Source organism: Pristiophorus japonicus, chromosome 10 (assembly GCF_044704955.1).
Source record: "Pristiophorus japonicus isolate sPriJap1 chromosome 10, sPriJap1.hap1, whole genome shotgun sequence".
In the NCBI taxonomy this organism is placed as follows: domain Eukaryota; kingdom Metazoa; phylum Chordata; class Chondrichthyes; family Pristiophoridae; genus Pristiophorus; species Pristiophorus japonicus.
Window position 1 is genome coordinate 104572362 of NC_091986.1, and position 72089 is coordinate 104644450.

Genomic DNA, 72089 nt, shown 5'->3' on the forward strand with positions numbered 1-72089 from the left:
TCTTGCAATGCTGGAGAGGTTGGGTTATAGCAATAGGTCTCCTCATCCGATTTCATTTGATATTCTGCTATTATACCACCTGATAGTGGAGCAAACTCCAGACTAATGTATAGACTTAGGGGAAAATTTTCCTGAGGTTCTCCCATCTCCCATTATAATGCCTGGCAGCAGAAGATCTGCGGACACCCTGGAGAAATGGCGCAAATGGCTTTTTTCAGAATTTTGTCATTTCTCCAGAGTTTCCGCCAACCTTCCACCAAAGTTGTGGTAGTACATTGAAATCAACGGAAAGAAAATTCTGCATGGTCGATAACGGGTGGCTGATCCACTATGTCCGTTTTACTCCCCCACCGATGTTCTACACATGCCACTATTGCATTCACATTCTTGCATCTGTGGGTATTGCCCTTCTTTTCAGTAACAGAAAAGGATGGCATGTGACTTCCAGCAAAAATGATTAAGATACCTGTAATGTTAGAGAATGCTAATAATAAACACATCTTGAGAGAGTCAAGAATCCCACTTCTGTTTGAGCAGGAAAGCAGAAGTTGGTGTTAGAAATTCAGGGCTTCCCAAGATATCTTCTCGGGTTCAACAGCAGTGGATATCTTACTTTTATGGGAGTTGACTCATATTGCACAATATCTACTTGTACTATAGCATAACCCAGGGACATAACAATATCTCCCCCTTGTGATCTGGCCTGGATATTCGGGTCTTTCACATGCGTGCTTCAATGGCCCAGAAATTCCTGCCTCCCGGGTCAGTACGGAGTGTGTACGGATCTAGGAAGGCATTGCAAAAGCCTATTTGTCGAGCTGGAGCTGGAGCTTGACAGATCCAATGCATCTCCACATCCAGGACATTCGCAAGGGCAAGATTGTAGTATTTACCCATATCTTGCCCAGCGGATGTCCTGAAAACTCTTGCGACTGATAAAAGCAGACGCATAGCCTACTTTTACAGGCGCAAGAGTTTTAAAATACACAAAAACATGAAATAAAATTTTTAAAACAAATTTTATTGTTAAAAACCCTCCCCACCACAGTAAGTTTATTTTAAACCATAATTTTAAAAACTTTTTTAAAAATCGGAAAAGTATTTTTTTTATAATACATAAATAACTTTAATTTAAATTAATAAAAATATGTGGTGTATTTTTTCCAACTTACGGAGCTCCCATTATTATGAATGAGAAGATACTTTACCTGGATTGGCTGCCCAGAGCCATGTGACTGCAGCTGCTGCCCTGCACATGTCCTGATGTGCACGCACTGCGATGCGCAGTCAGTGGAGACCTCAGGAATGGGAACTCGCATGGGCACAGCAAGAACAGGTAGGTGCACATCTTTTTTAACTTTTTCCCTCGATCGCCCGTGGGAAGCAGCCGACCAGGATTTCTGGGCCAATCTCTCCGAAGGTGGGCCAAGCAAACACTTGGTGAAATGAGTCTTGATACGAATCATTCAGCTGCTTTATTTCACAGCACTTGAATACACAGAGCAACAATTCTGATCAGATTAATTTAGTTCAACCGATTCAACTTGATAACTTAAAAATAATAAGACCATCGTCATGCTATATCTTAGCATGGGAGGAGACAACCCATCCTTACCCACCACCTCTGCCCCTTCCTTGATCATGCAGTAATTCACCAATTTTTCATCCACAGACTCACTGGACTAAAAATTTGGTTGTGTAGCACACGTTGTTTGGGTGCTACAGGTGCCATTTTGGTTCAAAAATGCACTTTTGGTGTGTGCAACACTGATTTGATGCCAGCGCTGCCGTTTTCTACCACAACACTGGAGCTAATGCCCTCTCTTAACCTCGCACAGCTGAATATGCGTTCAGCAGCAGGAAGGACCTCTCACCAGCGATATTTAAAGGGTTAGTTGCTGATTGATTTCTTCTGGCTGTTATTGAGTTTGTACAAGTGTTTGATGCTTTCTAAACTTCTTTAAAATTTCCTAACGTCTACCAGGAGTGGTGCACACATGTTCAAGGACTTCGTACTGACTTGTCAGGGGTCTGCTCAGACCAGTTGCTCCCAGACAAGGGTGCAGTAATTTGTATCCCTCTTGACCTGCAACATGACAGGGAGAATGAGCAAAGGCGACACAGAGAAGGACAAGTTGCTAGAAGAGGCAGGATGAGGAGCGAGAGAAGCGCTCTCAGCAGGAGGCCATATCTATTGTGTATGTAGGCACCTTGTTAATGACTCCACGAATCTGTGAAGACTGTAGTCCTTTATTTGCAGCTCCTAGAGTGAGGACACCAAGAGATGAGCTCCCTTTTATACTGGGTTACCTGCAGTGTGCAGGTAACCCTTAGGTCTCCAGCAGCAGCACCCTCTGGTGTACAGGTAAGGTGTGTACAGGGTGAAGGTACATTCAGTGTTACAAACATCATAACAATACAAGCATATATACATAACAATATTCATTTAGGGTCTTCATGGAGCAATTCTCCTACCTCAACCTCAGCGACGAATAGTGCGTGTGATGTCTCTGCTTCACCAAAGAGGTGCTCAGTGAAATTTGTCACCTGCTGCAGAAGGTTGGTAGAGAGAAGCAGGTAGAGTGAGCAGGCGACTTCACCAGGAAAGCAGGATTCCTCGTGGTGCAGGGTGCCAGTAACTGCGCACATGTCACTTTGCTGGCGCCGCACCTCAATTTGGAGATGTACCGCAACCGGGAGGAATTCCACTCCCTCAATGTCCAGCTGGTGTGCAACCATGTTCAGCGAATGATGCAGCTCAATGCTTGGTATATTGGCAACAGTCATGATTCATTCTGCGCCAGTCCGCTGTACCATCAGCATTTGCGCCACCATGACAAATCAGAGGGTGGCTACTGGGTGACAAGGGCTATCCACTGACCACCTGGCTCATGACTCCTATGTGCAACTCACGCACACGTGGGCAGCGTGTGTACAATGAAAGCTATGCTGCCACCCAGAATCTGATAGAGCAGACCATTGGCATCCTTAAGCAATGCTTTCACTGCCAGGACCGCTCTGGAGGAGCCATGCAGTATTCACCAGAGCGCGTCTCAAGATTCGTCGTAGTCTGCTGAATGCTCCACATACCTCGCCATGATGAGGGCACAGCTCTTGCCACCAGGCATATGGTGACCAGCTGAGGAAGAGGAAAAGAAGGAGGAGGAGGAAGAAGCAGACTAGGAGGAGGAGGAAGGGAGGAGGCAACCCAGGCAGCCCCTTTCTGCTCGGGCTGTCAATGATCAACTCATCCGATTGCGGTCCAAGTGAATGCAACCCCAATTTCCCAATCACCAATAGTCCTAAACCTCATCTTCTCTCTGCTACTGACCATCACAGTGTCCACTTGATCACAATGCTACAATAAAAGCCACCAGAAAAGAAACATTCCAAACCAATTTCATGACTCAAACCATTACAATATTTCATTCAAAATTTAACTAATCACCCTTGTGCATTCCCTTAGTGCCTATCTTCCGTGTGCCTTTGCCAGTCCTAGTGCTGCGACACAGTGCTACCCCAATGGCTGCAGCATGGCTGGTAGAAGGCAGTTAACTTTTTTTATTCATTCATCGGATGTAGGCATCGATGCGTCAAGGCCAGCATTTACTGCCCATCCCTAATTGCCCTTGAGAAGCTGGTGGTGAGCCACCTTCTTGAACTGCTGCAGTCAATGCGGTGAAGGTACTCCCACAGTGCTGTTAGGGAGGGAGTTCCAGGATTTTGACCCAATGACTATGAAGGAACGGCGATATATTTGCAAGTCAAGATGGTGTGTGACTTGTAGGGCAACTTGCAGGTGATGGTGTTCCCATGCACCAACTGCCCTTGTCTTTGTAGGTGGTAGAGGTTTGGAGGTGCTGTCGAAGAAGCCTTAGCGAGTTGCTGCAGTGTATCTTGTAGATGGTACATACTACAGCCACGGTGCGCCAGTGGTGGAGGGAGTGAATGTTTAAGGTGGTGGATGGGCTGCCAATCAAGTGGGCTGCTTTGTCCTGGATGGTGTCGAGCTTCTTGAGTGTTGTTGGAGCTGCACTCATCCAGGCAAGTGGAGAGCATTCCAAAACACTCCTGACTTACGCCTTGTAGATGATGGAAAGGCTTTGGGGAGTCAGGAAGTGAGACACTCGCCGCAGAATACCCAGCCTCTTTTTTAACATTTGTTCACCGGATGCGGGCATCGATGGGTCAAGGCCAGCATTTATTGCCCATCCATAATTGCCCTCGAGAAGGTGGTGGTGAGACGCCTTCTTGGACTGCTGCAGTCTGTGACTTCTTTGTAGTGGCCTGCTCTGCCCTTAACTGGTCCAGTTAAGTTTCTGATCAATGGCGATCCAGGGATGTTGATGGTGGGGAGGATTCTTGCAATGATTTTCCCTGTGGCCAACAGCAGGGAGATTCCTCTGTAGTTACCGCAGTCAGGCGTGTCCCCTTTTTTGAAGATGGTCACGATTACGGCGCCCCTGCGATCTCCTGGCATGCTCTTCTCCTTCCGGATAAAAGAAATTAGATCATGTATTCATGTCAAAAGTGCTTCTACGCCATGCTTCGGCATGAATTCCATCTGCTCCTGTTGCCTTGTTATTCTTTAGCTGACGGATGGCGTTTTCTACCTCGTGCTGGGCTGGGGTTGTGCTGAGATGGTGGCGGGTAGCATGCTGCGGGATGAAGTCGAGGACACTCGAGTCGAAGACAGAGTCTTGGTTAAGGAGATTTCAAAATGCTCCTTCCAATGGGCACTAACTGCCTCTCTGTCCTTGATGAGTACCTCACCGTTCTTGGCCAGTTGTGGGGTAGGGCCTTGGGTGCTTGGGCCGTAGGTGGTCTTGACTGCACTGAAGAATCCACGCATGACGTGGTTGTCGGGTAACTGCTGGATCTCCTGTGCTTTCTCCACCCGCCATCTGTTTTTTAGGTCGCGGGTTTTTTGTTGGACCTCGGCCTTCAGCCTTCTGTAGAGCTGCTTTCTTGCTCTCATGTTGGGTTGCTGTTTTAAGTTCAGAAATGACTTGCGCTTGTGGTTAATTAGATCCTGGATCTCCTGGTCATTCTCGTCGAACCAGTCTTGGTGTTTCCTGGTCGAGTGACCGAGCATCTCTTCACAGGTGCTGATTATGGAGGCCTTGAGGGCAGACCAGGTGCTGTGGACGCTCTGCATTTCTGGGTTATCAAAGGTCGCCAGATTGGCAGTGAGGCGCTGACTGAACAGGGCTTTCTTAACAGGGTCTTTGAGTGCCTCTGCTTTGATTTTCCTGCTGCATTGTTTTTGTTGCCGTCATTGTTTCAGGGCTACATCGATGTTAATAACAGAGCGGATCAGGCGGTGGTCCATCCAGCAGCCATCATGGCGCGGGTGATGCGCACATCCTTGCAGTCCCTCACTTGGACAATGACGTAGTCGAGCAGATGCCAGTGCTTGGAGCTTGGGTGCCGCCATGATGTCTTGTACTTGTCCCTCTGATGAAACAAGGTGTTGGTAATGACAAGACAATGTTCAAAGCATTTCGTCAGGAGCAGGGTACCGCTGGAGCTGGTTTTCCCGCCGATCACACCTCCCCAGAGGTCAGTGTCCTTTCTGACTCTGGCGTTGAAATCGCCAAGAAGGGTCATCTTGTTGTCCATTGGAACTCGGGACAGGGATTGATCGAGGCTGGAGTAGAATTTCTCTTTGGTCTCATCTGTAGCATCCAATGTTGGGGCATATGCGCTGATAACCGTAGTGCACTGGTTCCAGGCTAGAGTGAGTCGAAGATGTTATGTATGCAAACCTCACCAATCTTTAAGACTTTCCACCAGGGGGCACACCTGTGGGAGACCTAAGGGTCACCTGTGCACCCTGGGCAAGCAGGTATAAAAGGCAATCCACCATGCTGCTTCCTCACTTTGGAGTTACAATAAAGAGATGAAGGTCACAATGGTTTGAGCTTACAATACAGTCTCGTGGAGTTATTCTGAACATAATAATTGGCGACGAGTTACAGATCACGAACTTTCACGCGGTAATGGCAGCCGTTGGTATTCTTGAGAGATTTGTTGAGGGTGCTGATTGGGAAGCCTTCATTGAGCATCTCGACCAGTACTTCGTGGCCAACGAGCTGGACACGGCTGAGACGGCGGTCAAGTGCAGGGCGATTCTCCACACCGTATGTGGGTCTTCGAAATAGGGCCTCGTCAAAAATCTGCTGGCACTGGTCAAACCAACGGACAAGACTTACACAGAGCTGTACACGCTGGTTCAGGAACACCTTAAGCCGAAGGAGAGCATCCTAATGGCCAGCTTTCGCTTTTACACGCACCATCGCTCCGAGGGCCAAAACGTGGCGAGCTTTGTCGCCGACCTAAGACGCCTTACGGGACAGTGCAAATTTGCCAGATCTTTGGGGGAAGTGTTGCTGGACTTTTTCATGCTTGGAATCAGCCACGAGGTCGTTCTTCGCAAATTGCTGTCTGCCGAATCCCTAGATCTGAGCAAGGCCATAACGATAGCTCAGGCTTTCATATCCACGAGCGACAACACGAAACAGGTATCTTAACAGCATCGAAGCTCACCGGCAAGTATTGTGCATAAAATAATGCCTTCAGCAGGCAGAACTGTACATGGCAAGGCCTGCACAACCACAGAGGCTAGGCCTAGAGTGACTCAGAGACTGCTGTGGGGTGTGATTGTGTATCCATTAACACCATGTTGGTGCTGCGGGGGCAGTCATAGAGTCCATCAATGTTGATTCAAGCACTATGTGTGTTATGTATGTAAACTTGTATATACCTTGGACAGCCAACAGAGTGCTCATTGCCTGGAGTCCCAAGGGGTCCCACAATCCCTTGGGAGCACAGGTACTTAAGGAGGCCTCACAGGCTGGAGAGGCACTCTAGGAGACCTGCAATAAAAGACTACGGTCACACTTTATTTTGAGCTCACGGTATCCAGTCAGACTCTTTATTCATACATAACCACTGGCGATAAGATATAGATGACGAACCCAACGATGCAGAGAACAGTGGGCATCCTGGAGAAATTTCAGAGGGAGATGATTGGGAAACCTTCGTGGAGTGACTCAACCAATACTTCGTGGCCAACGAGCTGGAAGGAGAAGCGAATGCTGCCAAACGAAGGGCGATTCTCCTCACCGTCTGCAGGGCACCAACAATAGTCTAATGAAAAATCTGTGTACTCCAGCGAAACCCACAGAGAAATCATACGATGAATTGTGCACACTGGTCCGGGAGTATCTGAACCCAAAGGAAAGCGTTCTGATGGCGAGGTACCGGTTCTACACCTACAAACGGTCTGAAGGCCAGGAAGTGGTGAGTTATGTCGCCGAGCTAAGACGCCTTGCAGGACATTGTGAATTTAAAGGACATTTGGAACACATGCTCAGAAACCTTTTTGTACTGGCATTGGCCATGAAGTGATACTTCGCAAACTTTTGACTGTGGAGACCCCAACCTTGAGTAAGGACATGGCGATAGCCCAGGCGTTCATTGCCACCAGTGACAATACTAAGCAAATCTCTCAGCACACAAGTGCTGCTACAAGTACTGTGAACAAAGTCATGTTGTTTTCAAATCGCAACGTACAGGGCAGGCCCCACATGCCTGCAGCTGCACTTCTGCAGATGGCTCAGAGTCCATCATCAAAGGTAATGAATGCAAGGCCATTAACACCTTGTTGGCGCTGCGGGGTGATCATTGTTTCCATTTATGTCACTTCAAAGGGTACGTTTGCAAGAGCTGTGGAACAATGGGACATCTCCAATGTATGTGCAGGCGAGCAGCAAACCCTGTTAATCCTGCAAACCACCATGTTGCAGAGGAGGACAGATCCACGGCGGATCACAACGAACCAGAGCCTCAGACTAAGGAGGCAGAGATATATGGGGTGCACACATTTACCACAAAGTGTCCCCCGATAATGTTGAAGGTTAAATTAAATGGACACCCGGTGTCAAAGGAGCTGGACAAGGGCGCAAGCCAATCCATTATGAACAAAAATACTTTCGGAAAATTGTGGTGCAGCAAGGGCTCAAGGCCAGTCTTAACTCCCATTCACACAAAACTGAGAACTTAAACAAAGGAACTGATTCCTGTAATCGGCAGTGCTACTGTAAAGGTCTCCTACGATGGAGCGGTGCACAAGCTACCACTCTGGGTGGTACCGGGCAATGGTCCCACGCTGCTCGGCAGGAGCTGGCTGGGAAAGATATGCTGGAACTAGGACGAAGTCCGAGCGCTCTCGTCCACTGATGACACTTGGTATGCCCAGGTGTTAAACAAGTTCCCTTCGCTGTTCGAACCAGGCATCGGGAAGTTCCAAGAAGCAAAAGTGCAGATCCACCTAATTCCGGAGGTGCGACCCATCCATCACAAGGCGAGAGCAGTACCGTACATGATGAGAGAAAGGGTAGAGAGCGAGCTGGTCTGGCTACAACGAGAGGGTATCATTTCGCCAATCGAATTCAACGACTGGGCCAGTCCAATTGTTCCAGTGCTTAAGGGAGACGGCACCATCAGAATCTGTGGTGATTACAAAGTAACTATCAATCGTTTCTCCCTGCAGGACCAATACCCACTACCAAAGGCTGACGACCTTTTCGCTATGCTGGCAGGAGGAAAGACATTCATGAAGCTGATCTTGACCTCGGCCTACAAGACAGAGGAGCTGGACAAATCACCTGCATCAACACGCACAAAGATCTCTTCATTTATAACAGATGCCCGTTTGGAATTCATTCAGCTGCGGCGATATTCCAGAGAAACATGGAAAGCTTACTTAAGTCGGTCCTGTGCACGGTGGTCTTCCAGGACGACATCTTGGTTACAGGTCGGGACACAGTCAAGCATCTGCAGAACCTGAAGGAGGTTCTTAGTCGACTCAACTGCGTGCGACGAAGCAGAACCTATCATCCACAGCAGCCCAGCAGGACTCACCACATCAGGCAGCCCAGCAAGGCCAGCTGCACAGCAGCCCAGCGAGGGCCCAACAAACGATTCACCAAAACCAGCATTTGCACCGAGATGATCAACCAGGGAAAGAAAGGCCCCAGATCGACTCACCTTGTAAATAGTTACACTGTTGACTTTGGGGGCAGTGTTATGTATGTAAACTTGTATATACCTTGTACAGCCACCAGAGGGCTCATCCCCTGAAGTCCCAAGGGATCCCACAATGCCTTGGGAGCACAGCCTCCTTGCCTCACAGGCTGGAGAGGCACTCTGGGAGACCTGCGATAAAAGACTACGGTCACACTTTACTTTGAGCTCATCGTATCCAGTCAAACTCTTTATTCATATATAACAATATGTGCAAGGGCTGTGGAACAATGGGGCACCTCCAGCGAATGTGCAAACGACCTTCGACTCACCACATGGCAGAGTGAGCAGAGGACGACCGATCCGGCGGGGATCACGCTGAATGAGCAGGAGAGGCAACTCAACCTGAGGATGAAGAGGAAGTGTATGGGGTACACACCTTCACTACCAAAAGCCCTCCGATAATGTTAAAAGTTAAACTTAATGGCATGACAGTCTCCATGGAATTGGACACGGGGGCGAGTCAATCAATCATGACTCAGAAGGCTTTTGAGAAACTGGAGCAACAAGGCACAGAGGCCAAAACTGAGCCCGATTCACACAACACTGCGCACGTACACCAAAGAACTCATAGCTGTTATCGGCAATGCGGCAGTGAAGGTATCGTACGATGGAATGGTGCATGATTTACCACTATGGATTGTACCAGGCAATGGCCAAACGCTGTTCAGCAGAAGCTGGCTAGGAAAGATCCGATGGAACTGGGTCGACATCAAAGCACTGTCTTCGGTGGATGACGCCTCGTGCGCCCAGGTACTAAACAAATTCCCGGCGTTACTTGAGCCAGGCATCGGCAACTTCACAGGCGCCAAGGTGCAGATCCATCTTGTTCCTGGAGCATGGCCCGTTTATCACAAGGCCCAAGCAGTCCCATATATGATGCGAGAGAAAGTCAAGATCGAGTTGGACAGACTTCAATGAGAGGGAATCATATCGCCAGTCGAGTTCAACGAGTGGGCCGGTCCAATCGTGCCAGTCAGAATCTGCGGGGACTACAAGGTAACGATCAACCGAGTCTCATTACAGGACCAGTACCCACTACCTAAAGCGGAGGACCTATTCACAACGCTAGCAGGGGGAATATCGTTCACCAAGCTGGATCTAACCTCTGCTTACATGACACAGGAGTTGGCTGAACATCAAAGAAATTGACGTGCATCAACACGCACAAAGGACTGTTCGTGTACCAGAGATGCCCCTTTGGGATTCGCTCAGCTGTGGCCATCTTCCAGAGGAACATGGAGAGTCTGCTGAAATCGGTTCCACACACTGTGGTGTTCCAAGACGAAACCTTGATCATCGGTCGCAACACCACCGAACACTCGCACAACCTGGAAGAGGTTCTAAAGCGACTGGACAGAGTGGGGCTCAGGCTGAAACGCTCCAAGTGTGTTTTCCTCACCAGAGGTCTAATTTCTGGGGAGAAAGATTGCAGCAGACGGCATCAGACCCACGGACTCCAAGACGGAAGCCATCAAGAATGCACTCAGACCACAGAATGTGACAGATCTGCGTTCGTTCCTGGGACTCCTCAACTATTTTGGTAACTTTCTACCGGGGTTGAGCACTTTGCTGGAAGCCTTGCATTTATTGCTATGCAAGGGTGACGACTGGGTTTCGGGTAAATCACAAGAGACAGCCTTTAATAAGGCCAGAAACCTGCTATGCTCTAAGAAGTTACTTGTATTGTATGACCCATGTAAACGTTTAGTACTAGCTTGTGTTGCGCCGTCACACGGGGTCGGTTGTGTTACAGCAAGCAAATGTGTCAGGCAGACTGCAACTGGTTGCATATGCATCCAGAAGTTTATCCAAGGCTGAAAGAGCCTACAGTATGGTTGGGAAAGAAGCGTTAGCATGTGTATACAGGGTTAAGAAAATGCACCAATACCTATTTAGTCTCCGGTTCAAGCTTGAAACCGATCACAAACCGCTTACCTCACTGCTCTCAGAAAGCAAAGGTATCAACACCAATGCTTCATTCTGCATCCAAAGATGGGCACTAACATTGTCTGCGTATGACTATGTAATCCACCACACCAGAACTGCGCTGACGCTCTCAGTCGGCTGCCATTGCCCACTACCGGGGTGGAAATGGCGCATCCCGCAGACTTGCTTCTTGTAATGGATGCTTTTGAGAGCGAGGGGGTCACCCGTCATGGCTCGCCAAATCAAATTAGCCAGGACCCGGTGCTATCACTCATAAAAAGCTGTGTCCTCAATGGGAACTGGTCGGTGGTTCCCGGGGAAATGCAAGATGAAATTAAGCCGTTCCATCGTTGTAAGGATGAATTGTCCATCCAATCAGATTATCTCCCATGAGAGAATCACGTGGTGTTGCCAAAAAAAGGCCGGGAAACGTTTATACGCGACCTACACAGTACCCACCCAGGCATTGTCATGATGAAGGCTATCGCCAGGTCGCACGTTTGGTGGCCCGGCATTGACTCCGAATTGGAGTCATGCGTACAACAATGTAACTCTTGCTCACAGTTGAACAACGCACCAAGGGAGGCCCCACTGAGCCTGTGGTCATGGCCCTCCAAACTGTGGTCCAGGGTCCACATAGATTTTGCTGGCCCTTTTTGAGGAAAGATGTTTCTAGTAGCAATGGACGCTTACTCCAAATAGATTGAATATATAATAATGTCATCATGTACGTCCACTGCCACCATTGAAAACCTCAGGGCCATGTTCGCCATCCATGGTTTGCCCAACATCCTTATTAGTGACAATGGACCATGTTTCACCAGCTCGGAATTCAACAAGTTCATGACCCGCAATGGCATTAAGCATGTCAGGTCTGCCCCATTTAAGCCCGCTTCCAATGGTCAAGCAGAACGAGCAGTCCAAACCATCAAGCAGAGCTTGAAATGCGTAACGGACGGCTCCTTGCAGACCCGGTTATCTCGGGTCCTGCTCAGCTTCCGGACACGCCCCCACTCGCTCACCGGGGTTCCCCCTGCAGGATTGTTGATGAAGAGAGCACTCAAAACCAGGTTCTCCTTCGTCCACCCCGATCTCAATGATCACGTAGAAACCCGGCGGCACGAGCATAACGTGTACCATGATCGCGCAGCTGTATTGCGTGACATTGAGGTTAATGATCCTGTGTTTGTTCTCAATTATGGTCATGGTCCAAAATGGATTGCTGCCACTGTTTTAGTCAAGGAGGGGAATAGAATGTTTGTTGTTAAACTGTTGAATGGGCAAACGTGCAGAAAGCACTTGGATCAGACCAGCGGCAGCGAGAGGCGGCGGCACTCCGAGAGGCGGGAGTGCGTGGCGTTGGTGAGACCTATAAAGGACCAGCGGCAGCGAGAGGCGCCGGCAGTCCGAGAGGCGGGAGTGCGTGGTTTGTGAGGCCTATAAAGGCCCAGCGGCAGCGAGAGGCGGCGGCAGTCCGAGAGGTGGGAGTGCGTGGTTGGTGAGGCCTATAAAGGCCCAGCGGCAGCGAGAGGCGGCGGCAGTCCGAGAGGTGGGAGTGCGTGGTTGGTGAGGCCTATAAAGGCCCAGCGGCAGCGAGAGACGGCGGCAGTCCGAGAAGCGGGAGTGCGTGGTTGGTGAGGCCTATAAAGGCCCAGGTGCGTGGAGAGGCAGCGGCAGTCCGAGAGGTGGGAGTGCGTGGTTGGTGAGGCCTATAAAGGCCCAGCGGCAGCGAGAGACGGCGGCAGTCCGAGAGGTGGGAGTGCGTGGTTGGTGAGGCCTATAAAGGCCCAGCCGGTGCAGCTGCAGCGGGGAAAGAAGGCAAAAAAGAAGTGGAAAGAAATCAAAAGGTGATATCAGTAAGTAACCGTTTAACATTGTTGTTGCCAATTTGAAGGTATCTAAGGGTTAAGTCATGGCAGGAGAGCTCGGTCACGTGATATGCTCCTCCTGTACCATGTGGGAACTCAGGGACACTTCCGGTGTCCCTGACGACTACATCTGCGGGAAGTGTATCCGCCTCCAGCTCCTGACGGACCGTGTTGCGGATTTGGAGCTGAGGGTGGATTCACTCTGGAGCATCCACGATGTTGAGAATGACATGAGTAGCACGTGTAGCAAGTTGGTCTTACCGCAGGTGAAGGGTCCACAGCCAGCAAGGGAATGGAAGACCAGCAGGAAGAGCAGTGCAAGGAAGGTAGTGCAGGGGTCCCCTGCGGTCATCCCCCTGCAAAACAGATACACTGCTTTGAGTACTGTTGAGGGGGATGACTCATCAGGGGAGGGCAGCAGCAGCCAAGTTCATGGAACCGTGGCTGGTTCTGTTGCACAGGAGGGCAGGAAAAAGAGTGGGAGAGCAATAGTGATAGGGGATTCAATTGTAAGGGGAATAGATAGGCGTTTCTGCGGCCGCAACCAAAACTCCAGGATGGTATGTTGCCTCCCTGGTGCAAGGGTCAAGGATGTCTCGGAGTGGGTGCAGGACATTCTAAAAAGGGAGGGAGAATAGCCAGTTGTCGTGGTGCACATTGGTACCAACGACATAGGTAAAAAAAGGGATGAGGTCCTACGAGACGAATTTAAGGAGCTAGGAGCTAAATTAAAAAGTAGGACCTCAAAAGTAGTAATCTCGGGATTGCTACCAGTGCCACGTGCTAGTCAGAGTAGGAATCGCAGGATAGCGCAGATGAATATGTGGCTTGAGCAGTGGTGCAGCAGGGAGGGATTCAAATTCCTGGGGCATTGGAACAGGTTCTGGGGGAGGTGGGACTAGTACAAACCGGACGGTCTGCACCTGGGCAGGACCGGAACCAATGTCCTCGGGGGAGTGTTTGCTAGTGCTGTTGGGGAGGAGTTAAACTAATATGGCAGGGGGATGGGAACCAATGCAGGGAGACAGAGGGAAACAAAAAGGAGACAAAAGCAAAAGACAGAAAGGAGATGAGGAAAAGTGGAGGGCAGAGAAACCCAAGGCAAAAAACAAAAAGGGCCACTGAATATAAAGGGGCTGCAGGAGGGGTCAAAACTAAAAATCATGGTTTAAAAACTAGGGTTAAAACACTCTACCTAAATGCACGCAGTATTAGAAATAAAGTAAATGAGTTGACGGCACAAATCATTACAAATGGGTATGATTTGGTGGCCATTACAGAAACGTGGTTGCAGGGTGGCCAAGACTGGGAATTAAACATACAGGGGTATCTAACGATTCGGAAAGATAGACAAGAAGGGAAAGGAGGTGGGGTAGCTCTGTTAATAAAGGATGATATCAGGGCAGTTGTGAGAGACGATATTGGCTCTAATGAACAAAATGTTGAATCATTGTGGGTGGAGATTAGAGATAGTAAGGGGAAAAAGTCACTGGTGGACGTAGTTTATAGACCCCCAAATAATAACTTCACGGTGGGGCGGGCAATAATCAAGGGAATAATGGAGGCATGTGAAAAAGGAACAGCAGTAGTCATGGGGGATTTTAACCTACATATCGATTGATCAACTCAAATCGCATGGGGTAGCCTGGAGGACGAATTCATAGAATGCATACAGGATTGTTTCTTCGAACAGTACGTAACAGAACCTACAAGGGAGCAAGCTATCTTAGATCTGGTCCTGTGTAATGAGACAGGAAAAATAAATGATCTCCTAGTAAAAGATCCTCTCGGAATGAGTGATCACAGTATGGTTGAATTTGTAATACAAATTGAGGGTGAGGAAGTTGTGTCAGAAACGAGCGTACTATGCTTAAACAAAGGGGACTATAGTGGGATGAGGGCAGAGTTGGCTAAAGTAGACTGGAAACACAGACTAAACGGTGGCACAATTGAGGAACAGTGGAGGACTTTTAAGGAGCTCTTTCACAGTGCGCGACAAAAATATATTCCAGAAAAAGAAGGGCGGTAAGAGAAGGGCTAACCAGCCATGGATAACCAAGGAAATAAAGGAGAGTATCAAATCAAAGACCAATGCGTATAAGGTGGCCCACCAGCTCATTCTTGATGGCGAAGCCCACTCCATGGAGGCGGTGTTCTTCTTCTGGTTTAGCTTTCCAGAAGAAGATGTAACCACCACCTTGCTCTTTGAGCTGGCCTTCCCCTGCCCGCCGGGTCCCACATAGGGCAGTGATGCTAAAGTTGAAGCGTCTGAGCTCACGAACAACGATAGCAGTGTGGTGTTCCAGTCTGTTGCTGTTGGGGTTGTCCATGAGGGTTCTGACGTTCCAGGTCCCAAACTGCATTTTGAAGGGTGGAAGTTGCTTATGCGTGAGTTATTTTAATGTGGGGTAGCCATTGCACACCAGCTAACACATGGGCTTAGCAGAGCGAGGTCTTGACCCACTGGCAAGGGGGTCCAAGATGACTGAGGACCAAGCTCTACTGTATGGACCTAATTGCCAACGGTGGGATGTGAGCCATAAGCTCATCGCTGAGCAGTGCCTTTCGGAGAGATGGTCAGAGATCCGAGGTGTGGAGAGTGGGGGCGAGAGATTTGTGGCAATGCTTCCCTCTCCCAGGTATTAGCTCCAGGCTGAGGGCAGGCATTGGGATGGCCAGAGAGCCACTTCATAGGAGGAGCAGAGGTCTGAGAGGTCAGAGTGGCCGCAGCCATTGCACGCACCATGTACTCTCAGGGACTCCGTAGGGAGGCTAGAAGGTCGCCGGGGTCGGGTGTGAAGAGAGAGTGTCGAGCCGAAGCGCCGACAGCTGGATGCGAGGGCGGAGAGAGAGGGTACAGTCCAGAACATCGCTGAGATTGAGTGTGAGGGCGGAGAGAGAGGGTAGGGTCCAATCCTGTGGATGGAGCTGGTCGGAGACTCATCAGACGCCGTCGGGGATTGAGTGGAGCAGCTGAGTTGGCCACATCCAGTGCGGGAGCAAAAATCTTAACATAGAAACATAGAAAATAGGTGCAGAAATAGGCCATTCGGCCCTTCGAGCCTGCACCACCATTCAATAAGATCGTAGCTGATCATTCCTTCAGTACCCCGTTCCCGTTTTCTCTCCATACCCCTTGATCCCTTTAGCCGTAAGGGCTACATATAACTCCCTCTTGAATATATCCAATGAACTGGCATCAACAACTCTCTGCAGCAGGGAATTCCACAGGTTAACAACTCTCTGAGTGAAGAAGTTTCTCCTCATCTCAGTCCTAAACGGCCTGCCCCTTATCCTAAGACTGTGTGCCCTGGTTCCCCAACATCGGGAACATTCTTCCCGCATCTAATCTGTCCAGTCCCGTCAGAATCTTATATGTTTCTATGAGATCCCCTCTCATCCTTCTAAACTCCAGTGTATAAAGGCCCAGTTGATCCAGTCTCTCCTCATGTGTCAGTCCAGCCATCCCTGGAATCAGTCTGGTGAACCTTCGCTGCACTCCCTCAATAGCAAAAATGTCCTTCCTCATATTAGGAGACCAAAACTGAACACAATATTCCAGGTGGGGCCTCAGCAAGGCCCTGTACAACTGCAGTAAGACCTCCCTGCTCCTATACTCAAATCCTCTTGCTATGAAGCCAACATACCATTTGCCTTCTTCACCGCCTGCTGTACCTGCATGTCAACTTTCAAGGACTGATGAACCATGACACCCAGGTCTCGCTGCACCTCCCCTTTTTCTAATCTGCCGCCATTCAGATAATATTCTGCCTTCGTGTTTTTGCCCCCAAAGTGGATAACCTCACATTTATCTACATTATACTGCATCTGCCATGTATTCGCCCATTCGCCTAACCTGTCCAAGTCACCCTGCAGCCTCTTAGCGTCCTCCTCACAGTTCACACCGCCACCCAGTTTAGTGCCATCTGCAAACTTGGAGATATTACACTCAATTCCATCATATAAATCATTAATATATATTGTAAAGAGCAGGGGTCCCAGCACCGAGCCCTGCGGCACTCCACTAGTCACTGCCTGCTATTCTGAAAAGGACCTGTTTATCCCGACTCTCTGTTTCCTGTCTGCCAGCCAGTTCTCTATCCACATCAGTACGTTACCCCTAATACCATGTGCTTTGATTTTGCACACCAATCTCGTGTGTGGGACCTTGTCAAAAGCATTTTGAAAGTCGAAATACACCACATCCACTGGTTCTCCCTTGTCCAATCTACTAGTTACACCCTCAAAAAATTCTAGAAGATTTGTCAAGCATGATTTCCCTTTCATAAATCCATGCTGACTTGGACCAATCCTATCACTGCTTTCCAAATGCGCTGCTATTTCATCCTTAATGATTGATTCCAACATTTTCCCCACTACTGATGTCAGGCTAACCAGTCTATAATTAGCTGTTTTCTCTCTCCCTCCTTTTTTAAAAAATGGTGTTACATTAGCTACTCTCCAGTCCACAGGAACTGATCCAGAGTGGATAGACTGCTGGAAAATTATCACCAATGCATCCACTATTTCTAGGGTCACTTCCTTAAGTACTCTGGGATGCAGATTATCAGGCCCTGGGGATTTATCGGCCTTCAATCCCGTTAATTTCCCAAACACAATTTCCCGCCTAATAAGGATATCTTTCAGTTCTTCCTTCTCACGAGATCCTCGGTCCCCTAGTACATCCGGAAGGTTATTTGTGTCTTCCTTTGTGAAGACAGAACCAAAGTATTTGTTCAATTGGTCCGCCATTTCTTTGTTCCCCATTATAAATTCATCTGAATCTGACTGCAAGGGACCTACGTTTGTCTTCACTAATCTTTTTCTCTTCACATATCTATAGAAGCTTTTGCAGTCAGTTTTTATGCCTCCGGCAAGCTTCCTCTCGTACTCTATTTTCCCCATCTTAATTAAACCCTTTGTCCTCCTCTGCTGAATTCTAAATTTCTCCCAGTACTCCGGTTTGCTACTTTTTCTGGCTAATTTGTATGCCTCTTCCTTGGATTTAACACTATCCTTAATTTCCCTTGTTAGCCACGGTTGAGCCACCTTCCCTGTTTTATTTTTACTCCAGACAGGATGTACAATTGTTGAAGTTTGTCCATATGATCTTTAAAGGTTTGCCATTGCCTATCCACCATCAACCCTTTAAGTATCATTTGCCAGTCTAATCTAGCCAATTCGCGCCTCATACCGTCAAAGTTACCTTTCCTTAAGTTTCTGAATTAACTTTGTCACTCTCCATCTTAATAAAGAATTCTACCATATTATGGTCACTCTTCCCCAAGGGACCTCGCACAACAAGATTGTTAATTAGTCCTTTCTCATTACACATCACCCAGTCTAGGATGGCCAGCTTTCTGGTTGGTTCCTCGACATATTGGTCTCAAAAACCATCCCTAATACTTCAGGAAATCCTCCTCCACCGCATTGCTACCCATTAGGTTAGCCAAATCAATATGTAGATTAAAGTCGCCCATGATTACTGCTGCACCTCTATTGCACACATCCCTTATTTCTTGTTTGATGCTGCCCCCAACATCACTACGACTATTTGGTAACCTGTACACAACTCCCACATGCGTTTTCTGCCCTTTGGTATTCCATAGCTCCACCCATACCGATTCCACATCATCCAAGCTAATAGAAACATAGAAACATAGAAAATAGGTGCAGGAGTAGGCCATTCGGCCCTTCGAGCCTGCACCGCCATTCAATGAGTTCATGGCTGAACATGCAACTTCAGTACCCCATTCCTGCTTTCTCGCCATACCCCTTGATCCCCCTAGTAGTAAAGATTACATCTAACTCCTTTTTGAATATATTTAGTGAGTTGGCCTCAACAACTTTCTGTGGCAGAGAATTCCACAGGTTCACCACTCTCTGGGTAAAGAAGTTTCTCCTCATCTCGGTCCTAAATCGTTAGACTGTGACCCCTGGTTCTGGACTTCCCCAACATTGGGAACATTCTTTCTGCATCTAGCCTGTCTAAACCCGTCAGAATTTTAAACGTTTCTATGAGATCCCCTCTCATTCTTCTGAACTCCAGTGAATACAAGCCCAGGTGATCCAGTCTTTCTTGATATGTCAGTCCCGCCATCCCAGGAATCAGTCTGGTGCACCTTCGCTGCACTCCCTGAATAGCAAGAATGTCCTTCCTCAAGTTAGGAGACCAAAACTGTACACAATATTCCAGGTGTGACCTCACCAAGGCCCTGTACAACTGTAGTACCACCTCCCTGCCCCTGTACTCAAATCCCCTCGCTATGAAGGCCAACATGCCATTTGCTTTCTTAACCGCCTGCTGTACCTGCATGTCAAACTTCAATGACTGATGTACCATGACACCCAGGTCTCGTTGCACCTCCCCTTTTCCTAATCTGTTACCATTCAGATAATAGTCTGTCTCTCTGTTTTTACCACCAAAGGGGATAACCTCACATTTATCCACATTATACTTCATCTGCCATGCATTTGTCCACTCACCTAACCTATCCAAGTCGCTCTGCAGCCTCATAGCATCCTCCTCGCAGCTCACACAGCCACCCAACTTAGTGTCATCCGCAAATTTGGAGATACTGCATTTAATCCCCTCGTCTAAATCATTAATGTACAATGTAAACAGCTGGGGCCCCAGCACAGAACCTTGCGGTACCCCACTAGTCACTGCCTGCCATTCTGAAAAGTACCCATTTACTCCTACTCTTTGCTTCCTGTCTGCCAACCAGTTCTGAATCCACATCAGCACACTACCCTCAATCCCATGTGCTTTAACTTTGCACATTAATCTCTTGTGTGGGACCTTGTCGAAAGCCTTCTGAAAGTCCAAATACACCACATCAACTGGTTCACCCTTGTCCAGTCTACTGGAAACATCATTAAAAAATTCCAAAAAATTTGTCAAGCATGATTTCCCTTTCACAAATCCATGCTGACTTGGACCTATCATGTCACCTCTTTCCAAATGCACTGCGATGACATCCTCAGTAATTGATTCCAACATTGTACCCACTACCGATGTTAGGCTGACCGGTCTATAATTCCCTGTTTTCTCTCTCCCTCCTTTTTTAAAAAGTGGGGTTACATTGGCTACCCTCCACTCCATCGGAACTGATCCAGAGTCTATGGAATGTTGGAAAATGACTGTCAATGCATCCGCTATTTCCAAGGCCACCTCTTTAAGTACTCTGGGATGCAGACCATCAGGCCCTGGGGATTTATCGGCCTTCAATCCCATCAATTTCCCCAACACAATTTCCCGACTAATAAGGATTTCCCTCAGTTCCTCCTTCTTACTAGACCCTCTGACCCCTTTTATATCCGGAAGGTTGTTTGTGTCCTCCTTAATGAATACCGAACCGAAGTACTTGTTCAATTGGTCTGCCATTTTTTTGTTCCCCGTTATGACTTCCCCTGATTCTGACTGCAGGGGACCTACATTTGTCTTTACTAATCTTTTTCTCTTTACATATCTATAGAAGCTTTTGCAGTCCATCTTAATGTTCCCTGCAAGCTTCCTCTCGTACTCTATTTTCCCTGCCCTAATCAAACCCTTTGTCCTCCTCTGCTGAGTTCTAAATTTCTCCCAGTCCCCGGGTTCGCTACTATTTCTGGCCAATTTATATGCCACTTCCTTGGCTTTAATCCCTGATTTCCCTTGATAGCCACGATTGAGCCACCTTCCCTTTTTTATTTTTACGCCAGACAGGGATGTACAATTGTAGTAGTTCATCCATGCGGTCTCTAAATGTCAACCCCTTAAGTATCATTCGCCAATATATCCTAGCCAATTCACGCCTCATACCTTCAAAGTTACCCTTCTTTAAGTTCTGGACCATGGTCTCTGAATTAACTGTTTCATTCTCCATCCTAATGTAGAATTCCACCATAATATGGTCACTCTTCCCCAAGGGTCCTCGCACAACGAGATTGCTAATTAATCCTCTCTCATTACACAACACCCAGTCTAAGATGGCCTCCCCCCTAGTTGGTTCCTCAACATATTGGTCTAGAAAACCATTCCTTATGCACGCCAGGAAATCCTCCTCCACTGTATTGTTTCCAGTTTGGTTAGCCCAATCTATATGCATATTAAAGTCACCCATGATAACTGCTGCACCTTTATTGCATGCACCCCTAATTTCCTGTTTGATGCCCTCCCCAACATCACTACTACTGTTTGGAGGTCTGTACACAACTTTCACTCGCGTTTTCTGCCCTTTGGTATTCCGTAGCTCCACCCATACCGATTCCACATCATCCAAGCTGATGTCTTTCCTTACAATTGCCTTAATTTCCTCTTTAACCAGCAATGCCACCCCACCTCCTTTTCCTTTCTGCCTATCCTTCCTCAATGTTGAATACCCTTGGATGTTGAGTTCCCAGCCTTGGTCACCCTGGAGCCATGTCTCCGTGATGCCAACCACATCGTATCCATTAATTGCTATCTGCACAGTTAATTCGTCCACCTTATTCCGAATACTCCTAGCATTGAGGCACAGAGCCTTCAGGCTTGCCTTTTTAACACACTTTGACCTTTAGAATTTTTCTGCAGAGTGGCCCTTTTTGTTTTTTGCCTTGGGTTTCTCTGCCCTCCACTTTTACTCATCTCCTTTCTGTCTTTTGCTTCTGTCTCCATTTTGTTTCCCTCTGTCTCCCTGCATTGGTTCCCATCCCCCTGCCATATTAGTTTAACTCCTCCCCAACAGCACTAGCAAACACTCCCCCTACGACATTGGTTCCGGTCCTGCCCAGGTGCAGACCGTCCGGTTTGTACTGGTCCCACCTCCCCCAGAACTGGTTCCAATGTCCCAGGAATTTGAATCCCTCCCTGCTGCACCACTGCTCAAGCCACGTATTCATCTGAGCTATCCTGCAATTCCTACTTTGACTAGCACGTGGTACTGGTAGCAATCCCGAGATTACTACTTTTGAGGTCCTACTTTTTAATTTAGCTCCTAGCTCCTTAAATTCGCCTCGTAGGACCTCTTCCCATGTTTTACCTATATCGTTGGTACCAATGTGCACCATGACAACTGGCTGTTCACCCTCCCTTTTCAGAATGTCCTGCACCCGCTCCGAGACATCCTTGACCCTTGCACCAGGGAGGTAACATACCATCCTGGAGTCTCGGTTGCGGCCGCAGAAACGCCTATCTATTCCCCTTACAATTGAATCCCCTATCACTATCGCTCTCCCACACTTTTTCCTGCCCTCCTGGATAGCAGAGCCAGCCACAGTCCCATGAACTTGGCTGCTGCTGCTCCCCCCTGATGAGTCATCCCCCTCAACAGTACTCAAAGCGGTGTATCTGTTTTGCAGGGGGATGACCGCAGGGGATCCCTGCACTACCTTCCTTGCACTGCTCTTCCTGTTGGTCTTCCATTCCCTATCTGGCTGTGGACTCTTTACCTGCGGTAAGACCAACTCACTAAACGTGCTATTCACGTCATTCTCAGCATCATGGATGCTCCAGAGTGAATCCATCTTCAGCTCCAATTCCGCAACGCGGTCCGTCAGGAGCTGGAGGTGGATACACTTCCTGCACACGTCGTCGTCAGAGACACTGGGGGCGTCCCTGACTTCCCGCATAGTACAGGAGGAGCATAACACATGTCCGAGCTCTCCTGCCATGACTTAACCCTTAGATTAATTTAAATTGGCAACAACAATGTTAAAAGTTACTCACTGATATAGAAGAGAAAAAAGAAAAACTACTTACCAATCACTAGCCAATCACTTACCCCCTTGGCTGTGACGTCACCTTTCTATTTCTTTCGACTTCTTTTTTGCCCTCTCCCTGTAGCTGCACCAGCTGGGCCTCTCCACACACCTCCAACGCTTCTTGCGGCCTTTTGTAGGCCTCTCGCCGACCCCGGACTCACGTCTCTCCGACACACCTCCCGACACCTCTTGCGGCCTTTTGTAGGCCTCTCGCTGACCCCGGACTAACGCCTCTCTGATGATAGGATTGGTCCAAGTCAGCATGGATTTATGAAAGGGAAATCATGCTTGACAAATCTGGAATTTTTTGAGAATGTAACTAGTAGAGTGGACAGGGGAGAACCAGTGGATGTGGTGTATTTGGACCTTCAAAAGGCTTTTGACAAGGTCCCACACAAGAGATTGGTGTGCAAAATCAAAGCACATGGGATTGGGGGTAATGTATTGACGTGGATAGAGAACTGGTTGGCAGACAGGAAGCAGAGAGTCGGGATTGATGGGTCCTTTTCAGAATGGCAGGCAGTGACGAGTGGAGTGCCGCAGGACTCGGTGCTGGGACCCCAGCTCTTTACAATATATATTAATGATTTGGATGATGGAATTGAGTGTAACATCTCCAAGTTTGCAGATGACACTAAACTGGGTGGCGGTGTGAGCTGTGAGGAGGACGCTAAGAGGCTGCAAGATGATTTGGTCAGGTTAGGCGAGTGGGCAAATACATGGCAGATGCAGTATAATGTGGATAAATGTGAGGTTATCCACTTTGGGGGCAAAAACATGAAGGCAGAATATTATCTGAATGGCAGCAGATTAGGAAAAAGGGAGGTGCAGCGAGACCTGGGTGTCATGATTCATCAGTCATTGAAGGTTGGCATTCAGGTTCAGCAGGCGGTGAAGAAGGCAAATGGTATGTTGGCCTTCATAGCAAGGGGATTTTAGTATAGGAGCAGGGAGGTCTTACTGCAGTTGTACAGGGCCTTGGTGAGGCCTCACCTGGAATATTGTGTTCAGTTTTGGTCTCCTAATCTGAGGAAGGACGTTCTTGCTATTGAGGAAGTGCAGTGAAGGTTCGCCAGACTGATTCCTGGGATGGCAGGACTGACATATGAGGAGAGACTGGATCGACCGGGCCTGTATTCACTGGAGTTTAGAAGGATGAGAGGGGATCTCATAGAAACATATAAAATTCTGACGGGACTGGACAGGTTAGATGCAGGAAGAATGTTCCCGATGTTGGGGAAGTCCAGAACCAGGGGACATAGTCTTCGGATAAGGGGTAAGCCATTTAGGACTGAGATGAGGCAGAACTCCTTCACTCAGAGAATTGTTAACCGTTGGAATTCCCTGCTGCAGAGAGTTGTTGATGCCAGTTCATTGGATATATTCACGAGGGAGTTAGATATGACCCTTGCGGCTAAAGGGATCAAGGGGTATGGAGAGAAAGCAGGAGCGGGGTACTGAAGAAATGATCAGCCATGATCTTATTGAATGGTGGTGCAGGCTCAAAGGGCCGGATCGTTTACTCCTGCATCTATTTTCAATGTTTCTATGTTACTACCTGCATTACTTTGAATAGGCGCTGGTTAATTGTGCATCGTGATCCCCATGGCCAGTTTTGGGGGCAATCGAATTTTTAGCCTTCTGATACATTCAACATTGTGCATGCCTACAGTAGCGCCTGCTTCAAGTAATGTGAATGAGATAGTGCTGAGGTGAGCTGTAACCGCGAAACGTGCTCCCCATTGGCAACTTGCAGATTTGGAGATGGCAAACATGGTCCATGCAGCCTCTTCGCAAAGGCCTGCAGCAACACCTTACAGGGGAGCTGCATTTCCTTGTGTGGGACAGAGAAAAGCAATGCTGTGGAGCAGAAGGCATCATGGATTAAGAACAGTAAAGCAGCAACTACAGGCATTTTCAAATTCTTTAATGTGTAAAAACCCACAAGCTACTGCATGGGAAGAATCTTCAAAAGCTCTATACAGTTCTGTCTGAAAGCAGCTCAGAATGGCTGTCTCCTACCTTATATTCCATATGGTAACTGGGCAGCAGGAACTAATAGTAGTCAGGCAGTGAGAACAGAAAATGGCACTGGGGTCTAAATAACCCTTATTTTCATGCTTTAATGAGCCTCCCACCTGTTCCAGACAGACGGTCTGGCTGCCAGGAATATGTCCACCAGAAAATAGCAGTACATGTAAAAGCAGCGGTAAGTGGGTAGAACAAGCAGTCGGCTTATTTCCATCCACTACTGACTAAGCTCAAAGGGGGTGGTAGCAAAAGAAAAATTGCCCAGTGTGTTACTTTGGCATGGTCGTAAGTGAGCCAGTGCTTGTTTTCTAATGCAGAAAACGTGAAGACTAGCTAAATAAGATAAATTAAATAAATGCACACACACCTTTGAGATAACTGTTATTGGCTTAGGGTGATGGAAAGTGCAACTACTGCTCTGTACTGCTTGTCTAAAATAAAAGGCCTTTATTTAGACTTTAGCACAGCTTTCAGTGAACAAAAAAGTAAGAATTGCAATAGTCTTATGTCCCTTGAGGAAAATATTTAGAAATAACAAATTTTAATGTTATTGTGCAAGTCCAGAAATGTAAATCATCTAAACGTAGCTAGTACGTGTACTATTTTAACAAAAATATTTAAATTACATAACTGGAATAAATGACATACTATTATGGAGATATGTCGCAATACTGTACTCTTTTAAAGCTGCAGAATCATACAGATGTACTGGGGTTTCTACTGAACAATAGACATTACATTTCTCAATATATACATGTTGGGAGAAGGCCCACATATGTTTCCTCAATAACCTTAACACCTTTCTTTTGTCAGGCCATGTGCCAGCTTATATGAAGATAAAAAGGAAACCAGCTTGTCAGTTCACTTTCAGTACAAAGTTCATTTAAAACAGGCTTCCGAGAAGCAGAGACTGAAAGAAATGTGCGTGCTCCAACTCCTAATGGAAATTATTCTAATGAGGACTAAAAGCTGGAATAACAACAGTCTTCTGTTAATCTTGTGTTTAACAGGCTTGTGGTTACAAAGTAAGTGACTAGATTTCATTTATATTTTTGGTTGTGAACAAGGATGACTTCTCGTTTGAAAGTGGGAGAGACAAAGCCTGAGGGGAGGAAACCATGTACAATGTCAGCCAGCATGGGACTTAAGAAGGGAAGTTGGGTGGTCGGCAGTTGAGTAGGGATAGGGTCAAGAGGGAAGGAATTGAGAGAGATGTGGGGAGATTTAGCTTGGTGGGCAAAAGAAATGGGGTAAGAAGCAGCGACAACTGTACAGAAGTTCTCCATCTTGATGTCAAAGAAATTCATGAGCTGCACACATTTGTTGCTAAAAGTGAGGATGGAAAGAGCAGAGGGGAAGAGTTTAGGGAGATGGTTGGTAGTGGAGGTAAGAAGCCAGGGTTTATCTTTGCACTTCAAGTTTATCTCAGTTTTGTAGGCAGCTTTGACAGAGGAGCAGGGCTCAGTTGAACTTGATGGGGTCCAGACAGATTAGATGATGGATGGCTAAATTAGTTGTGCATCAGATATCCTTATGCTTGTGCTCAATAAGCATTGAATGGTATACCCATTTTTACAACTAATGCTTGCAGCAGGGCAGCTTTGAGAAACGTCCTTCTAAAATGCCAGAACACAACTGGCTTCTAACGCTCATTTTATATGTGTGGGTGCATAAAATTTGGGAAATTATAAGGACAGCTCATTGATATGAAATTTACTTTTATTTTATTAATTCATGGAATGTGGGCGGCGCTGGCAAAGCCAGCATTTATTGCCCATCCCTAATTGTACTTGAAAGTGGTGAGCCACCTTCTTGAACTGTTGCAGTCCGTGTGGTGAAGGTACTCCCACAGTGCTATTAGGGAGGGAGTTCCAGGATTTTGACCCAGCGACGACAATGGAATGGCGATATACTTCCAAATGAGGATGGTGTGTAACTTGAAGGTGAACTTGCAGGCGATGGTGTTCCCATGCACCTGCTGCCTTTGCCCTGCTAGGTGCTAGAATTTTTTGAGGAGGTAACCAAGAGGGCCGATGAGGGTAGTGTGTACGATGTAATATATATGGACTTTAGCAAGGCTTTTGATAAGGTCCCACATGGTAGACTGGTCATGAAGGTTAAAGCCTATGGGATCCAGGGCAAAGTGGCAAGTTGGATCCAAAGTTGGCTTGGAGGTAGGAAGCAAAGGGTAATGATTGATGGATATTTTTGTGACTGGAAGGATGTTTCCAGTCGGGTTCCGCAGGGCTCAGTACTGGGAACCTTGCTTTTTGTGGTATACATCAACGATTTAGATTTGAATATAGGGAGTATGACTAAGAAGTTTGTAGAAGGCTCTAAAATTGGCTGTGTGGTTAATAATGAAGAGGAAAGTCATGGGCTGCAGGAGGATATCAATCTACTGGTCAGGTGGGCAGAGCAGTGGCAAATGGAAGTGTGAGGTGATGCACTTTGGGAGGGCTAATAAGGAAACAATATACACATTAAGCGGTAGGCCACTCAATAGTGTAGATGAACAAAGGGACCTTGGAGTGCTTGTCCACAGATTCCTGAAAGTAGCAGGACAGGTGGATAAGGTGGCTAAGAAGGCATACGGAATGCTTGCCTTTATTGGCCGAGGCATAGAATATAAGAGCAGAGAGGTTATGCTTAAATTGTATAATACTTTGGTTAGGTCACAGCTGGAGTAGTGCATGCAGTTCTGGTGGTCGTATTATAGGAAGGACGTGATTGCACTAGAGAGGGTGCAGAGGAGATTTACTAGGATGCTGCCTGGAATGGAGAATCTTAGTTATGAGGACAGATTGGATAGGCTGGGTTTATTCTCATTGGAACAGAGGAGGTTGAGAGGAGACCTCATTGAGGTGTACAAAAGAATGAGAGGCCTGGACATAGTGGATAGTAAGAGCCTATTTCCATTGGTGGAGGGGTCATTTTAAGGTGGTTGGTAGAAGGTTTAGAGGGGATTTGAGGGGGGGCTTCTTTACGCAGAGGGTTGTGGGGATCTGGAACTCACTGCCTTGAAGAGTGGTGGATGCAGAAACCCTCACCACTTTTAAGAGATGGTTGGATGGGCACTTAAAGTGCAATGTTACGGACCTAGAACTGTTGGGATTAGACTGGATGACCTTTTGTTGGACGGCGCAGATATAATGGTAAGTACTGCAGGGAATCAAATACGGCCACAGTGATCTCCTGGACTAGTTTCGATCGCCTGGATGGGTCGGAGAGGAATTTTCCCAGATTTTTTCTCCCTAAATTGGCCTGGGTTTTTATCTGGTTTTTGCCTCACCCAGGAGATCACATGGCTCCGGTTGAAGTGGAGTGTAGAATGTTTCAGTATAAGGGATGTCGCAGTTGTGTGAGGCGAACTGGTTTGGGCTGGGTGCTCTTTGCCTTTCCGTCATTATTCATAGGTTTATATGTAACCTTTAGGACTGCTGACCAAGTGCCGTGCGGCTCTTTGTCGGCTGGCGTAGACACGATGGGCCGAGATGATCTTCTGTGCTGTAAATTTCTATGTTTCTATGTAGAGGTCGCGGGTCTGGGAGGTGCTGTCGAAGAAGCATTGGTGAGTTGCTGCAGTATATCTTGTGGATGGTACACACTGCAGCCACGGTGCGCCAGTGGTGGAGGGAGTGAATGTTTAAGGTGGTGGATGGGGTGTCAGTCAAGCGGGCTGCTTTGTCCTGGATGGTTTTGAGCTTCTTGAGTGTTGTTGGAGCTGCACTCATTCAGGCAAGTGGAGAGTATTACCTCACACTCCTGACTTATGTCTTGTAAATGGTGGCAAGGCTTTGGGGAGTCAGGAGGTGAGACACTCGCCACAGAATATCCAGCCTCTGACCTGCTCTTGTTGCCACAGTATTTATGTGGCTGGTCCAGTTGAGTTTGTGATTAATGGTGATGCCCAGATTGTTGATGGTGGGGGATTCGGCGATGGCAATGTTGTTGAATGTCAAGGAGTGGTGATTAGACTCTCGCTTGTTGGAGATAGACATTGCCAGGCAATTGTGTGGCACAAATGTTACTTGCCACTTATCAGTCCAAACCAGAATGTTGCCCAGGTCTTGCTGCATGCAGGCATGGACTTCTTAATTATCTGAGGAGTTGCGAATGGCATTGAACACTGTGCAGTCATCAGCGAACATCTCCACTTCTAACCTTATATGGAGGGATGGTCATTGATGAAGCAGCTGAAGATGGTTGGGCCTAGAACACTGCCCCGAGAAACTCCTCCAGTGATGTCCAGGGGCTATGATGATTGACTTCCAACCACCACAACCATCTTCCTTTGTGCTAGGTATGGCTCCAGCTAGTGGAGAGTTTTCCTCCGATTCCCATTTTCTTAGTTTTACTATGGCTCCTTGATGCCACACTCGGTCAAATGCTGCCTTGATGTCAAGGGCAATCACTCTCACTTCTGGAATTCAGCTCTTTTGTCCATGTTTAGACCAAGCTGTAATGAGGTCTGGAGCCAAGTGATCCTGGCCGAACCCAAACTGGACATTGGTGAGGAGGTTATTGGCGAGTAAAAAGTGTCTCTTGATAGCACTGTCTATGACACCTTCCATCATTTTGCTAATGATTGAGAGTAGACTGATGGGGTGGTAATTGGCCGGATTGGATTTGTCCTACTTTTTGTGGACAGGACATACCTGGGCAGTTTTCCATATTGTCGGATAGATGCCAGTGTTGTAGCTATACTGGAACAGCTTGGCTAGAAGCGCAGCTAGTTATGGAGCACAAGTCTTCAGCTCGATAGCAGGAATGTTGTTGGAGCCCATAGCCTTTGCTGTATCCAGTGCGCTCAGCTATTTCTTGATATCACATGGACTGTGGCAATGAAACGACTACACATTTTGAGGGAGCCTTTTATTCCGATGTAAAAGGCCAGTCAGAAAACAGCTGCTGCACTAATTCAGCGGTGAGCCCACAAAACAGAAATCCTCACCATTTCCCAACAAATCAGCCTCAATGTTTCTTGAGGCATATGATATGATTTGCTCCCCAGTTTTTTTTTTAATTGTCTAACCCGTTCCAGCAGTGTATTTTGCAGCTGGTAACAAACCTGATCAAGTGGACATCATGGATTTCACCCTAAACTAATCATTTTAAAACAGGTTGCAATTTAGTGTTTTCCAAAATTGGAAGTGTTGTGATTGGGAAGTGAGTGCAGGGTCCTTTGGTACAGCAGCTAAACCAATCAGAACAAAAAGCATGGCAGATTAAGCAACCAACAAAGCATTTAATGAGCAGAAACATTTTGAAATTTTGCCACACAACAGAAGCAAACATTTTTGAAGTTTCAGTTCTTTAAATATTTACTAGCTGAGCTGTTCATCGATTGGTCAGCAGCATTATTGATGCTTTATGATTAGCTCTTCAGTTGGTCTTTCATTCGAGCATAGTCAACCTCGGAAGAGCTCCCCGACAGAAGTGCTGTTCCATTTCCCAATTCCCACAACAGCCGTGCTTTGAGAACAGCCAAACGAATTCCTCATTGGTTCATTATAGCTGGCAGACAGGGGAGACATTAATCCCACCAGTCCGAGCTGGATTCAAACTCGGGTCCCAGAAGTGAATTGTCAGACTGCTAGTCCGACATCCAATACTGGATGAGCAGCAATGTTCTCTACAAAATACATCTATTTAATTTAATAATGGAAAATAAAAGATTCATTGTGTTTAGGCAACCATTATCCAGCCAGTATAAACCTAACCAAAGAAATTAAGTGATTCTGCTGATTTGAGGTGTGCCAGTTCATTTCCCAAACCGCATTACAATGGAACCCATGGTCTTAATTTAAAAGATACCTATCTCCCTAATGTTTCAAAATATTAAGAAAAAGTAATAATAACCCTTTGATTTGTGATTACATAAAAAGAGCTGAAGGCAAAGCTTCCTGAAATACTTCAGCTACATTTAGTTACCACAGAATTTCTGCGCTGACTTTTTTAAATTCCTCATTTCATTAACTATTCTATACCGGAGAAAAGTCTGCATTTCTAAATTATCTTATAGACTTGTGTTAAGATACCTTAATATATTTTTTTAACTTTCATAATCTATCTATAGCAGGAAAACCTCCCAAACTGGCAGCATCGTTTATTTTTGAAAAATAAGAGATGGCACTGAATAGAAAGTAGCTGTTTTCTGGCAGCATTTCCACCATCCTGACTCAATAAGAAAGTCAATCAGATACAGGTTTGTGCAACATGAGATGTAAGCTTATATAGTTACAAATCACTTTATTGGGCATGACAATTCAAGTAACAACACTGTAGAGGGGCTATCCTATATCGGAAGCAAAAGAGCAAGAGAAAATATTGAACTGACACTGTTGGAGAAAAGCAGCAGGTCTCATTTAATATTAATTCATATATTGCTTTTTTGTATTTTTATAGCACATGCTGCAGCTGAGAATTACATTTATTCCATTAGCTTGTAATGATTTAAAATAATTTTTTGTGAACACATATATTGCTGCTGGGCACCTTGACAAGACATGGTAACATCTCCTTAATAATTCTACAATCTCCCCGAAGCCACTTGTTAATCTCCCTGGAGTTCGTATTTAAAAGTTGTAAAGTATTAGGTTATTGTCACCTTGATGATATTTAACAAGCATCCTCTTAAACGAGAAGGTAATGATACGGAGATTACTTTCAATGTAAAGTACACCGCCCTCTTAGTTTGTAAATTGATAAATAATTTACCTGCAAAAAATTAGCTCAGGGTTGGCCTTTGGCAGTGAATTTCACAATAGAATATTGAATCTGCAGAGTGGCATTCTGCCAATACTTGTCAGAAAGTTGTAAATAAAAAAAGCAACAGCAGGATTCCTTGCCCAATGGTAAAGTACGAGACCAGTGAAAACAAAAATAAAAGTAAACCGTTTGCCACCACACCTTTCATCCACCCACTCTAAAATAACATGTGGATACACTGCAGGAATCCTGCCCTGCTGAGAGCAGAAAAGCCATTTTAAATAAATAATCTTAGCTATTTACAGTTGAATGCTTTGGTTACACTTATTACAGCTCTTTTGCGAAAGCTGAAAAGTCAGCAGCAGAGCTATTAATTCCACAGCCCTATCCATAAGTACTCAGTTCCACCCACACCAGCAGTCACTCAGTGTCAACAGGGTGGTTCCACAGATCTACAGTTTTGCTTGTCAGATACCACCATTACTGTCAGACGAAGCCAATATAAAAACCATCCAGACAGCCACCTGAAATCATTGTTAAAGTTAAATCTGCATAACTCCGTATAAGGTGATGCAATCATTTTACATTCATCCACAGCAATTTTGTATTTGTTGAACCCTTGATGTAAATGCTGTGGTGAAAATTGTTAATTTGGCCATTACTTTAAAAATCTGTCATGTGCGTGACTAACCTGCTGACTCACCTGTCCTAACACTGTAACATTGCTCAACAACAATCCCTTTCATACTTGTCCAATATTTAAAACAGACCTTAGGCAAAAGCTTCAGAATGTTACCTTTTGTTTACTTTGCCATTCACATAAAGGATCTATTTAAATTGTCTATCTAGAATAAAAAACATGCCTTGGATCAGTGCATTGGTATCATACAAATTTACCTAACAAATAGGACTTTATTGGACAAACATGAACACTATAAATAAAGCTCATTTCAACTCTTGAGACAATGGAATCGAATTTAATCTTGTGAAAAGAGCCTTGGCCTAGAAATTTGACATTTAGCACCCGTTTTTCAGGTGCTAAATGTACAAATAAGCGTCCAATAGGACGGACAGCAAGTGTGGGCTTTTTACAAGCTGGAAATGTGATACCTGCCATATTTGATCGGAATCACTGAATAATATATTCAACTTAGGGTACTGCACTTGTTGGAGGGCCCCTTTCTGATATGGTTGTACCCCAACGCCTGACTTGCCCAAGACAAATTCACCCAGAAACACGTGGCGCTAACAGGCAGGAAGAACCCTTTAGCTCTGCTAGTTAAAGGGAGCACACAGTATGTTAGTTGCTGGTTTGTCATTTCAGGCTGCTGGTTAATTTCTGGGGCTAGACTTTCCACTATGGTCGTTATTGCCCAAAAATGGGTGATAGTTCCAGCCTTAGTGCTTTTTTTATTTTTCAGGATCGCTGGAATATCGCCCATTTTAAAAACCGCTACTTTCGCCTTTTGAATTTGGACGATAGCCTTAGCGATGTGAAATGGGCCTTAGCGATGTATTCAGTCATGCAAGGCTGCGTCCATAGCAACGGCCGTTCTGCGCATGCGCTGTTTTTTTTCAGGCAAATAACTTTTCCCATGGGGGTTGACAGAGAGAACAGGGGACCTGGTCCCCATCAATAATATAATAGAACTTTTCTTTTATTCTAGCTCCTGTTGCTTTATAAAATAAAATCTATCAGCCAACTGAGGTGAACTCCATTTCCTCCCTCATGGGATGACATACCCTAGTTCTGCTTCTACTTCTCCTGTGGACCAGAAAATCTCTGATTAATATTAACCCTGACATTACAGCAATGTACTTGTATGTAACTTTTCTCATTTTATTCTCCCATCTCTATTCTGCAGCATGTGATTAGTGATCAATATTGATTGAGAAATTACAGCCCATCCGCCACCTCCCCCCCCTCCATCGCTATAAATCGGTATAACTGCCCTTAATTTGTCCTCAACAAATACAACGTGATTAGATGATTGGTAAGAGTCAAAAAGGCCCTTAAAATCACTCGCAAATTGATTTTCCTGACAGTCTTTTACTACAGATCCTCCCCGTAGTGCCGAATTATTGCAGCTTTTCTTCAGCCTATTTTTGGGCCAGCAATCATTTGGGCGAATTGTGGGCGAAATGCCGAAAGTAGCGCTCGGCGATAATCTGGGCCATAATCGGGCACAAGTTTCCATTCTGAGCACTATTCTTGGCCGTGTACGAGGATGACATCATATTTTTTTTAAAGTAGGCCGGGCAATGCAGCTCATTCAGCAGTGCCGAAAGTTGGGCAGGTAATAAATTGGCTATAATCGGGCCCTAGTTTCCACTTTTCAGCAAATATGGGCGATAGCCTGCATCTCAGTTCTTATATGGGCGCTAAATGGGCGATGATGTGCCGAAAGTCTAGCCCCTGGGTGTTTTTTGGCTTTTATCTGACTCTGGAAACTGAATTCTGACTGCTGATAAGTAGATTTTGCTGGTGTTGCACTGTTTTTGGCTGCCTTTTAAACAGTCCTGGGTGATCTGGTAGAGCTGCTTTTGGGACTGGAGGAGGAGGTGTGGGAGTGGCAAGGAAGTGAGCAGAGAGCAGGAGCAGCTGCGACAAGGGAGGAGGACGGCACTACGCAGGAGGCCATACCATCGGTGTGTATTCAGGGTGCACTTCTCCTGCATCAACCTTTAGGAGGAGCAACGTATGAGGTGCCTTTGCTTTACCAAGGAGGCTGTCTATGTGTCACCTGCTGCAGCCTCAACTCAAGCCGTAAACCAGGGCATGGACTGTGGCTATCAGGTCACCATGGCCCTTAACATTTAGACCACGGGCTCATTTCAGGTTGCAGCAGGTGACATAGTGACATATCAGCGAAGTATCCTGAGGCCACATTGGTTCTGTTCCAATTATGTTTGAACCACACTGCACAAATACGCAGATTTACACTCATTTTACTTTCAGGTGTATTCTAATCAGATCGACAGGAACTTTGAGCAGAACTTGACATCAGCGAAAGGGGCCTCGGGTATATTTTTGGCTCTAGGTTGCTCTAAGGAAAATATTCCAGGCCTGAAACTGCAATTGATAGATCTGTGTTTTCATTCAAAACTGGTTTTAATCCAATGCCAGTTCATTGGATATATTCAAAAGGGAGTTAGATATGGCTCTTTCGGCTAAAGGAATCAAGGGGTTTGGAGAAAAAGCAGGAAAGGGGTACTAAGGTGAATGATCAGCCATGATCTTATTGAATGGTAGTGCAGGCTCGAAGGGCCGAATGGCTTACTCCTGCATCTATTTTCTATGTTTCTATACTTCCTAAGTACGCCATGCCTGCCCAATTCTCCCTTTCCAACTGCAGGGAGATGTCACAGCCACCAGTGTGACTCAGACTGGAAACCTATAACCTTCCCATTCCTTAGTGCTGAATGTATGGCACCTATGAGCATTTTTGCAACTGTTCTTAAATTTTCCGCCTCATTATATAACACAAAGTGCCCAAGTAGTTTGAAACTACACAAGAGTAGAAGAGTAAAGACAAGAGGGTAAATATAATGAACACATCTGATTCTGTCATTTTGCAGCTAATGGAATTGTGGTACTGATATCTCACCATGTTGTCAGTGCTATGGTGGATGGAAGCGCTATTCTATCAGTGGAGTACAGCTGCAATGGAGTACCTAATATTAGGTGGACATACCTGTCACCTTGGGGGATGAAGAACATCATTACCTGGGAACCAGGCAATTATCAAAACATTTCGGAGAGCTACAAAGACCGGATTCAGGAATACAGAAATGGGTCCATCCAGCTTTCACATGTCCAGCTATATGACGCTGGTTGCTATGTTGTGACAGTGACAGATAAAGTAGGAAGCAGCAAGGATGGTGTTATTTTATTGAATATAAATGGTAAGTTACAGTTAACGATTCATTTCTTTTTCTTTTCCTTCCATATTTCTGGCTGCGTTATATGATTTTCCTTTTGTCTGGAAACAGAAACAGTGGCCCCGATTTTAGCTGCCTCCACCTGGTGAAAACCGGGCAGAGGGACCGTATAAATAATGGAAATCATTTACCCACACTAATCCTGCTCCCCTCCGCCCATGTCCCTATATTAACACATTCATTTGTCATTACAACCCAGTCCCCAATCTCAACCAGAAGCCTGAGTGGCGGGAGGGACATGAGGGGCAGTGTCGACTCCCCTGTCAGGCAAAATCTGCCAGGAGCCCGATCCTGGGCCAGGAGAGGCCAAGAAGGTAAGTTTTACATTTATTTTCAGGTTCCTTGTGGGCCAAGAGGAGCCGCGCTTCCCCCTTGCATTGCAGCCAGTGCCTCCCCTCCCGATCACTGCCAGACACCCCCCCGCTTCCGATCGCGGCCAGACCCCTCATTACCCTACTCAAGACCAGACCCCTCATGACCCCACTCAAGGCCAGACCCCTCATTACCCCCCTCAAGACCAGACCCCTCATTACCCCCCTCAAGACCAGACCCCTCATTACCCCACTCAAGACCAGACCCCTCATTACTCTACTCAAGACCAGACCCCTCATTACCTCACCCAAGACCAGACCCCTCATTACCCTACTCAAGACCAGACCCCTCATTACTCTACTCAAGACCAGATCCCTCATTACCCCACTCAAGGCCAGACCCTTCATTACCCCCATCAAGACCAGACCCTTCATTACCCCACTCAAGACCAGACCCTTCATTACCCCCATCAAGACCAGACCCCTCATTACCCCACTCAAGACCAGACCCCTCATTACCCCACTCAAGGCCAGACCCCTCATGACCCTACTCAAGACCAGACCGCTCATTACCCCACTCAAGACCAGACCCCTCATTACCCCACTCAAGACCAGACCCCTCATTACCCCATTCAAGACCAGACCCCTCATTACCCCACTCAAGACCAGACCCCTCATTACCCCACTCAAGACCAGACCCTTCATTACCCCACTCAAGGCCAGACCCTTCATTACCCTACTCAAGACCAGACCCCTCATTACCCCACTCAAGACCAGACCCCTCAATACCCCACTCAACGCCAGACACCCCCCCGATCGCAGTCACTAACTGCCGGGGACCCGAGGCAGCAACTTTTCTGGGCTGACTCTAGCTTTGCTCCTGCAAATCCCCGCTCCCACCCGCCGACCAGGCTGTCAATCTGGTCAGCTAGCAGGCATGGGTTTGAAATCTTCTATTTAAATGAGGCCCTGGTGTTAAGATCAGCAAAGCCTCCACGTCCCCGCCCTACCATGCTTCCCCTCCCCGCCTAATATCGGGGCATTATCTCTGGTCCTCTCCCAACAGATGCTGCCTGATCTGCTGAGTGTTTCCAGCATTTTCTGTTTTATTTTAGACTGTAAAGCAGCAGTTTTCTATTTTGAATAATTTACTAATCAGCTGCATTTCCTAACATAGTATAAAATATATACTAAATATAATTATAACTAGCTCAACCAGCTGCTGGTTTCTGCAAACTGGGTTTAGAAAAATCTTCATCAAAGGTACTATGTCACCTAGCAAGGAAAGTGCAGATACATGCCTGATGACAAGAGCTCAGGTTGTTAATGTGATAATAAATAGCAGGTCAGTTGAATCAAGGCAACTGGAGTCTGCCACCACAATAGCTCAGTGGGAAAATGCATCATATGGTGTTATTTGGAGCCACAAGATGAGGAAGGTCCTGAATTCAAATTTTTCGTTGCCAATCTTTCCAATTCTTTGTCAAATCACAAACGCCAGAGGTCACCTTGCACACATCAAGGATCACTCTGTGCCAATGCTCTTAGCCAAAAGGCCGAGAGCCACTGCACCGTTCCTGGAAGTACTGCAATACCAGGTTCGTGCCATGGAGGTGGATGGGTCAGGCCCCCCACACACCTCCGTGGAGGTGGATGGGTCAATCCACCCCACCCACCTCCTATTTCCAAAAAGCATAGGAGAACCACCTTCCTGATCCAGGGAGAACCACTTTGGGGTCATGGTTACTCCCCTGTCAGGTCAGTTACGCATGATCTTAGCCAAAAGGCCGAGAAGCAATAGGTCCTGAATTCATTCCCTGTTTGGGAATGTCACCAGGTGGCAGTAACGGTGCTGTAATTGGCCTCAGCAACCACAGACTAGGGAGAGAACAATCTGGCCTAAGTTGCTAATCTTGATTGCTGTCAGTGACCACTGCTGAAAAGTGATGGCTAGAAGGGGAGGATCCCACTGGCCAAACAATCTCCTAGGCTGAAAATCCACCAGGATGCACTCATGAGAACCTCCGTCTCTGACAAGAGTCAAGTATGCAAGGTTGGGGCGGGGAGGTCCCTTGATTTATATACAAATTACAGGTGCCCGCAACATTTGGGACCAGCTCGGGTGCAGAACTCACTGAAGAGGCCACAAATTGAAACAGAACAATGGCCAGTTGGGGAGGGATGTCAAGGGCTTATTTATCACCTCCCCGGAAAGAATTGAAGACTTCCCTCTATGCCCTCCTTTGTAAGCATTTAAATATTTTTCATTACAGCTGTTTGGCAGCCCAGTGTACCCAACCCTATCTGTTATACCACCCCTGATCCTATACTAGGTCTTTCTGAGAATTTGGAGCATGGGAACTCAGCATTGGGATTCCCCATCCCCTCCAAACTTGCTGGCTATGTAAGGGATGGGCATAAAGCCAGGACCTGATATATATATCCTGGCCTAATTTACGGCCTTTCCAGCAGCATTATAGGGGGAGCATGCTGGAATGAGACCCTCGCTGCCTAGAAGAAGAATGGCCAATTGGGTGAGGAACAGTTCCCTAGTTGAAAGAGTTTGCAGGATCCTTTTTGTGAAGCCTCTGCTGTTCGTCTTGAGTAACCTACATGAGAGCTATGTTAATTGGCTTTCTCTCATGTAGGTTTTCATGCTTTATTTCTGAGGGAACAATTTGCATCTACTCAGCACCTCCCTCGATAACCAAGCTGATTTCAGGATAGCATGAGATCAGGAATCCATGTGGAGAATTGTAAAGGAAATCAATGGCAATATGCTAGTGCAATTATGCAATATACAATAAGATCATCTCCATTTATTTTATCTTGTCCTTTTTTGCACGTAGCCTGTGTGATCATATAAACACAGATAGAGTCTGCTAATGCACTGACTGACTACTGCCTGAATGTTTCCTCGCAACTTATAACTGCAATAACATTAGTATTATACTGATTTTCCTTACAAGAAATCAGATCAAAATCAGAAATCTAATTATACCAATCTGTCACTAACAATTTAACATCTATGTCAAAAGTTTATCCAGGCTGCGTTTCCATTTATTTTAATATTCGTATTTCCACAGAACCAGTTTATAAGGATTTGTGTTTTGTAGTTGTTGCCGCTACAATACTTGTTACAATATCTACTCTTCTAATGTTCTTCCTATGGATCTGCAATCAAAGTGTGGAACTGTTCAAAATGAAGAGGAGAGCACAAAGTGTAAATGGTAATCTCATCATAGTAAGTGTGGTTTGATGGACTAAGAATTCATCATAGTGAAGCATGGAGATAATTATTTTGTGAACTGCATAATTTTTTCACAGAATAACAACTCAGGGTTATAGATACATCTTCTAAATTTGTATTAACTTGTAATAATTAACTTGCACTAGAATTAGTGAAACACTAGTGCACTTTTGCCCATGCTCCTAAAATTCCTCCTGGGACTGAACTGGCTTAAAGCATGTTAGTAGCTTTTTATCATCTCTTGAGGGCCAATTAACAGCAAATGAGCAGATGTGCACATGGTTGCCTTCCAGCTCAGCTCATGTGAATGAAACTGGCTATAGAGGTGACATTAAAGCAGTGAAGAGGATTGTCAGAAGTTTAGCCTGGGGTAGAGAGGGAGCTATTGCAAAAAGTGACTCAGCTGTTTCAAAGCACAGAACAACAACAAAGCAGTGACAGGATCGGTCCAAGTCAGCATGGATTTATGAAAGGGAAATCATGCTTGACAAATCTTCTAGAGTTTTTTGAGGATGTAACTAGTAGAGTGGACAAGGGAGAACCAGTGGATGTGGTGTATTTGGATTTTCAAAAGGCTTTTGACAAGGTCCCACACAAGAGATTAGTGTGCAAAATTAAAGCACATGGCATTGGGGGTAATGTATTGACGTGGATAAAGAATTGGTTGGCAGACAGGAAGCAAAGAGTAGGAATAAACGGGTCCTTTTCAGAATGGCAGGCAGTGACTAGTGCGGTGCCGCAGGGTTCAGTGCTGGGAACCCAGCTATTTACAATATACATTAATGATTTAGACGAAGGAATTGAACGTAATATCTCCAAGTTTGCAGATGACACTAAGCTGGGTGGCAGTGCGAACTGCGAGGAGGATGCTAAGAGGCTGCAGGGGGATTTGGACAGGTTAGGTGAATGGGCAAATGCATGGCAGTATAATGTGGATAAATGTGAGGTTATCCACTTTGGTGGCAAAAACAGGATGGCAGAATATTATCTGAATGGTGACAGGGGAGGTGCAACGAGACCTGGGTGTCATGGTACAGCAGTCATTCAAGGTAGGCATGTAGGTACAACAGACAGTAAAGAAAGCAAATGGCATGCTTGCCTTCATAGCGAATTTGAGTATAGGAGCAGGGAAGTCTTACTGCAGTTGTACAGGGCCTTGGTGAGACCACACCTTGAGCATTGTGTGCAGTTTTGGTCTTCTAATCTGAGGAAGGACATTCTTGCTATTGAGGGAGTGCAGCGAAGGTTCACAATACTGATTCCCGGGATGGCAGGACTTACATAGGAGGAAAGACTGGATCGGCTAGGCTTATACTCACTGGAATTTAGAATAATGAGAGGGGATCTCATAGAAACTTATAAAATTCTGATGGGACTGGACAGGTTAGATACAGAAAGAATGTTCCTGATGTTGGGGAAGTTCAGAACCAGTGGTCACAGTCTAAAGATAAGGGGTAAGCCATATAGTACCGAGATGAGGAGAAACCTTTTCACCCAGAGAGTTGTGAGCCTGTGGAATTCTCTGCCACAGAAAGTTGTTGAGTCCAGTTCGTTGGACATATTCAAAAGGGAGTTAGATGTGGCCCTTACGGCTAAAGGGATCGGAGGTATGGAGAGAAGGCAGGAGTACTGAAGTTGCATGATCAGCCATGATCATTTCGAATGGTGGTGCAGGCTCGAAGGGCCGAATGGCCTGCTCCTGCACCTATTTTCTATGTTTCTAAATGTATCAACTCTTACTTTATTGAACATGCTGAAGGAACAGCAGAGGAGGGTCAAGAACACCTGAGACATAGGAGGAGGACCACTAGGATTGACTAATATCCTAGGTAGTGTGTCCAGTTCAACCACGTTAATGATTAATGTATAAAGATGCAACATCTGGTCCGTGAGTGCCAGCCTAGATTTTTTATTGGGTGCACCATAAGATGTTCTGACTAAACCTTCTGCCTTCACCCCTGTGGCTTCTATGCTGCTCAAAAATAGTACTGAGTACAGAACTCTTGCGGCACTACACTACCCAACTGTGTACCAACTGTTTGCATTGTGCTCTGTAAGGAGATATTGGAAGTGCAGGTGCTCCCGATTCAGCAGCAACTGCGGCGATGTTAGGCCTCCACCGAGCAGCAGCTAGCCCTTCTTCAGCCGTCACCTCTGTCCCTTCCACATGCTAGTACTGGTTTACCCTGGGCTAAAATCCTCCAGAGTATGAATCCCTGGGCTGATACGTCCTTGAATAGTAATGATGCTGAGTACAACTCAAATTCGTAACAAAAAAAGACCAGGTGATAAGTCAATACACATAATTAGGCATGTTTTAGTGGACAAACGCTAAGTGGAGGATTTTGCAAGAAAACATAATTTAACATGATGTCCAATACACTTGCTGAACACAGAAAAGATACACAATTATAATGATATGAACAAGAAGCGTGTTCCCCTCCTTTAGCATGTGCATCATTCATGTTGGGTAGCTTTCCAAGTGACAGCCTCTATGATTACATCTTCAAAAGATGTTGAATCGGCTTGTCTGCACGCTGTGCCTTCTGCAGAAAGCAGCCCTTCTATGTTGAGCAAATATTAATATTCTGTGTTGTGTATGTGTTCAGGCCCGCATGAAAATTGCATGGGGCCATCCTAGGGCACAATGAAGCAGCAAGAAGCAGGAGGCCATCATTGAAAATCCACCCTCTAGATGTCCAAAAATACCTGGAAAATTGGAGGATAAATTCTTATTTTCCGAGGAGGGATCTCAAATGGAGCATGAGTTCGGGATAAGGCTACAGCACTTTGTCAGTTTGTTAACCTAAGATCCCTTTGAGTGTAACTCCATCTCCCTTGCTCTCCAAAGTCGTTGAACATGTTGTCACCTCCCAAATCTGTGCCCATCTTTCCCACAACTCCATGTTTGACCCCCTTCCTCCAGCAGGCTTCTGCCACAGTACCAAAATGGCTCTTTTCAAAGTCACAAATGACATCCTATGTGACTGAGGTAAACAATACCTCCTCATCCTTCTTGACCTATCTGCAGCCTTTGACACGGTTGATCGCACCATCCTCCTCCAATGCCTCTCCTCCATTGTCCAGCTCGGTGGGACTGCCCTCACCTGGTTCCTTTCGTTTCTATCCAGTCAAAGCCAGAGAATCACCTGCCATGGCTTCTCTTCCCACTCACACACTATTACCTTTAGGATCCACCAAGGACCTATACTTGGCCCCCTTCTATTGCTCATCTCCGTGCTGCCCCTCGGCGACATCATTTGAACAAGCATGTTGCAAATTAACTCTGACACCCAGCTCTACCTCACCACCACTATTTCTCTCGATCCCTGCACCGCTTCTAATTTGTCACACTGATTGTCTATCATGGATGAGCAGAAATATCCTCCAACTAAATATTGGGAAAAGACATTGTCTTTGGTTCCCACCACAAACTCCATTCCCTAGCAATTGACTCCATCCCTCTCCCTAGCCACTGTCTGAGGCTGAACAGGACTGTTCACAACCTTGGCATCCTATTTAATGCTGAGCTGAGCTTCCGACCCCATATCCTCTCTTATCACCAAGACCGCCTACTTCCACCTCCAGGGCATTGCCCATCTTCACCCTGCCTCAGCTCATCTGCTGATGAAATCATCATTTATATGTTACCTCGAGACTCGACTAGTACAATGCTCTCCTAGCCTGTCTCCACCTTGCATCCTCCCTAAACTTGAGCTCATAAAAAATTCAGCTGTCCATATTCTAACTTGCACCAAATCCCGTTCACCCATCACCCCTGTGCTCGCTGACCTACATTGACTCCCGATCTAGCAATGCCCACTTTTAAAATTCTCATCCTTTTCAAATCCCTGCATATTTTGCCACTATTTATTTCTGTAACTTCCTCCAGCCCTCCGAGATCCCTACACTCCTCCAATTCTGGCATCTTGCGTGTCCTCGATTTTCATTACTCCACCATTGGCGGCCGTGCCTTTAGCCATCTAAGCCGTAAGCTCGGGAATTCCCTCCATGAACCTCTCCGTCTCTCTCCACCTTTAACTCGCACCTTAAAACCTACCTCTTTGACCAAGCTTTTGGCCCTCTGTCCTAATAGCTCCTTCGCTGCCTGAGTGTCAAATTTTGAAGTGCCCTGGAACATTTACTACATTAAAGGCACTATATAAATGCAAATTTTTGTTGTAATTTCAGTCCATATGGCAAAGCTATGACATCTGTTATGCATAATAGATGAGTGCCAGCTCATAGTGCAGCCTGTCTATGTGCTCCCATTTCTTTCTTTATCAGTCACACAAATAATATTTCCTTCAATATAACTCATGGTGTTATTTCACCCCTTAGATTTCTATTTAATTCTCCATAGCTTTTCCCAAGTTGAGTCAGCTCAACAATAGACAAGTATACAAGTTTACACATGTCAACACCATCAGTTACTGTTCCTAGTATTATGGCACTACATAGATCTGAAACAGAACTTACCATTTCAAGTATGTTGCCTGTGACCAAAAAGTGTCTCAATCAGTTTCATCGTAGGTTTTCAAATCAATTCTTTACGTGATTCTACAAAATTGTGTAATAATTCTAAATCTGAGACATTTGCATACTTCCTCTATCTCAGTTACTGTTATTTTGTTTTAACTTTTAAAACTGCTTGTAAGTAGTTTAAAAACAATAATTCATAAAGAACAGCTGCTTATAACATACCATAAAGTCATGCTCAGTGGCATTAGAAATATGGACAGCCAGTCAAATCATTTTACAGCGGGAACGGATGGTTCTCAGACTGCCTTAAACGAGATGCTATGTACAAAGCATTGTATGAATGTTGACTGAGGCACACATTATAATGTTTCAGATTATTTGCCAATTTAGTTGAACACACCATCTCTTTAATTGGAAGATGTTAAAGGTACAGTGTCAACAAACGAGGGACAATTAGCAGCGAGGTCTTTCATGTCTTGCTTAAAACCACTACTGTGATATAAATAGAAACCACACCAAACAACACTGCTGCTTGAAACACTCAGAAACCCAACATAATTAAGGTTCAACTTTGATGCATCTTGATAATGCTCAGTTGTGGCATAAAAAGCTGGCAACTATCTGTTCTCTATATAGATATACATTCAAAGCTACTCGTTTTCCTTTGTTGACTAGAATATGATTTTTTAATTATGTGCTCTGCTTTTTCTTCTATGTCTAAGATTCTACAGATATGGAACTATTGCCACTTTAACTTCAGATGGCACATTCCAGTTTATATTTTGGAGCAAGACTCTGGTACAATCTGAAAATAGAAGAAATTTGAAGGAATAACTCAGAAACTTTAATGAATGAAAGGGAAATATTTACACTCTGATTATTTCATGCAAAATTATAGCTGAGATGACAAGAGGAAACAGTATACAAAGTAACTAAATGGTCTCAGCAGTTTTGTGATATATTCGTTCTTGCAACTAGTCTTATTAATGTCTATATAATTCAGATGTATTATGAACAATGCATCTTTTACATACATATTGCTTCCACTGCATTGTGGATTGTACAACACCAAAAGCATGTCTTGGGAGTGCAAAAGACATTTAGGAAGTTAAAGCAATACATATTTAAGTAGATTCTAATGAATGTATTCTCTCTAACATTTGTTTAAATGCAGATTGTAGAATTCTTTAAAATGTTGATTTTTGAATGTGTTTGGTGAACTCAGATGTTTAAAAAAATTTAAGAAAACTGTGGTTTATATGCTTTGCAGTACTATAATGGTAAAACTGTTAAGAGGAAGCTACACAAAAATAGTGGATATTTTAATGTGCACTATTTTAGGATACAGTGGGCTATAATTAATATGTACTGTAAAATCTTACTCATTATCGCATTCAGGCTATATATTTTAATTTAAAATTATATTTTCAATCATTTTATTTTTTAAATACTTTGAACTTTTCATCTAAGAATGAAAGTAGCACATCCATCAATCATGTTAATATTTTCAATGTTTCAAATCATCTATGAATTAATAAAAGTCAGTAATAGTGTTGCTGAGCCTCCATGCATATATTGAAGAATTTAAAGTCTAATCCATTGAGTCAGTGGATAACTGCAATCTGTGGTTATGGTGATGTGCTATGCTGTTCAATTCCTAATTTGTGCTGAATTACTTGCTTTCAATGCAATGAGGTACTGCAACAGCCTTCCACGTTTAAAGAATAAGGAGTGAAAAAATAAGCATGGTTGTTTACTTTTGCTATTCAGCGACTCTCACTGTGTTGGATATCTGTTGTGATAAGCTGCAGCAACTGAAAGTCTAACCAACACTTCTATCCAAGAATACCCCAAGAAACAGCTATTCAGGTAAAGTAGTAAAAGGCTGCCAGTGGCTTTGAACAACAACTTGCATTTATATAACTACTTTAACATAGCAAAACATCCCAGGGTGCTTAACAAGAGCAATGTCAATAACAAATTTTGACACCAAGCCACAGGAGGAGCTATCAGGGCAGATGACCAGAAGTTTTATCAGAGGTAGATTTAAGGAGCATTTTAAGAGAGAGGTAGAGTGGCAAAGAGGTTTAGGGAGGGAATTCCAGCAAGGCAGCTGAAAGCACAGCCGCCAACAGTGGAGCAATTAAAATCAGGGATGCCAGACTTGGAGGAGTGCAGAGATCTTGAAGGCTTGTATGACTGGAGGTGGTTAGAGAAAGAGGGAGGGGCGAGGCCATGGAGGGATATGAAAACAAGGATGAGGATTTTTTAAAATTGAGGCGTAGTCAGACTGGGAGCCAGTGTAAGCCAGCAAGCACAGGGCTGATGAGTGAACGGGACTTGGTGCGAGTTTAAGATACAGGCTACAGAGTTATGGTACTATCCATATTGAAGTTAATTTGCCACCATTCAGGTGCAAAGCTGGTCGAGTTTTTTTTCGTAAGATTTTGATAGCACCTTTCACAACCTCAAGACGTCCCAAAGCACTTCACTGCCAATACCTTTTTGAAGTGTAGATACTGTTGTAATGTAGGGAAACATGGCAGTTAATTTGCACACAGCAAAGTCCCACAAACAGCAATGAGATAATCTGTTTCAGTGATGTTAGTTGAGGGTTATATCCATGGTGATCCACGATGAGATCTTGGACAATATGGACCACTTCCCATACCTTGGGAGCCTACTATCAGCAAGGGCAGACATTGATGACGAAGTCCCACACCGCCTTCAGTGTGCCAGTGCAGCCTTCGGCTGCCTGAGAAAAAGAGTGTTTGAAGACCAGCACCAAAGCTGGCACCAAGCTCATGGTCTGCAGAGCAGTAGTGATACGCACCGTCCTATATGCTTCAGAAACATGGACTATGTACAGTAGGCACCTCGAAGCACTGGAGAAGTACCATCAACGCTGCCTCTGCAAAATCCTGCAAATTCATTGGCAGGATAGGCGCACCAACGTCAGTGTTCTCTCTCAGGCCAACATTTCCAGCATCGAGGCATTGACCACGCTTGAGCAGCTCCGGTGGGCGGGCCACATTGTCTGCATGCCTGATGCTAGATTCCTGAAACAAGCACTCTACTCCGAGCTACGTCATGGCAAGCGAGCCCCAGGAGGGCAGAGACAACACTTTAAGGACACCCTCAAAGCCTCCTCAAAAAAATGCAACATCCCCACTGATTCTTGGGAATCCCTGGCCCAAGACCAGTCAAAGTGGAGGAGGAGCATCCGAGAAGGCACCGAACACTTTGAGTCTCTTCAGCGGGAGCACGTGGAAGCCAAGCACACAAAGTGGAAGGAGCGTATGACACCCACCTGTGACAGAGACTGTAGATCCTGCATTGGTCTCGTCAGTTACCTTAGAAGTCATTTTAGTGTGGAAGCAAGTCATCCTCGAATCCGCGGGACAGCCTAAGACGACGAGGATGACTTCCTCAGCACTGCACTGGAGTGTCAGCCTAGATTTGTGTGCTCAAGTTCCTGGAGTGGGACTTGAACATATGACCTTCTGACTCAGGCGAGAGTGCTACCCATTGAGCCACAGCTGTCGATGTACCTTTTTTTTTAAAAAACTAAATTTAAAATAAATCCACCAAGTTTCCTAAAACACCCAAGACTTCAATCATTTTGTTGCATTGATCTGGTGCTTAATTAAGAAAATGGGGTAAATTTATGCAGTGTCAAACACAGCTGCCAAGTACAGTTTAAGGCTGTTCCACCTGAACTTTCACATTAGCATCTTCCTGGACTTTTGGTAACATACTGGCCCCAAAAATCTATAAGCTGCAATCTAATTTGCATGGAACCATTATGGGTACATCTCTGGCATCCATATGCCCCATGCTGTTGGAAAATCTATAGCTTGCCCATTTGGGCGCTCCTAATCTCTCCTGAAATCCCAGCTACCTCTCCGGACGACTGCCCAAGAAGAAAATATGTTTGCAGGATATCTGAAGAACTCCCCTGCTCTCCTTTTGGGTGGATGCATAGGATCTTTTGCATCCACCCAAAAGGGCAGACAGGGGCTCGGTTTAATGCCTCATCTAAAAGATGGCACCTCCATCAACACAACCCTAAGCCTCAGTACTGCACTGAGGTGCCAGCCTGGATGTGTTCAACCCATAACCTTTTGATTCAGGCATGAATATCATCACTGGACCACAGCGGACACCTTATAATTACCTGCTCAGGCTTTCCCTTTAGCCACGCACCAATCACATCTTACTCTTGATACCGACTAACCTTAGCTTATAAAGTCTTTTATCAAAAGCTTTTGGGAAATCAAGGTAAACTGCACATCTCAATAAAATATGAGGTGGCCCAGGCAAGATCTACACCTTCTGAAATCATGGTGGCTGTGATTATCAGGTTATTTTCATGCAGGTATTCTTCCATTTGCTTTTGATTATTTACTCTATTTCGGATTGCTGTGGTCTTGTTTATAGATATCTAGCTGGTAGGTATGACACTAATGTTTTTGAATACAAGACTACATTTGCCCATTTTCAATCTGTCTGAAGACATCCAATGTTCAGCACTGACCATTATCACGTTACAAGTATCCTCACCACGCCAACCAACCCCCCCCCACCCACCCACCCAAATGAAGTATAGTTAATCTATCCATATTGATTTACACCCCTCTGTGCCTCTTCAGGATCTCTGCATTTCAAATGTAAAACTCCTGGAGCACACAGTTTGACATTATATGGTATATGGCAAGTGTTCCAATTCTAACCACATCCATTACAGCTGTATTATTTGAAGCAGTGTTTCAATCATTGCTCCTGGGTAAGGAAGAGAAAAAAAATAAGCAACAAAGGTTGCTAGTATCATAGAAACATAGAAAATAGGTGCAGGAGTAGGCCATTCGGCCCTTCTAGCCTGCACCGCCATTCAATGAGTTCATGGCTGAACATTCAACTTCAGTACCCCATTCCTGCTTTCTCGCCATACCCCTTGATCCCCCGAGTAGTAAGGACCTCATCTAACTCCTTTTTGAATATATTTAGTGAATTGGCCTCAACAACTTTCTGTGGTAGAGAATTCCACAGGTTCACCACTCTCTGGGTGAAGAAGTTCCTCCGCATCTCGGTCCTAAATGGCTTACCCCTTATCCTTAGACTGTGACCTCTGGTTCTGGACTTCCCCAACATTGGGAACATTCTTCCTGCATCTAACCTGTCTAACCCCGTCAGAATTTTAAATGTTTCTATGAGGTCCCCTCTCATTCTTCTGAACTCCAGTGAATACAAGCCCAGTTGATCCAGTCTTTCTTGATAGGTCAGTCCCGCCATCCCGGGAATCAGTCTGGTGAACCTTCGCTGCACTCCCTCAATAGCAAGAATGTCCTTCCTCAGGTTAGGAGACCAAAACTGTACACAATACTCCAGGTGTGGCCTCACCAATGCCCTGTACAACTGTAGCAACACCTCCCTGCCCCTGTACTCAAATCCCCTTGCTATGAAGGCCAACATGCCATTTGCTTTCTTAACCGCCTGCTGCACCTGCATGCCAACCTTCAATGACTGATGTACCATGACACCCAGGTCTCTTTGCACCTCCCCTTTTCCTAATCTGTCACCATTCAGATAATAGTCTGTCTCTCTGTTTTTACCACCAAAGTGGATAACCTCACATTTATCCACATTATACTTCATCTGCCATGCATTTGCCCACTCACCTAACCTATCCAAGTCGCTCTGCAGCCTCACAGCATCCTCCTCGCAGCTCACACTGCCACCCAACTTAGTGTCATCCGCAAATTTGGAGATACTACATTTAATCCCCTCATCTAAATCATTAATGTACAGTGTAAACAGCTGGGGGCCCAGCACAGAACCTTGCGGTACCCCACCCGTCACTGCCTGCCATTCTGAAAAGTACCCATTTACTCCTACTCTTTGCTTCCTGTCTGACAACCAGTTCTCAATCCATGTCAGTACACTACCCCCAATCCCATGTGTCAATCACTATCCAGTAGCCTCTAGTGAATAGTAGGTGATGACAGGACGAAACTTGGCTGACAGCCCATAATTGAACATCTTAATGACACTCAATGGCTGGAGCTAAACATAAAGAATGATTACTTACAGGAGATACTGCCAGTAACTATTTTGTAATATCCTAAACAAATAGTACTTTAAAAAGAAAATTGGAAGGATGGGAAAAATGGTTTGAAGAATGCCACACGTACATACAACACTGTAGCATATTGAATATCCACCCAGGTTTGCCTGTGTAAATGCTGCAAATGTGTGTGTATAAGCAAAATCAGTAACTAGGAATAGGTTTCCTGCTGGGACTAATTTTCTGATGGCAAGATGCAAAATCCCATCAAATTTCCCCGCAGTCATTTCGTTTTACTCAATGCAGCAGCTCAGCTTCATTCCAGCCATTGCAATTTATATGCATATGTACTCATTCTGCATTGATGAGGAATATTTACTCTGACTGGGGGTGTACGGTTAAACAGAAGTGCAGAAACAACAGGACCGAAATTTAGTCCCGCCGGAAAGCTGGCGCTGCTATCCTTTTTTTTTTTAAAAAGTGTTTTTACCACCGTCTTGAAGAGGTCCACTCTTGACCAATATTCAGGTCTTTGACATTTTTTTCCCGAGCCGACGAGAAGTTGGTCATAATGGGGGCGGAAGTGCGGCGGTAAGTGCTGGTGAGGGGCAGACGTGGAGGCAGGACAGATTCTGGAGGAGCGGTGGTGACATCATTGCGCGTCGGCGTCACCACGTATCTCGCCTCCGCTAAAGGGGAGAGAATCGGCCATCAGTCCCGATCAGACACTAGACCGCTAGGGAGGGTTTCAGCCGGGCCAGCAGCCTGGCAACCAAGAGGAGGTGCCAGGCTGCCTGTTGGCGGCCCAGTCGAACTCAGGGGCACAATAGTCCGGCCGACATGAAATTTGGCTGGCAAAAAAAAAAATGGCAACTGTGGTATTGGGCACTCTCCTTTAATGGCTGCCGCACAGCCCGGGAAGAGAGGGAGCATACAAGGTGCACTGACAGAAAAAGCTGTCAGGGGCACCACTTGGCGGCAATAAGATTTTGCTTGCTAAATTTCATAGGTGGTGGTGGGGGGGGGGGTCCTGGCGGTGCACGCACTGATGACGCACGCACAGCCGGTCGGCAGCGGCGGGGCGGAAGTGGGGACCCGAGCTGAATTTAGCTTGCGGTGGCCATTTGACCAGAATTCGACAGCCACTCGACTCCGCTGCATGGCCGCCACAAATGGGGGAGGTGTGGGTAACGGGCCTTATTGGGAAGCCGAATTTCAGCCCTAACATCTCTATTCAATCTATATGCTTCCTTCTTTCCAAATTAAGACATCAGGGCTCTATAAAGATAAAAGATGAGCAGAAAAGCATTGCACACGGCAATACAGTCAAGAATTGTGATAACATTACAAACTTCAAACAGTCTTATGCATACATCAGGACTCACATAAAATATCAAGAATTTGGGTTGAAATTATTTTTATAAGCTTCAGTCCAAATGTTCAAAGTAGAAACTGAGATGCAAAATATCTTTAAAACAGGCAAGAATTTCTTCTGTTGTATGTAAAGCGTAACAAATGAAGACCAAATTGCTCCACATTGCTATTGTGGCACCGTTGTTCAAGAACCTTTTTATCAAGATTTTGGTCATTAGTAACATTTTAGTAAAAGGAAAGTTCCCTTTTCTCATGAATAAACACTAATCTTGTTTAACACCTATTCGTAATGTTAGCATGACCTCATTGTGAGTACGACTTGCACTTGGAGGACTTACCGTGAAGGAAAAAATTGGACATTTTTAGTTCAACTATCCCTGATGATACTGTTGTGATCAGAGATAATTTTAATGGCTCAGTTTCAGGGCACTAAGATACGGCATTTTTGATTAATGTGGAAATCTTCAATTGAAACATTACCTCATTTTATTTACAGACAGTAGAAATTTCTATACAAAAATGAAAAATTAAAAAATACATCTGCATTACAGCAAGTGAAGTGTTTAAACGGCAGTTATGGACAACGTTAGGAAGCTGTTAAAGCTTTCACCCATCTGCATTTATTAATGCAACATAACATTTTGGAAATTTTGGCAACACAAAAAGTACATTTTCTACCAATCTCAAATTTATATCCCATTACCTAAAATTCAGTGGAACTGTTTGGAGTAAGTTGGAGGTATCTACAGAAAGATGCTGTTTCACACAAAAGCCATCAATTATGGGCAAGGAGCAAGAGCTGCCATCAAGAGTTCCATTTTATAAACAAAGTTGCGTCCTTCCATCTTACTCCACAATACTTCCTTGTACGGTCCTCGAAGGTGATTCCATTTACTGTCCTGCATCACATCACTCTTGGGAAGATCTTTGCACTGACTTCTAGGAAACTGGACCACCACCCTACAGCCACTTTCAGGTCCATTCCGTACTGTAACGAAAAGGGGTGTCATAAGATAAGACTTTTATAACGAATCACATCTATTATTATTTGTGAAAACAGTCAACAGAATCAAGACCATTTGAAAACGTTGCTTATTAACTAACAGTTGAGTTTTCTTCCCACTCACGAAACAAAGTTTCAGTTGGTATGCTATAGTGGTATATGAAATACAATGAATCACTTATTATTTGTATTTTATTAATTTAAAAAATGTAAAAGGAAACATGAACTTGGATCACTTTTGCAGACAGCATAGCGCTCTTGTGAATAATCTATTATGACTGAAACCACTCCCAGTGACCAGTTACAGACCATCAGCCATGGCTCTGCTTACCTTTTTCTACTGGAGATAGTGTAAATGTGAAAGTGAAAATAAAATGAAGTAGGAATATATCAAGTATCACACAAAATGCTCAAACTATAAAAGCATCCAGACCTGCAATTAAAACAGGTTGATTCATTATTCACTATGCAGGAAATTCATTCTTAGGATACACTTACCTGAAATTGAGTACTCGCCATTGGGTGAAGCCACAGTTATTGCAGAAGCATTTCCAATACTCTCCACTGGACCCAAGCCCACATGGTTGCTGAAGCTCAACAGATGCCAACCCATTACTTTGGCCAACTGTTGAACCGCATGTACCTGATGCTGCGACATCTATTAGAGACACCAAAGAAAAAGGATTACATCTCATGGAAATTTAGAATTATCCAGAAATCCCACTTGTATTTACAAATATTCACTATACAACTAAACATATCACTATTACTGTGCTCTATGAAGTCTGTTTAAAAGACAGAAAGTCAATCTTTTAAAATTAAGGAACGACACCAAAATTAATATTAGATCAAAGGTCTCCTCAGACTATTCTTGTGGTTCTTGTTCAACTTGATTAAATCATTTTGTCTCTTTCCTCTCTAGGTCAGGGCAGTGGGTTAAACAAAGAAGTTTAGTTAGTGGTCTAATAAACAGGAAGCATGGCAGGGCACCTCAGACCCATCGAATGAACATCCTGTGCCATGTGGGTAGTCCAGGGTGCTTATCATGTCCTGGACAACCATATGTGCAGGAAGTGAAGTCAGCTGGAGGAACTAGAAGCTCTGGGTTTCGAAGCTCGAACAGCAGCTGGAGTCACTGTAGTGCATCCGTGAGGCTGAGAGCTACGTGCATGGCATGTTTCAAGAGGTGGTCACCCCACAGCTTAATGGTTTGAAGGGGAATGGTGACCGCCACAGAGACAAAGAGGACCAGAAGATCGTGCAGGAGTCCTCTGAGTGCATCTCATTCTCTAACCGGAATACTGATGAGGGCGATGGTTCCTCTGGGGAGTACAGCTAGTGCCAAGTCCAATGCACTTTAGGTGGATAAGCTGTATGGATTGGGGGGGGTGGGGGAAAAGAGGAATGTCAGAAAAGCAATAGCGATAAGAGATTCAATAGTATGGGGAACTGACAGGCGTTTCTGCGGCTGCAGACATGACTTCAGGATGGTATGTTACCTCCTTGGTCCGAGGGTCAAGGATGTCACGGAATGGCTGCAGGATGTTCTGAGGGGGAAGGGTGAACAGTCAGAGGTCATGGTCCTTATCGGTACCAATGAAAAGGTAGAAGGTGGGAGGAGATCCTGCCAGCAGATAAGCAGGACCTCAAAAAGATGTCATGCGCAAGCAGAAATAGAATAGAGCAGCTGATTGCATGATTGAAGAGATAGTGCAAAAGGGAGGGCTTTAGATTCCTGAGGCATTGGGACTGATTCTGGGGGAGGTGGGACCTGTACAAAGCTGGAGGGGTTGCACCTCAATAGGGCCGGGACCAGTATCTTTGCAGGGAGGTTTGCTGGTGCTGTTGGGGAGGTTTTAAACTAGCTTGGCAGAGAGGATGGGAACCGGAGCATAGATTCAGAAGGGAGAAAATGTTAGCTGGAAATGGAAAGCGGAAAATTTAGTAAGCGAACTTGGAAGGCAAAGGAAAAAAAGGCTAGAAAATAGACAATGAGATTTGGCAATGCTTAATGGTATGTACTTCAATGCATGGGGTCTAGTAAATAAGGCCGGTGAGCTGAGGGTACAGATAAGACAGTTGGAAGTATGATATCGTAGCTATTACTGAAACATGGCTGAAAGGACAGGAATGGCAGCTCAACATTCCTGGTTACAGGGTTTACAGACAATAGTGAGGGGGATAAAAAAGGAGGAGAGATCGCAAGATTGGTCGAGAAACAATAACAGCTGTGAGGAGGGATGATGTGTTAGAAGGATCATCAAATGAGGCCCTATGGGTAAAACTGAAGAACAAAAGAGGGGCAATCACAGTGCTGCGAGTGTACCACAGATCCCTAAACAGTCAGAGGAAGATAGAAGAGCAAATATGTAGGCAAATTTCTGAGAAGTGCAAAAACAATAGGGCAGTAATAGCAGGAGATTTCAACTACCCTAATTTTAACTGGGATAGAATTAGTGCAAAACATAGAGCGCGCAGAATTCCTAAAATGCATTCAGAACGTTTTTTTAAACCAGTATGTAGCAAGTCCAACAACAGAGGGGCGGTTCCGGACTTAGATTTGGGGAATGAAGCTGGGCAAGTGGAAGGGGTATCAGTGGGAGAGCATTTTGGTGGTAGTGATCATAATTCAGTTAGATTTAGCTTAGTTATGAAAAAGATAGACAGACTAGGAGTAACAGTTCTCAAAAAGGAAAGACCAATTTTACTAAGTTGAGATGTGATTTAGCAAAAGTGGACTGGAAACAGCTACTTGAAGGTAAATCAGTGTCACAGCAGTGGGAGGCATTCAAGGAGGAGATAGTGAGAGTCAACATTCCATTGACTCTGGATCAGTTCCTATGGAGTGGAGGGTAGCCAATGTAACCCCACTTTTTAAAAAAGGAGGGAGAGATAACAGGGAATTATAGACCGGTCAGCCTGACATCGGTAGTGGGTAAAATGATGGAATCAATTATTAAGGATGTCATAGCAGTGCATTTGGAAAGAGGTGATATGATAGGTCCAAGTCAGCATGGATTTGTGAAAGGGAAATCATGCTTGACAAATCTTCTGGAATTTTTTGAGGATGTTTCCAGTAGAGTGGACAAGGGAGAACCAGTTGATGTGGTATATTTGGACTTTCAGAAGGCTTTCGACAAGGTCCCACACAAGAGATTAATGTGCAAAGTTAAAGCACATGGGATTGAGGGTAGTGTGCTGACATGGATTGAGAACTGGTTGTCAGACAGGAAGCAAAGAGTAGGAGTAAATGGGGACTTTTCAGAATGGCAGGCAGTGACTAGTGGGGTACCGCAAGGTTCTGTGCTGGGGCCCCAGCTGTTTACACTGTACATTAATGATTTAGACGAGGGGATTAAATGTAGTATCTCCAAATTTGCGGATGACACTAAGTTGGGTGGCAGTGTGAGCTGCGAGGAGGATGCTATGAGGCTGCAGAGCGACTTGGATAGGTTAGGTGAGTGGGCAAATGCATGGCAGATGAAGTATAATGTGGATAAATGGGAGGTTATCCACTTTGGTGGTAAAAACAGAGAGACAGACTATTATCTGAATGGTGACAGATTAGGAAAAGGGAAGGTGCAACGAGACCTGGGTGTCATGGTACATCAGTCATTGAAGGTTGGCATTCAGGTACAGCAGGCGGTTAAGAAAGCAAATGGCCTTCATAGCAAGGGGATTTGAGTACAGGGGCAGGGAGGTGTTGCTACAGTTGTACAGGGCCTTGGTGAGGCCACACCTGGAGTATTGTGTACAGTTTTGGTCTCCTAACCTGAGGAAGGACATTCTTGCTATTGAGGGAGTGCAGCGAAGGTTCACCAGACTGATTCCCGGGATGGCGGGACTGACCTATCAAGAAAGACTGGATCAACTGGGCTTGTATTCACTGGAGTTCAGAAGAATGAGAGGGGACCTCATAGAAACGTTTAAAATTCTGACGGGGTTAGACAGGTTAGATGCAGGAAGAATGTTCCCAATGTTGGGGAAGTCCAGAACCAGGGGACACAGTCTAAGGATAAGGGGTAAGCCATTTAGGACTGAGATGAGGAGGAATTTCTTCACCCAGAGAGTGGTGAACCTGTGGAATTCTCTACCACAGAAAGTTGTTGAGGCCAATTCACTAAATATATTCAAAAAGGAGTTAGATGAAGTCCTTACTACTTGGGGGATCAAGGGGTATGGTGAGAAAGCAGGAATGGGGTACTGAAGGGCCGAATGGCCTACTCCTGCACCTATTTTCTATGTTTCTATGTTTCAAAGCAGATATGTTCCCACAAAGAAAAAAGGGTGGGACTCCCAAATCTAGAGCTCCCTGGATGTTATGGGGCATACAGGGTAAGACAAGGTTAAAAAAGGGAAGCTTAAGTCAGATACCGAGAGCTAAATACTGCAGAAAGCCTAGAGAAGTACAGAAAGTGCAGGGGTGAAATTAAAATATTAATTAGGAAAGCAAAGAGGGCATGAAAAAAAATTGGCAATATCAAGGAAAACTCAAAGATGTTTTATAAATACATAAAGAGCAAGAGGATAACTAAGGAAAGAGTAGATCCTATTATAGACCAAAAAGGTAACCTGTGCAAAAGTAATCCTCTTTCCTAATTTCCTTTTGGGTATGGTTCTTAAATTAATACTTTGCGCCGGTCTTTACAAGAGAGAAGAATGAGGCAGACATTATAGTTAAGAAGGAGTGTTAAATATTGTATGAGATAAACAGCGAGAGGAAGTATTAAGGTGTTTAGCATCTTTGAAAGTCGATAAATTGCCAGGCCCTGATGAAATATATCCCAGGCTGTTAAGAGAAGCAAGGGAGGAAATAGCAGAAGCTCTGACCAACATTTTCCAATCCTATCTGGCTACAGGTGTGGTGTCGGAGGACTGCTAACATTGTACTATTGTTTAAAAAGGGAGCAAGGGATAGACCGAGTATTTCCAGGCCAGTCAGCCGAACCTCAGTGGTGGGCAAATTATTGAAAAGAATTCTAAAGGGGCAGTATGAATCGTCATTAGAAAGGCACGGATTAATTAGGACAGTCAGCATGGATTTGTTAAGGGAAGGTTGTGTCTGACTAACTTGATTTAATTTTTTTTGAGGATGTAACAAGGAAGGTTAATGAGGGTAGTGCATTTGATGCAGTCTACGTGGACTTTAAGCAAGGCTTTTGACAAGGTCCCTCATGGCAAATGGTCAGAAAAATTAAAGCCCAAAGTTGGCTCCAAAATTGGCTCAGTGGTGGGAAGCAAAGGGTAATGGTCCACGTGTGTTTTTGTGACTGGGGTTCCGCAGGGCTCAGTACTAGGTCCATTGCTTTAGACTTCAATGTAAGGAGCATGATTAAGAAGTTTGCAGATGATACAAAAATTGGCCATGTGGTTGATAGTGCGGAAGAAAGCTGCAGACTGCAGGAAGATATCAATGGACTGCTCAGATGGGCAGAAAAGTGGCAAATGGCACTCATTCCAGAGATGTGTGAGGTAATGCATTTTAGGAGAACTAGCAAAGCAAGGAAACACACAATAAATGGTAGAATGCAGAGAAGTGTAGCGGAACAGAAAGACCTTGGAGTGCATGTCCACAGATCCCTGAAGGTAGCCAGACAGCGCGCTAAGTGATTAAGGCGGCATATTGGATACTTTCCTTTATTAGCTGAGGCACAGAATATAAGAGCAGGGAGGTTATGCTTGAACCGTATAAAACACTAGTTCGGCCAGTTACAGTACTGCATAAATTTCTGGTCGCCACATTACACGAAAGGTATGATTGCACTAGAGGGTACACAGAGGACATTTACTAGGATGTTGTCAGGACTGAAGAATTTTAGCTATGCGGAAAGATTGGATAGGCTGGGGTTGTTTTATTTAGAACTGAAGAAGCTGAGGGGAGATTGGATTGAGGTGTATACAATTATGAGGCTCTAGATGGAATGGATAGGAAGGACCTATTTCCCTTAGCATAGATTAATAACCAGGGGGCATAGATTTAAAGTAACTGGTAGAAGGATTAGAGAGGAGTTTAGGAAAAAACCAGGGGCAGGTGGGGGTCTGAAACACACTGCCTGAAAGGGTGGTAAGAGGCATAAACCCTCATCACATTTAAAAAGTACTTGGACATGTACTTGAAGTGCTGTAATCTACAAGGCTACGGACCAAGAGCTGGAATGTGGGATTAGGCTGGATAGCTCTTTTTCGACTGGCAGACACGATGGGCTGTAAATTTCTATGATTCTATGATATTTACCAACAAAGATGAGCCACAGTTTAATACTGTTTGTGCCTTATGCATTCCCATGTCTCCAAGTGATGAAGAAGGAATTCATCACATAATCTGGCCACTGTGTGCACAATATTTCAAATGCAGTGTAATTTAGGATCATGTAGATAAGCTGTATATTACATAGCATGGAAAGTATTTATCCTCAATGAAACAAAAACATATGAGAGAACTGGTCAGACAAAAAGCATTTTGATCAAGCCCTGATAAGTTACATTTTATTTAGCGGACAGTATTCTGCTCAGCATTGAACGTACTGCTAAGCAAATTAGCTTTAAATATCTTTAGAGCGACAGCTGTGGCTCAGTGTGTAGCACGCTCGCCCGAGTCAGAAGGTTGTGGGTTCAGGTCCCACTCCAGGGACTTGAGCACATAAAATCTAGGTTGATACTCCAGTACTGAGGGAGTGCTGCACTGTCTCAGGTGCCGTCTTTCAGATGAGATGCTAAACCAAGGTACGTCTGCTCGCTCAGGTGGACGTGAAAGATCCCATATCCCATAGCACTATTTCAAAGAAGAGCAGGGGAGTTATCCCTCTTATCGTGGCCAATATTTATCCCTCAATCAACACAACAAAAACAGATTATCTAGTCATATCACATTGCTGTTTGTGGGAGCTTTCTGTGCGCAAATTGGCCACTGCGATTACAACAGTGACTACACTCCAAAAGTGCTTAATTAGCTGTAAAGCGCTATGAGACATGAAAGGCGCTATATAAATGTAAGTCTTTTTTTTTTAAATTGCACATGTTTTGAAATTACTAGTTAGAATCACCATTTTGTGGACTACTTAAGAATTCTAAATGCAATCTGATATTTATGAATATGAACAGATTGGAAAGCTGGAACACCTCAACAGCTGAAGACAATCTGCTGATTATAAACAGTAGCGGGAGTTTGGGCTCAGGTCCAAGATGTTACAATCCATACAAGTATGGAATCAGTACTTTCATGATGGTTGAGATCAGGTGGTGAGCAAGCATATTTAAAAAAATTATAAGTTGTAAATAACTAAATAAAATTACGAGCCTACACTTGCGTTATGAATCCAAAAATAAGAGCATTGTGGGACTAGATCCTGCATCTGGCTTCAAGTGCCAAAATAACTGGTAGTTTTAATTAACTAGAAATTCTCTCAAGTGCAAGTCATGCATAATTGCAAAAACGTAACTGCAAAAATCAGGTACAGAAATCAGTGAAGCACTTTAGAAGTTTTCAAAGATATTTTCCCTTTACACAAATGAGTACAACATAAAATAGGTTGTACACTGCCAGCATCAGAAATGAAATGTACAATTTTGGTTTAATTCAAGACAGGAATAGCCACTAAACCTGTCGGATATATGCGCTATGCTACTATAGTGGATTAAAAGCATGCTGGTATCACAGCAATTTCCTTGTTAAAAAGCCCCTCAAGCTCCCTTCAGAACAGATGTCTTTCCACACTGTTAAATTATTAAATCTTATAAATTACTTTATTCCATTCACCATGACTTGCTTATTAGAAACATAGAAAATAGGTGCAGGAGCAGGCCATTCGGCCCTTCGAGCCTGCACCGCCATTCAATATGATCATGGCTGATCATGCAACCTCAGTACCCCACACCCCTGCCTTCTCTCCATACTCTCTGATTCCTTTAGCTGTAAGGACCACATCTAACTCCCTTTTGAATATGTCCAACGAACTGGACTCAACAACTTTTTGTGGCAGAGAATTCCATAGGTTCACAACTCTCTGGGTGAAAAGGTTTCTCCTCATCTCGGTCCTATATGGCTTACCCCTTATCCTTAGACTGTGTCTCCTGGCTCTGGTCTTCTCCAACATTGGGAACATTCTTCTTGCATCTAACCTGTCCAGTCCCATCAGAATTTTCTATGAGATCCCCTCTCATTCTTCTAAATTCCAGTGAGTATAAGCCTAGCCGATCCAGTCTTTCCTCATATATCACGCCTGCCATCCCCGGAATCAGTCTGGTAAACCTTTGCTGCACTCCCTCAATAGCAAGCATGTCCTTCCTCAGATTAGGAGACCAAAACTGCACACAATACTCAAGGTGTGGTCTCACCAAGGCCCTGTACAACTGCAGCAAGACCTCCCTGCTCCTATACTCAAATTCCCTCGCTGTGAACGCCAGCATGCCATTTGCTTTCATAGGTTTTGAAGTGTCTAACTGCTCCCCATTATGTTGTTTCTTTCATCTGGTTACCTGGGATAGAAGGAAGTCCTGCAATTCCTGCTCCTGGTGAGAGAGTGTAATTACTCTCCCATCTCTGTGCACCACCCTAATCTGTTCAACGCCAATGTTCAACTGTAGCTGGATTGATCTGAAAGGGAGGGAGGGAAGGGAAAAAAGACATGTCAAAACAAAGTATAATATTTGTATTGCGTACCATACCTTCCATGTATAAAATCTGATATTCTGATAATGTTCAGGTGCTGAGAATGTGAGGAATGGAAGAAATCAAATATCTAATTTGTAATGTGGTTGGGATAAACAGGATGGCTGCAACTTGGTCACTAGTGTAAATCTGTAAACAGATTGGGCCTGAAATCACACCCCCAAGGGCGCGTGCGAGCCTGTGGGGTCCCCGCAAGTTCCGGGTTTAGGTATGCAAAGCGCATGCGCCTAAACCAGCGGCACTGCGATCGGTCAAAAATTCTGTTGACAGATCGCACGCATCCGAAACTAAAGGGCGCTGCGGGCGGAGAGTTGGCCAACCCAGCGAATTTCCTTCAAATTCTTGCGACTGAAAAAAACAGGCGAAGGCCTGCATTGTCAGCGCAAGACTTTTAAATACAGAAAAAGACATTGAAAAAAATTTAAATATTTAAATACCTGGCAAATAAGGCAAGTTTATTTATAGACCCTTTAATATATGTAAATGTATTTTTCAAAACATTTAATTGTTTTAAATAATTAATTAAATTCAATTTTTATTAATTTGAAATATGTGATTTTTTTTTTAATAGTTAGTTTCAGTGTTTGTGTTTTGGGGTTATTCTCATTCAGACACATATGATTTCCGTATATACGGAACTTAAACATAATTATGAATGGGTATCCCCCTACTCTGCTATGTTGGGCCGGCCCACGTGATCCCATTGATGCGTACAGAACCCTTACAATCCTGGGATACGTGTGCGTCTACGAAAACCTTCGCATAGAGTCTACGAACCTCCAGGACGACCAGGTAGATTCGTAGACATTTTTCAGGTCAGAGGCATCCGCCCGTGGCTAATATAATCAATCCCAAGCAAAGTTTTATTGCCAAAAGTTACATATTAAAATCTCTCAGTGGGACAATTAAAAGAGGGCAGATCCACGAGCCGATTTCCACCCAAAATTTACCAGGAATTAGGATCAGAAAAGTCTGACCGAGGGTTTACATCAGATTCTTGGAAAGTAGCACATATATCAATACTAACATAAAGATCCTTATGTAAAGCATCAACAAGAAAAAAAAGTTACAAAGACACAAACATTAGGAACACTGGTTTGAAAAATACACACTAATTTTAACATTGCATCTACTCACTTGCAAATCTGCTCATAGCCTTGAGAAGTTATTAACACTTTAACACTAGATTCATACACATCATTAATGTTTGACCAATGAGCTTGTATCTGTGGATCCTCAATACGACTGGCCAAGCTGTCAATTGTCCTGGCAGTTCTAAAATTAAAAGCATAAATACATATTTGCTTGTAACTTTGATAAATTCTTACACTGCCCCATAGAACCAAAGAATATTATAGAATAACCCGTTGCAATTGTCTACTTTTTTTTAATGATTACACCTTGGTGAAGTGCTTGGGGATGCTTAAAGGCGCTATATAAATGCAAGTTGTTATTCAGCTGAACAATAAATTACATCTGTATTAGAGTTCTAGACAAACACATACTATATCCAAGTATTAATCTTAAGTGTACTACTGCCATTTCTTCTATATTTGGAAAATTATTTACATATGTTCAAGATCTAACTATTAGGGTGTTTTACCTCGCTTCTGGAGCTTGACCTAAAGAATGTATTAAAGTGATTTATACTGAAAGATGCAATAACAAAATTTACTACTCCTGGCACTTTCCAAAAATGTTATGTTGCTTTCCTACTTGCACAATTCACTCCAGCATTACTCACCTACGTCTCAAAAAGATGTGCTTTGCCTGTTTGATTATCTTTTCCAATAATCCATCATTCTGCTGTAAAGCACTGATCTCTCCTTTGTCATATGCCTGAGGTCCTGCTAACCTCATTCTCTTCAGCCCAAAAGGAACAGTTGCTGGGTGAGGCATCACTGAAGAACTCAAGGTCTGTTTATGGAACTGCAAGATAAAGTTTAAACTATTTTTTTTAGTAGTTAATGCTGCAGAAAGCAGTTTTTAAACAAATACTGGTCAATCTCCTGGAATTTTGCATATAATTAGAATTTTTCAGATCAAACAGGGTCAGAAGGGACAGGGAAGGGGGTGGGTAGAGGGGAGGGACTTAGGGAGGGGACAAAGAGGGGAGCATGGGGAATTCAGATCAGTGGGGGTAGAGGCACGGAACAGCCAGCCATTGGGGGAGTAAAAATACATCCAGTAGAGGGTGGTGCTGTGGATAGGAAATGCAGTTGGGGTTATGATAATAGGAGAATTTAAGTGAGAGTAGGCAGCCCGAGAGCGCCAACCGCAGCCAATTAAGTTTTTAGCAAACATAGGGCCCAGCTTAAAACAGGAAAATAATATGCCTTCACATTTCACCCAAAGGACGGCACCTCCGACATTGCAGCATTCCAATACTGAGGTGTCAGTCTAGATTATGTGCTCAAATCCTGGAGTGGGACCTGAATCCATGATCTTCTGACTCAAGTGCGATGCTACCATGAGCCATACTGAGCAGTGTAGAAACAGCACTTGTAAACTTTACAGATCAGGATATAAATCTAATTAATTTTAGCAAAAGTAATTGAAATAATTTTGATATTGAACTTGCTTCGGTGTAATTACCTATTAAAATCACTGAAGTTTTAAGCATACTACTCCTATAAACATAGTAAGGGAATTAATGTCAATTCAACATTTTGTACAATTCTACAGTTGGGAAAATTATGCCAGTTTTAGCAATGCAAATGAAGGGAGCCAGTGCACAAACAGACTGCCATAATCTGAACTGCAGAAGCAATAAATCTAACAGCACTTTTGGATTGATATCTAGGGGTAGAATTTGGCCAGTACAGATTTCTGGCGCACTCACCAGAGGTGCGCCGCTTTTGTCCACCTCGAAGTACTCCAAAAATCTTCGGGCCGAGTTTGGCCGCTCCCCAGCTCCTCGATGGTGGCGTAGCGTGGCCACTGGATTCGGGGGCGGAGCCAGGTCCCGGCGCTGAAAACAGTGCCGGGACTTCTGCACATGCGCACTAGAGTGTGCGCGCATGCGCAGTAGCTCCTCACCCCCAGAATCTGAGTGTTTGTGCTGCAGGCTGTGTGGGAGGGGCTGAAGCGCACCGCCCCTATCCCTGGCCGAATGGTCTCCCTCATCGGCGGCCCGCTACCTTCCCGGGCCGTGTTTTGGTAGGACTTCTATTTTTTATTTGTTATTGATTGATTGCTTATTACTTTGGTCTTGGTGCTTTAGGTGCAGGGTTCCTTCTATTTTTTATTTGTTAATTAATTGCTTATTACTTTTTGTGCTTTGTAAGTCTTGGTGCTAGGTGCAGGTCCTCTCAGCTTCTTTGTATTTTTTATGTGTTATTGAATGCTTATTTTTGTGCTTTAGAATGTACTTACCTGCACTGACTTCTTAATACTCCGCAAGGGTTTTCTGTGCGGGCCACAAACGCTGGCCTAAGTTAGTTTGGAGCAACTATTAGCTTTCCAAACTGGCTTAAATGGCCAAAACAGGCATATGTGGCTGGTAACGCCCCCTTTTGAAAAAAAAAACGAAACTTAAAAAAATTCCTAACTAACTCACTTACACTGGTGCAAATTAAATGTGCAGAATGGGGATTTTTAAGATAATCCATAAAAATCAAGTTGCTCCAAAAAAAGAGCATCTCCTAGACAAATTTGGGCCCCTAGAAACAAAAATGACAAATTCCTAATGTGTCAGTGCAGGTATTAATGATTGAGCCAATGGTTGGTGTCACCTATAGACAGCAGTCTCACAATCTGAAATGTCCCATCTTCTTAGAAGTGAGGTTTATTTTTAAAAGCAATTCAGATTTCTAGAACCGTAAACTATGATGCCAAAATCTTCCTTGTTTCACTAAACTATATCCCTAATCAACTAAACAATCTATTGCATACATCTTCCCTGCTTGCTTAATGTTAGTTCTTGACTGGGATTTCTGCTTGTGCACTCACCAACCTGTTTCATCCCTATCTGAGTGAAAAGGAAAATCATAGACTGGCGAGCATAGACACAGAAAACCTCTCCCCCTTGAGGCCATTATCTTCTTCCCAGTCTACCTTCCTATTTCTTAATTTCTCAGTTGTCTTTATATTTTCACTATGTTTTGTATACATACCAGACGTCATATGCATATGAATTTAGGTTTCCCAAATGCTCTTTTCTGTTTTGTTGGTTCAGATATAATGCTACATTACACTATTGCTCAAGTTGTATTTTCAATATCCAGTACAATTATTTTGGCAAACAATGCAAGCACTGAACTTAGTTTTGCTTCTAATGAAAGGTCACCGACCTGAAAAGAGTAATTCTGTTTCTCTCTCCATAGATGCTGGCTGACCTGCTGAGTATTTGCAGCATCCAAGGTATTTTGCTTCTTACTTTTTGAGCATACCTGCCACCAAATTCCAAAGATCCCAGGGTTCACATTCTCTACATAGTCCAGCATCTGCTCGAATTGATTCCCATACAAAAAGGGACAATTCTGGCCCTCAGTACTGCATCAAAACCAAGTGCACCTAGAGGCACTGATCCTCCTTTAACCTCATCCAAAGAACAGATCTTAACCCTCTCCACCTTTAAGACCCTTCTTAAAACTTACCTCTTGCACCAAGCATTTTGTCACCTCTCCAAATATCTCCTACTTTGGTTTAAAGTTAATTCTTGCCTAATTATACTTCTGTGAAGCGCCTTGGGATGTTTATTTACATTAAAGGTACTGTATAAATGCAAGTTGTGGTTATGGTTATTGGTTTGTTCTAAATGAAAGAGTTAAATATTTTTGAAGTCCTTCAATACCTCTCTCATTAGCTGGTGAAGGTTATGTTCCAGCACATACAGATGGTCATCAGGCCGCTGCTTCTCAACGGATTTTTTCTGGGTCTTCTTATCATTCACAAAGTGACACAAGGAAATGGATAACTGCAAACCTAAACATGAACTGATGGTTACATACAGTATCCAAAAAATGCAGTTTATATCATTAGGCCATTTAAAACAAAAACTATACTGTTCCAATTTTAGTAACATTCTGGGCTAAAAATTTGATTGTGTAGCGCCTGTTGTGTGGTCGCTACAGGTGCCAGTTTGGGTCGAAAATGTGCCTTCAGCTGCTGCAAGAACCCCCTACTAGCGATATTTAAAGGGATCATCAACCACTCTCAGCTGAGTTGCTGATTAATTTATACTGGCTCTGTGTAAGTTTGTGGAAATATTTGGAGCTTTCCAGAGTTGTTTAAAGTTGATGAGGTGATGGTGAGTGATGCTACAAATGGAGAAGGCCTTGGTTCTGACTTCAAAGGGTTCTGGTCAAACTACTTGCTCCCAATTATGGGTGCTGTACTTGTCATCCCCCTTGGCCTGCATCATGACAGGGAGATGGAGCAGAAGCAGCAAAGAAAACTAGCTGCTCGCATGGGGTGGGGGGGGGGCGGGGAAGAAGGGCTCTCAGCAGGAGGCCTTGCCCACCTAGGGTCTTCCGAGAGCAATTCTCTTACTGCAACCTAAGCCAGGAGCAGTGTCTGAGGCATCTGTGCTTTAAAGGAGGTGCTCATGGAACTCTGCCATCTCTTGTAATCAGACCTGCAGCCTCACACCAGGGCGAGGACAGCGCTGCAAGCGGCTGTGAAGGTGACCGTGGCACTGAATTTCCTCACGCGGGGACTCTTCCAGGCTGGAGCAGGCGACATCTCGAACATTTCCCAGTTCACCATCCACTGCTGCCTAAGTGGTGACAGACGCTCTTTATGCAGGAGAGGGGAGTTCATTGTCTTCTCTCTGATAAGAGAGAAACAGACAGAGAGTGCATGTGGCTTTGCCAGGAGAGTGGGCTTCCCCATAGTGCAGGGTGCCATCAACTGCACGCATGCAACTTTGCGAGCACCGCAACTAAATGCTGAGATGCACCACAACCACAAAGGTCATCACTCGCTGAATGTGCATTTGGTGTGCGACCATGCTTAGCATATCATGATGGTGAATGCCCGGTATCCTAGCAGCTTTTATTCTGCGCCAGTCCGCTGTTCCCCCAGTCCTGGAGTTACCAAGACAAATCAAAGGGTGGCTACTGGGCGACAAGGGTTAGCTGCCGATCACCTGGTTTATGACTCCTCTCCGTAACCCAACCACACGTGGGCAGCTAAGAGCCATGCTGCCACACAAATTTGTATAGAGCAGACCATTAGCATCCTTAAACAACGCTGCCACTGTCGGGACCGCTCAGGAGGAACCCTTCAATGCTCACCAGTATGCGCCTCAAGATTCGGCATGATCTGCTGCATACTCCACAACCTCACTATCTTGAGGGCACAGCCTTGGTCACCAGGCATAGGGTAACCAGCAGCTGAAGAGGAGGAAGCGGAATAGGAGGCAACCCAGACAGCCCCTTTATGACCGAGCTGTCTGTGATCGAGTCATCCGGCTGCGGTACGAGTGAATGCAGCCCCAATTATCCATTCAACAACCACACCTTCCCTCTGTTACTGACCATCACAGCGTGCTCTTACAAAAATGCTGACATCAAAAGCCACCACAAAAGAAACATTCCAATCTAACTTTATCCATCAATTCATCCAGTATTACATAACAAAGTGAACTAATCACCCTTGTGCATTCATTTAGCGCCCGTCTCAGTATGCCTTTGCTTGTCCTAGTGCGCCTACGATGTGCTACCCCAGTGCTGCAGCATGGCTGGTAGCAGGCTGCTGACTTTCAGTGGGAGAGACTGCAGATGGCCTCAAGCACATCTGCGCCTACAAGGCCCGGCTACAGACTATACCACCTTGGCGTGGCGGCAGTCTGGCCTGGTTGGCTGACAGGCAACAGCAAGTACACTGGCAGAGTGGCAGTGGTGAGAGGATGAATGCTGTCATCCTGGAGGACATTAGGATCTTGTTCCAGAGCCAGTGCCACTTCATCAGGGTGGCAGCTCAGCATTCCTAGCCACCTGTTGGAGGACAGATCGCTGGACTGCTGTGACACCCTGCAAGCACCTTTCCACACTGGTAAACCCAGGCACCTTCACAGCAGATTGAGCTCATGCAGCGGCAAGTTGACCCTGCAAGAAAGCAGTCTGAGCTTGCATGACAGAAGTCTAAGCTTCCATTGCAGCACTCAAACAGAAGGTGGCTTGTGCTGCAATGGAAGCGGAGACATCAGCCAGCAGATGCTGCATGATGGCTGGGTCCACTAGTGTGCTAATGGATCTGCCCACCCCTACCATGCTGGAAATCATGGGCTCCAAGCTCTGCACAAAGCCCTGTGCAAGATTGGTGCCGGACTCCTCCATGCTCCTTAACAGTGAACCCAGGCTTTCTGGCAGGCCTGCCAGTTTAACAAGCATTTTTTTGTGCATACCCATCAGTGTTCTTCTGTACGCCGCCCCATCGAAGTCCTCATCTGAGTGCACTGCAGCAGAAATTGTATGCGATCTCACCTTCCACGGAGCTGGCACCTGCAATATCCTTTGCCCTGACCTGGCTGCAGCCAACTTGTGCCCGATGACTCACCACACATAGATCCCACCTCTCAGCTACCCTCTAAAGTCCATGCAATGCTAGTAACTGAACTGGTGGTTGCAAGTGTCAGATCGAGTGCCTGTGTTTCTTTTTCTTCCCTCTTCTTGAACCACTGGCTAGGCAGGTTGGATTTCTTGGGTCTCTGAAATGAGAAAAGCATAAGGGTGAGGGGAGGGTCTATGCTTACACCATGTGCAACTTGTAAATCAAGAAATTATGGGATCAAAGGGAAGTGGGATGTGAGGAGGAGGTTAACGTACGAGGATACTGGCAGCATCTACTCTCACCCCCTCCGCTGGCCAGGAGCTCAGCCACGCCCCTCCCAAGAATGGAAAGCACTGTCTGCTCCATGGGCATGAAGTGATGCAGGCAAGCCTTTCCCCGCTGGGTAGTTTTTGCTGGTGCCGGTTATGCACCAACTTTTCCTGCAAGAGAAAGGGAAGTGCGTCAGCGAGTGTGGTGCAATGTACTTGGGTGATGTGCCCGTCATGGTTTAAAAGTTGACTGTGTGTGAAAGTTGAGAGATGAGGGTGTGAGGCTTGCAACAGTGGTAAGTGTCAGGGTGGGTGGGGGGGGGGGGGGTGAAGCCATGAGTGATGGGGGTGTGGTGCATTGAGCAATGTGCAAGGCTAGATCTGCAGATGATGGGATATAGCATTTGAAAATGAATTCACTGACCTTAATCGCTCGTGACAGGTCCTTTTAAACCTTTTCCTGCACTGCGTCCATGTCCTCGGGGCTACACTGCTGTCATTCACATTGGCTATCTGCTCCCACTGCACTTTGCTCTGTTGCCTGTAAGGCCCTGTGGAAAGAGGACCTCTCTCCTCCTTATTGACCACCTCCACCAAGGCCTCCAGTGCTGCATTGGAGAAGCTTGGTGCATGCTCTCTCCCCTGTTTTGCCATCATTAATTGTTCTTTTCTGCTGTCTTCCCCAGCCAGTTCAATGATCTGCTGCAGGCATAATGCACCTCCCCTCTAAAAGGTGCAGACTGCCTTTAAATAGTGCAGGCTAGCTTTAATTGGTGCTAGCCTCACACAAACTTGGGCCCCCTGCCGAGCGTTCAGCCACTCAGCGCAAGTGCGTTCAGTGCTGGGCTGAACGCCAGTCATGGAAATGAGCAAGCAGCACGAAGTTTGTGTGCCACCTGTGGTCCTATGAACGGGCACGGGTTGATCAAGCAGCATGATCCCAGCCCCCGTTTACGGTGGCAAATCAATTTCTAGGCCACCATCTTTTAGAAGATAGAGTACACTATAAATATTAGCCATATCAAAGGCATTAAAGATCAGAGAAAGACGATCACTACTTTTAGCATAATATACCTACTGAAAGCTCTCATCATAGCATTAAGTTCGGATATCAAGTTTACTTTTGAATGATTAATAAAATTAATTTAAAAAAATGTCTTGGGTCAATAAAATCTTGAGATTTTATAAATGTAGAGATTGAAAAAGAATAAACCCACTCATGCAAGTTCTATAATTTCCAAAACATCTCTGAAGACACAGTAACTTGCTCAATTTCAGCAAGAAAGCCTACCAAATTTAGAGAACCTTTAAAATAGTTGTACAATACAAATTCTAGCGATCGATGTTATTCTGAAAATATCTTGTTTAACCCAATTAATAAGCATATATCTGAAGAAGGGACAACACAATAGGTTCAGCAAATCAAGATTTGTGTTTTGATGATTAGACAATGATTTACACTATGTGGAGAATTCGGGATAACTCCTTAAAAAGTTAGGTCAATCACAATCTTCAAAAAGCACATCATGGTTTCTGTAGCACCAAACATATGGAGAAATTCAGTGCAGGACAGGAAAAACAGAATTTATTCCAGAGCAAGGATAATTCTGTACTCAATGCCATAACTACCCTCTATATATTATTATAATACAGGGCATGCACAAGAGAAGTTTATTTTTCATTAAACCCTTCCTGTCAGTTCATGCTATTGCAATCCTAGTTTACTTTCATTTAAAAGTTCCTGCCTTGTATGCAATCATATGACAAAACTTAAATGAGAAAACTTGGAGAAGGAAAAATAAAATACATGAATGTAACACACCGGTCCAGTCCAGGTAACAATGCAGGAACGTCTGGTGTTCCGAAAGGTTAAATGAAATTAAAAGATGATAATGAATTATTATTTGTCATTAGATTGAAAAAATTGTATGAGGAGCAGAAATTGAAACATGCCAAAATATGTGAACACTAAAATTAACTGAAAATAAATGTTATGTATGGCCCAAAATCATAAAAATCATCATAATTCAGTGCATGGCACTGAAAATATATACTCAATACATATTCCTTACCTGGAAACGGTTGAGAGATGATCTGATTTTTCACTACAATGTGAGGTATCTGTGATTTAATCTGTACTGCTTCACGAGACAGCTGTGCAAAAATTTCTTTACACAAGAGGACATTCTGTGCTGCTTCTAGCTTGGTCTGCCAGTGTGCAGTACCTGCAAATGATGTACAGTTTAACAACAGCTTCTCAATACATTTAGTGCAAAGTTTAATCACTGTCAATATGCACACTTAGAGACAATTACTTGAAGTCAGCTTGTCCTTCATTTTATTATACATGTATAGAATACTTTCCCTTCCCACCCGTCATTACAGAAGACTCAGTCTCAAATTATTGATGTGCAATGCTGTCATAACATATTATTTCAGAAGATTTTGTTTCTGGTTGCAAATTTGGCATTCACCCCTGCTTGGAAACAGAATTCTGCAAACAGGATCCTTAACTGCAAAATAAAAATGTACCGGTACATTTCTTTCAGATTATTAATGCAATTTAATTCTGCCTCCACCCCCCCACCCACAAAGACAACTTCTGTCCAGACAATTAAGTATATTCAACATGAGGTACATTAGTGCTGACAGGTGGACGCTTCCCCATTTTGGACACTCAGGCCTGATTTTCCACCTCCCAAAACCGGTTACGTTGTCAATCAGGCAGCCGAAAGCGGAAAATAGTCAGGAATTCTACTCCCTGTACACTTATATGCTGTGTTTCAGTTTTTGGGAGGTGTGAACCAATGGTGTCAGAAGAATCTACTTCAAACATCATTTGGGAATGGGAAGGTCCTGCAACACATTTATGACATTCGGGCAAGCAGGATGTAATTTGCAAAGCTGTTAATGTGACATGGGTCTCCAGGATTACTAGCAAATCAGCTGTGGTGGTAGGTAATTTAAAGGATACAAGTTGAAAAAATTACAAATTCAGTAATTTCTTGACTGTGTGTTTCTTCTCTGTTAACACTTAGATTCACATGAGCCTTAATATTAATTGTTTTAATTTCTGGATAATTTGTGCCTGACATTATTACTTGCTCTAATAGGTTTCCCAGTGAAAATCCCTCTACCTCAGGTGTTTGGAAGAGGAGGACCCCTTACTGAAACATGTCAGGTTGCAAAAAAGGTACTCTTTGCCCACCTCCTGGAACCTCCACACCCACATCTGCTTAGAGATGTCCAGACCTCGTTTAGGCAGATAATTAATGCATGCAGTGCTTCCTATTTCGAAGGGAACCTGGGACAGCACACCACGAAGATACGTCAACTGTCTGACTAACTTTAATGTTGGATGTATCCTTGAAATGACTCCGTTTATAATACATCCTGCTTTAAGTGGTGATGCATGAAACCAGGCAGAACAGGGTAATCAACAACTAACGTACCTCACTAGACACACCCTCGACGATGGCATATCTGGAGACCCTAGTGTGCAGACCTGGCCATGACTGTGGCATACTATCTTGATAGGGTGTGGACCAGCAGAGAATCAGGTGCAGAACCGTACCATCTGCTGCAAGGCCACCTGCAGCATAGGGCTGACACAACCAGTTACTTGTGGCCTGAAACTTGATTTTGCCTCCTTGCAGGTATGCTGGCCTACATGAAATGACAGAGTACAAAATCCTCACCACCATCTAATGCAGCACACTGGTGTTTTAGTAGCCATCAAACAGGCGCTTAGGTGCTGGGTTGCTGTCACTTGCCAGCAAGATCATGCCTGCGCCTTGGGTTTCTTTTTCCTTTTTTCCCCATCACATCTTAATTTCCTCCAGCTTCAATCTTGCCAAAGACAGCTACTGGGTGAAAT

At 44.8% G+C, this 72089-nt stretch overlaps 2 protein-coding genes and 1 pseudogene across 2 annotated transcripts in view; 1 reads left to right on the top strand and 2 right to left on the bottom strand.

The window, feature by feature from the left end:
• Positions 1 to 10328: 10328 nt before the first annotated feature.
• Positions 10329 to 41506, top strand: LOC139274611 (V-set and transmembrane domain-containing protein 5). The gene is made up of 5 exons (XM_070891289.1): positions 10329 to 10477; positions 25455 to 25666; positions 34932 to 35258; positions 38692 to 38849; positions 41465 to 41506. The coding sequence occupies exons 1-5, from the start codon at positions 10329 to 10331 to the stop codon at positions 41504 to 41506; spliced, it is 888 nt and encodes a 295-aa protein (XP_070747390.1).
• Positions 37167 to 37404, bottom strand: LOC139275378 (U2 spliceosomal RNA; annotated as a pseudogene).
• Positions 41507 to 50826: 9320 nt separating the features above from the next.
• The window catches only part of med17 (mediator complex subunit 17), a 40496-nt gene continuing 19233 nt past the window's right edge, over positions 50827 to 72089 (bottom strand). The window contains exons 6-12 of the mRNA XM_070891982.1: positions 70285 to 70437; positions 65242 to 65372; positions 62191 to 62375; positions 61584 to 61721; positions 60254 to 60371; positions 52277 to 52436; positions 50827 to 51763 (exon numbers count right to left, since the gene is read on the bottom strand). Of these exons, the coding sequence (XP_070748083.1) occupies positions 51555 to 51763; positions 52277 to 52436; positions 60254 to 60371; positions 61584 to 61721; positions 62191 to 62375; positions 65242 to 65372; positions 70285 to 70437 (1094 nt within the window). The 3' untranslated portion in view covers positions 50827 to 51554. The remainder of the gene's footprint in view (positions 51764 to 52276; positions 52437 to 60253; positions 60372 to 61583; positions 61722 to 62190; positions 62376 to 65241; positions 65373 to 70284; positions 70438 to 72089) is intronic.

Bases quoted from the DNA above. Each gene is read 5' to 3' on its own strand.
- LOC139274611 (XM_070891289.1), top strand. From the start codon at position 10,329: ATGGAGAGTCTGCTGAAATCGGTTCCACACACTGTGGTGTTCCAAGAC. The intron at 25,667-34,931 runs GTAAGTGACTAG...GTCATTTTGCAG, and splicing joins AACAGGCTTGTGGTTACAAA to CTAATGGAATTGTGGTACTG. The intron at 35,259-38,691 runs GTAAGTTACAGT...GTATTTCCACAG, and splicing joins TATTTTATTGAATATAAATG to AACCAGTTTATAAGGATTTG.